The sequence below is a fragment of the Malus domestica genome, chromosome 15 (assembly GCF_042453785.1).
Source record: "Malus domestica chromosome 15, GDT2T_hap1".
Classification (NCBI taxonomy): Eukaryota; Viridiplantae; Streptophyta; class Magnoliopsida; order Rosales; family Rosaceae; genus Malus; species Malus domestica.
Genome location: NC_091675.1, coordinates 27,679,695 through 27,750,510, shown reverse-complemented (window position 1 = coordinate 27,750,510; position 70,816 = coordinate 27,679,695). Strand labels below are relative to the sequence as shown.

The window sequence follows — 70,816 nt, the reverse complement described above, 5'->3', positions numbered from 1 at the left end:
TGGTTGCTGAGAAATTTTTATATTTGGTCTGTTTGGTTGCTGAGAAATTTTTATATTTGGTCTGTTCGGCTGCTGAGAAAATGAAACAAACAATGTCGTCAGTGGAAGGAAATATCATATTTTTATTCATTAATGTCATCAGCGGAAGAAAAAATCATATTTTTATTCATTTTCTCTGTTTGTTAGAGCGCTGTGCAGCATTTTAGTTTAAGCAAAGTTCTTTTTAATTTATTTCTCTTTGTATTATACTATATGTATTAGTATATATATTTATATATTTGGGTTTTATGCAGGATATAGCACTTCTTCATCACCTGGGGATCAGGTTTGTTCTTGTTCCTGGACCCCATGTGCAAATTGATGAACTTTTGGCACGAAGAGGTGAGTGTTTTATTGTATGTTCTTGTTATTGTAATTTTCAAATCGATGGGGCTTGTTTGGAATTCACTTATGGGATGGCTAAAAGCGTTTTCTGACAGCCCAAAGTCCTGATTGCATTTGGCAGAAAAACTTAAAAGTGCTTCGGGCTCAGAAAAGCACTTTCTGGAGAAGCACTTGCTAGATGCTTCTTCGAGAAGTACTTCTAAGTGTTTTTCCAGGTTGGATTTGGATTTTTAGTAAACATTTCAACGTGGTTAAAGCAGGTCTAGAAGAAACACTTAGGAGTACAAGTGCTTTTTAGAGAAGCAATCTCAAACGGAGCCTAAGCATGATATCATGGAGTTGAGCACAAATGTGTTTTTATTAGTGTTATTGATTTTCATATTGCATATATAAATATATATATATATATATATATTTTTTGTTGGCATGGATGTTTTAGTTTAGTTAGATTGTTAATCCTTTATGTTCTTGAAGTTGTTGGTTTGTTTAAACCATTTGAAGTGCTATAAGGTTGACACTAAGCAGGTATATGTTAGTTGTTACTTTTCAGGAAAGAAGCCAAAGTTTGTTGGTCAGTACAGGGTAACTGACTCAGATTCCCTAGATGCTGCAAAGCAAGTGGCTGGGGCGATATCTAAGACGATAGAGGCAAAGCTTTCTCCAGGACCCTCCATGTGCAATATTCGTCGACACGGTGACAAGAGTCGTTTGCATGAAGTTGGTGTCAGCGTAGAGAGTGGTAACTTTCTTGCAGCCAAGGTAAGAATCTTACTCTTTCAAAAGTGACATTAAACATTAATGAGTAAACTGTCGGTTTACCCCCTGAACTTTCACCTCATTTTCGATTTCCCCCCTGAACTTTTCTATTGGAAAATTAAGGACTCAAACTAATTTTTTTAGCCAATTTGCCCCCTACCGTTAGTTTTTCATATATTCCATCTATATTTCCGTTAAGTGAGACCATGTGCACAACATGTAAGGGTAGTTAAGTTATTTCACTCTTAAAAATGATTAAAAAACTGAAAATAAAAAAAAAAGCAAAATTTTCCCCCTATTTTTTCCCGCTAATTCCTATCCTCGATTTTATTTTTCCCTCCCATTCCTATGCATGAGAAATGACATATGGTGTTATTGTCTACCATTTTTATTTTCTCTAACAAATTAATAATTTGACAAATGCTAATGGTGCTATTGTCTCCAAAGCAGTGCATTAATATAAGAAACCTTAATTTTTTTTATGGACATGTTTCTTATATTAATGTACTGCTTTGGAGACAATAACACCATGAGCATTTGTCAAATTATTAATTTGTTAGAGAAAATAAAAATGGTAGTACATGCTTCAAGAAAAAGATTAACTTAGCTACTTATGAAGACAATAACACCATATGTTATTTCTCATGCATAGGAATGAGAGGGAAAAATAAAATTGAGAATAGGAATTAGCGGGAAAAAATAGAGGGAAAATTTTTATTATTATTTATTTTCAGTTTTTAATCATTTTTAAGAGTGAAATGACTTAACTATCCTCACATGTTATGCACATGGTCTCACTTAACGGAAATATGGATGTAATATATGAAAAACTAACGGTAGGGGGCAAATTGGCTAAAAAAATTAGTTTGAGTCCTTAATTTTCCAATAGAAAAGTTCAGGAGGGAAATCGAAAGTGAGGTGAAAGTTCAGGGGGTAAAGTTTACCCAACATTAATTTGTTTTCTTGATTTGTGATTTTTTTTTGGTTGGTACCGAATTCCGTAAAGTACAGCTGCTATTTCGTTTTTCAGAGACGAGGAGTCGTTGCAGGTGTTGATTATGGGGCAACAGGTGAAATCAAGAAAGTTGATGTTTCTCGCATGCGTAAGAGGCTTGATGATGATTGTATTGTGATATTGAGCAACCTGGGTTATTCCAGCTCTGGAGAAACTTTAAATTGCAAGTATGCTAGCACAGTTTCTGTTTGGGTGGTGATTATCTATTTTGTTGATAATTATATGCTGCCGACTCCTTTTGCATATATAGTACCTAAGCTGATTATTTATGTTTTTATATATTTCAGCACGTATGAAGTTGCAACAGCTTGTGCCTTGGCTATCGAAGCAGATAAACTTATCTGCATAATAGATGGTCCAATTCTTGACGAGAGTAGACGCCTTATTCGCTTCTTAACTCTTGAAGAAGCAGACATGTTGATTCGTAGGCGGGCTCAGCAAAGTGAGACAGCTGCTACCTATGTGAAAGCTGTCGATGAAGAACATCTGTCTGGTTTTGGATATGATGATCATATTGCTACTCACCAGAATGGGAGGGCTTTTAAGCAAAATCATACTGCAAGGTTTCACAACGGTGTTGGTTTTGAAAATGGGAATGGATTGTGGACTGGTGAACAAGGTTTTGCTATTGGAGGTCATGAGCGGCTAAGTCGATTAAATGGTTACCTTTCAGAATTGGCTGCTGCGGCCTTTGTTTGCAGGGTAAGCTCATAACAGTTCTTTTTTCCCCCTGGTTTACAAACTTCGTTAAATATTTGTCTGCATAGCTTAAAGTCCCAGCTTCTTTATATGTTGAGTCTGAAGAACCCAGCCAATGGTAGTTTCTTTTTATTGCCAGGGAGGTGTTCAAAGAGTACATCTGTTAGATGGCACTAAAGGGGGCATGTTATTGTTGGAATTGTTTAAAAGAGATGGATTGGGGACAATGGTGGCTAGGTATGCTATTTTTGCAGTAAATGTATCCGTATTTTTGTATACTTTGACGACTTTCTGATGTCAGATTATAATAAACTTTAATGTGATGATAAGCTATGCTGATGGTCCTAATTGCCAGGCTTTTTGTTGTTGATGTGATTATCTGCTATTTATATTTTCCTGGTTTATGTTTGTTTCCTCTTTTATTGCTTACTAGCCTGGTCATCATTTTAGTGGAAATCCAAGCAGCAATTCTTCAAGTCACATTACATCTATAAATTCATTGATAGAATATTAGAATTGCACGAGTTCATAGAGGTTGTTTCGGTCTCGTTGTGCTTGGATTGTGCATAAAATAAGCTCTTATGGTTCCTGGTTGTTTTGGTCTTATATTTGTATTTTCTAATCACTAGTTCAAAAAATAGTTGGCATTCCAAAAAAGTTATCCTGCACTTCTCCCAAATAGAGAAAAGGAGGGAGGACTGTGACATGATGTTTTTGGAGTGCGAATAACAATTCCCAATATTTTTCTGCCAATGAATTCTCATCATTGCCGGTTAATCATGCTAAGATTGGATACTGTTGAAGTCTAACTTCAAGAGCTTCCTGACATTAATTATGAAAACGGAGAGCAAATAATTGTACCTAGCATATGCATAAGTTTTCCTCTATCTATCCACTCACACGTGCATTAAATGTTCGACCTTAGTGACCTGTATGAAGGAACCCGGATGGCTAGGGCATCTGATTTCTCTGCAATAAGACAAATTATACAACCTTTAGAAGCAGCCAGCACATTGGTTCCAAGAAGTGATGAACAGGTTTGTGTTCCCGGTCTTTCTTAATTTTTGTTTTTCAGAACCTTCTATTTTTTACTTGTGATTATTAATTAAAACTGATCTTAATTATTTTTTTTTAACTGAATTTTTGCCAATAGCTACGTGAAGAATTGGATTGCTTCGTTGTGGTGGAAAGAGAAGGCCAAATCATTGCATGTGCTGCTCTTTTCCCTTTCCCAGAGGAGAAATGTGCGGAGGTTGCTGCTATTGCAGTTTCTCCTGATTGCCGCGGTCAAGGGCAGGGTGATAAATTACTTGGTAATATACTATACAAACTTGAATAAGCATCGATATGTCTTTGCTCTTGTTGCTTTCCTCATTTCTTTCTGTCGTTTCAATGGTCATTACTGAGCTTATTTTCAACATGAACTGTCGAAAAGGGTAATTATATTCACAAATCACAATAGCTGATTACAGAAAAATATGCCAAATTCTACATGAACCTCTTAACCAGGAATGAGTGGTCAAATCACATTATAGCCGAAAGTGTGCATTTGTTCCTCGCAGCATGTCAATTGATTTTACTCTACAGAAAGAAATGCTTTTACTAGGAAGGGGGACACCCGATGCCCGATCAAATGAAAAGTGGATTGTATATTTAAGCGGATACAGATAGGGCAGAAACATGAGTAACAGGTCACATCATATTTCTGGGCTAAGTTGCATATATTTGGACTACATCTTGTTTCTTCCTGTTCTTTTTTCTACTGAACATCTTGAATTCATTTAACCCAAGATGCTTTGAACTGAAATTTGGGATCCAATTAAAAAAAAAAAGGGATAATTTGATATAATGTATATTGTATATCCATAAACTTTATTATCGTTACAGTTGGATAGTCTGTAGTTTAAGAATTTTGATTTTTTAATATCTGCAGATTACATTGAGAAGAAGGCATCCTCCCTTGGATTAGAAAAGCTTTTCGTGCTCACAACACGCACTGCAGACTGGTTAGTTCCCACTACTTGAACTACATGTATGCTCGTAGAGGTTTCACTAGTTAATGGAGTAATGTTTCTGATTTACTTTGGTTTGGAGCTGAGGATGAAAAGGAACAGCGTAATCTAGTTGAGGTTTTTCGTTGTGGAATCAGTCCAATTTGTTGTGGTCGCGAGAGGGTTAGATATGCCTATTCCACATATTTCTTGGTGCTTTGTAGGAGTGATTCTTCCGCAATATGTTTTACTTGTTTATAAGCAGAGAGAGGTTCAATGATCTGTCTTGAAGAATGACACCCGTTGTCTATAACACAGGTTTGTGAGACGTGGTTTTTCACAATGTTCAATTGAATCAATACCAGAGAGGCGGCGGACAAAGATCATTCTGTCCCGTAAATCCAAATATTATACCAAGCACTTGTTACCAGACACTAGCGGAATTACTGTTAACAGGGTGTTCACATGAGGTTGAAAATGCTGGCGGCAAATCCTCTCCCCGCCGGGTTTAGCTGCTGAATCATGGTCGATACAACTTCAACAATTTCAATCTGGTTCAAGGATCATCCGAGCTCTAAACCGACCATCGTGTTGTCACACTGACGGAATAACGATTTTTTCTTAATAAATGATCGGCGAAGTTGATTTTATATAATAAAATCGATATTTGGAGGTGCTTGCCTGAACCAGAAGCCTATAAAATTTTTGATTTAAAACAAGGTTTGATATGATTCATTAGCTATCGATGACAGTTCAAACCGCCATTCATAAATGGTACATAATGACCATCGAATGTGGGCAACTGACTCTAGCACAACCTTTAATTACCGTCGAATGTAGGCAGCTGTCTGTAACACTAACTTTTGATTTTATACTGTTTTCGAAACAGATAGTTAAGACTCAACACGTAATTTCAAAACCCCGAGGTCCTTGGCGTAACAGGTACCATTCAACCAACAAAGAGACTTGGCGTAAAGAAGAACAAAGGGATTGAGATTTATGCAAAGGAGGGAAACAGAGAGGAGAGGGACAAGAAAACAATTCACACTGCACCGAATTGTAAGCAAAAAGTATAACGAAATACGACCCCGGGAATACAATAACTGTAAAAATACAATCAACCATAGAGGGCATACAAATGCAGTGTCATTTATGCCAAAGAAATAGGGGGAGATACTTCACAGCATGAATCCCGTTTATTATTGTAGTCGGTGTTTCATTTGGATCAAGTGTGTTTCATTTGGGTCAAGTAACACGTTCAATGAAATACAACTAAGGAAACTGCAAAGCATTGATGCACAACCTCCCTCCTGAGATAGAACCCAGAAACAAAACCATTGAAACAAAATTAACTCTCCTCAGTTTTCGGTAGGCCTTTAAACTTGAAGTTGTCTGCATATGCCTTCACCTGAAACTAGAGCTCGGTTAGAGAAAAAAAGCACCAAACTTCATACAAATAACCATTTGATGCCTAAACATTCCGAGAATGCAAAAAGATGAGAGGATCCCTAATTGCAGAAAAGAAAAGCTACAAAGGAAGCTGGTCACCAACTTAAGAAAATTTATATCTCAAGGACACGCAATTCCTCACTACTCCAGTTCTTTAACAAATTCAAGAAAAATTGCCAAATTATACCACTAAACTTCCAATGGACTATGTCCAACAGTTTTGTCAATGCCATCACAACACATTATCTACTCTTCCACACACATAGCTTGTGTAAAGCAGTTTGATCTGTTTTGAGAAGGTAACCATGGCATGAATTGGCAAAACCAAAAGGAGAGAGAACTGTGTAACTTCAATGAAGTACTTGGTTCAGGAAATTATCACTTAGGTAGCTCAAAATTAATAGATTGAAACTATAATATTTACACAAGTCCTTAAGAGTAAGTCTGAGCTTTATTAACAGAGAAGAAAGAAACCAAAAGCTGTGTTCATGAAAATTGAGGATGCATTTATATTCTAATTCCCAAACAAAACCACCGTCTTAATCTCAAATGACAACAGTCTGCTGTATGCACCCTATCCCTAAAACCCAAAATATATTCCCAAAAGACCAAAAGATAAAGAAACTGTTATCATATGAGAATGGAAATAGCTTCAGAAAATATGAAGAAAGAATCACATACCCTCAATAATGGTGTTTGCCGCCTTTTAACCTGCAGATAAGTTCAAGAACTGTTGTTAATAGGTCAAAGGGAAGTTATTTTAAGTTTTTAATGTACACTAACGGTTATAGGGCTACTAGTCTTTTGTACCATACTTGACCAATCCCGAAACTACCGAACACCGATCAACGTCATACCTTCAAGGACCCACTGAGGGGTTCATGTTGAGGCACACCTACTGAAGTACAAGAGTTTCCCTCCAACCAGGAGGCCAATCACAATGCGACACATGTCAACGTTAGAATAAAGCTCATTGAGTCCCACATCGACTGCTGACAAAAGCTAAAAGGAGACTATTCTCCTACAATTAATCCCTAATGTCATTATTGTACTTAAACTAGTCATTAGAACCCACTGATAATAATTATGCTTAAACTTATGTATTTGTGTAAACCCTTCAATGTTAATGAGAACTCATCTACTCCGTAAACGTAGCCAAACTTAGGATGAACCACGTACATCTTGTGTTTGCTTTCCTATCTCTATCTATTTACGTATTATCCTCACCAGGTGATCGGAGCAATCGAGCGAAAGTCACAAACTTGACACTTTACGTTGTTCCAAAGTCTTCACCGATTTTGGGCATCAACATTTGCCGCCGTCTGTGGGAATCGACACAAAAGTCATGTCGGTTCTCTCTTATTTTTTTCATCCCACCACCGTGAAACTCTCACAACCTCCCTCACTCCACCGTAAAAAAAAAAAGGGTCGTACCCAGTGCACAAGGCTCCCGCTTTACGCAGGGTCTGGGAGAGGTGAATGTCGGCTAGCCTTACCTCCATTTATGGAGAGGCTGCTCCCAAGTCTCGAACCCGAGACCTACCGCTCATGGGCGAAGGCACTTGCCATTTCTTTCGTGTTCAATGCCTCCATTTCTCAGAACCAATGCCTAACCTCCAACCCAAACCACCTCAGCGCCGGGAGACCCTCATTTCTGCAAACCCACAGAGCCACCACCATGGTGGCTCCATCAAAATCAAAACCGGGTCTCACTCCCTCTCAGAAATTCCATCATTTCTTGAATCCTAGAGAGAGTTCAACGAATCGGAGCCCAAATCCCTCAAAATCAAACTAAAAGGGATCTAAAGTGGAGGCCATGGTCAGAAGAACTGTGGAAAGGACGGCAGCTGCTCAAACTCAGGCTGCAATGCGCAGCTGTGACCTCCACAACGAGCAGCTCACAAGGAATCGCCACCACCACCGGAAACTGGAGACTTGGACTATCAGATTCTCACTCAACCCGAGTGGTACCGGTGCTGAGAAGCTCACCACGAGCAGGCCCTGTACCGTCACTGCCATCTCCATTGTTTGGGGAAAATCCATCGGAGAAGATAAGGACTCCATCTTCTCCAAATTATTATTGTTTATTTAATATTTTATTATTATTATTTTGTGATATATATATGTGTGTGTGTGTGTGTGTCCCCATTGTCATTATATTAAGATTACATGCTACAATAGTCACATATGCTCAGAACACTTTCCATCATATTTCACCAGTGACCAACATATTTAGGCAATTACTTATGCAATATTTATTTATTGCCTAGTGATATTGTGATGCCCTTAACAATGTCACATATAAAACAACTCATTTACCACACAACTTACATAGTATGACGTTATGCTTTTGCCAAATTTTGTGATCGATTTATTGATTATGCACTCATGCTTAAACTATCATTTATTGTCAGGATCCGTTGATCAACATTGTTACTGATTAAAGAAACCTATCGACCACTATTGATGAACTTATAGATTGATGAGCCACATGTTTATGGGGACAAAGATTTAGTCCGAACGGTGGTCTCATGTTTGACCAGACACCCGCTTGCTCGGACACTCGCTCATTTGGACACCTATGTGATCGGACACCCGCGAGCTCGGACACCCAATCATTCGGGCACTTACGAGATTGGACACCCACAAACTTGGACACCCTTGAGCTCGGACCTCGACTCACGGACCCAACTTGTGGACCTAACTCAAAGTCCCTACGTATAACCCCAACTCAAAGACCCGATCCGTGGACCTGACCCATAGACCCAATATGCGAACCCGAACATGCGGACCCGAGTGATGTCGAGAGTTAACTCATAATGAGCGCAAGCTGACGTCGAGTGCATACTTGCAATGAGAAACGCCACGAGCCGAGTCGCCTCGCAACGAGCACCGCATCCAGTCGAGCAACCGCCTCGCCGCGAGCATTGCCTTTAGCTGAGCAACCTCGCAACGTGTGCTACCTTTAGCTGAGTATTGCTTTACGTTAAGCACCGCCTCATGTCGAGTACTAGTTCCGGACAACATCTAGTCATTTTGGCTTGCACATGGATTGGATTTGAAGTCTCCAGCCAAAAGACTCTCTTGACTGAAGACTTGAGGGACTCCTGTTGTACCATACATTGGGCCTCATGACCTAGCCCATGATGTATGTAGGAGGTGAAGGAAACCCTTATTCTATAAAAGGGATCCTCCACTCTCACTTGAAGGGGAGAAAAGGAGGAAAAAGAAGAGCAAAGAGAGAAAACCCTAGCCTCTATAGTCTCCATGTACATTGTAACACATATTTTACATAGTGAAACCATATCGACACCAATGTGGACATAGCCCCAACTTGGGGTGAACCACGATATATCTTTATGTTCTTGTGCGTTTGTGTGATTCACGGTCGGATTTACGTTGGTCCAAGATCAACCCGATTTTGTGCATCAACACCACCAAAACGAGATATGCAATTACAACAACATTTTGAGATGTAAGATGGTATCTGCAATTCACTGGATATATGCCTAGTTCTTTCTCCGCCTTTTGGGGAATGAATACATCCCTAGATTGAAAACACACAAGATGAACTTAAGCTCAATAAAGCCAACCCTATAATGGTCAGTTTCTGTTTGTGTTTTACTAGAAATATCTAGGACATAATGCGGGAACACTGCATAAAGTCAAGCAAATGCTGGGAAAAACTATAAAGTATCTTTAAGTCAAAACACATGAAAATATATTTTTAGCAGCACGAAGAAAATGAACAAAACATACCACATAATCCCAACCATGTCTCTCTGCAAAGGACCTTGCAGCGTCTTCACTGTCAAAACCCAGTGTCGAATCACCGACATGTGCGTATGGGTCCCCAGTGGAAGTCCAGCCCATCAATGGATTCTCCCACCTACAAACATATCATGGAGATGAGCTATTAATCATCCAATTATGCTAATAATATAATCATTCGATAATTATGAGAGAACAAAAAAAAGTTTATTTCACAGCTCAACTGAGAGATGACATGAAATATCCCAATCAAAATCCAAGAGACACCATCTAGCTAAAGCAACACGGTTTTCAGGTTTTATTGTCATTCTAATTACAGTGGACTGCTCAGAAAAGGTTAAAAAATATACAGTGTTATCAATGAAGAGATTCACTGATAGTCCAAGAATTGTTAGCTGGTTATTATAGTTATTTCTTACTTTCACAAAATAAGTAGTTTGGTTTGATATCAAACTTGACAAGAGTAGCTCACGTGTTCAGAAGGATCAAGCTAAAATTTAACACAAAATCAAAAGCATAAGTATCACTTCAAACGCAACATTCACATTGTTCAACAGAAAATCTCAGTGCACAACATTACACTTAGTAGAAACTAAACAGAATAAAACCTATCTACCCACCATGAAGCACATCAGAAGATTTTCACAACCCCAAAAACTAGGATAACCAAAGAAAATCCAAAAATCTATAACCAAATCGGCGAACAACAACAATGGGGACCAAAAAACCATACTTCTGTGTTGACACAAAGTTGATCTTCCACTTCCCAAGTTTCCCTGATCCTTGCTGAGACGCAGTTCTTGCAGGTGAGTATATTATAACCTGTCATATACGCTCATAAATCAATAAAATTCCCAATCACAATCAATTTAAAATTTAAAAAAAAAAATGATATTAGCCATGTATAGCTTGTAACTTTCATTAATAAAAAAAATGAAAACTTCAAGCCTCGAAATTACTATTTTCCTACAGATACAACGAATTCGACATATGCCCAGTGCCCTAATTCGATCGATAAACCAAAAACTAATCCATTGGAGAAATTAAGTCAAAATTACAAAAGATTCCGAATTGAGTTTCAGAAAGAAAACGAAAGGGGTCGTACCCTCCGGCGGAGATGTTCATCGGGAATGCCAGCGACCTTTCCGATCTCACCGGGCATGTACTCAACCAGAGCGTCCGCCGAGAATGGCCTGGACCCTGAGGCAACAGAGGCTCGGAGAAGACGAGCGTGGTTTGACATGCGCTGCAGAGAGCTCGCCATTGCCGGTTCACGAATCAACGGAAGAACCAAAACTCGCGCGCGCCTTGTGAAATGTAAAACTTGCAGCCGGAGCGGTGAAGACCAAAAGTAATATTCAGTGTCGTCGTTCTAACTATTTTGACAAAAATTGCTGTTTCACTCCTCTAGTTTGAAAGTATATAAAAATTGCCCATAACTTTGTTGAACTCGTGCTATTTAAACCACAAAGTCTAATAAGAGCTTCTCAATTGATTCTTTTAACTGTAGCTCTTCAAATACAATGAATGATCTTGAATTCTTTTTATATTTATAGATTTTTGTAGACAGAAATGAAGTCTCCAATTTAAGAGGAAATTGTAGCAATGATCCCTCAACTTTATTTCCATGACCATTGGTCCCTTAACTTGTCAAAATGTGCAGCTATGATCCTTTTCCTTAACACTGTCAATAAATCCGTTAAATTCAGTCATGTGCATGGCACATGAGATAGATTGTAGGGGCAATTAAGGAAACATATTATTTCCCAGGTTGAAGTCAATACCCATCTCCAGGTTGAAGTCGATACCCATCGCCAGAGATGAGAGTGTTTACACCTATGTAGGTGAAAATCACAACACACGGAAGCAACAAATAAGAATTTATGCTTAATTCCAATCTTAGACAAACGCAAAAAGGGCTCAGAGCCATCATCTTCTTCTCCTCCTCTTCTACAACTCTCTCTCTCTCTCTTCTTTCGCTCTCTGAAAGTTCTGACAGGGACAATGACGGTGGTCTCCGCTGACGTCACCAAGCTAACGAAGCATGAGGTGCCTACACTCGCATCCCCCCCCCCCTCTCTCTCTCTCTCTCTCTCTCTCTCTCTCCCCTCCCCCCCCCCCTTTTCATCTTCTTCTCCGTGACTGAATGAATGAATGGCATGTTTTCGTTCGTTGCTTTTAGGGTTTTTCAGAGGTTTGCATTTTATCTATTTTCTGTTCGCATTTTACTTTTTGTCCTGTTTGGTTCGCCAGAAAATGAAATTCAAAAAATACCCAACATTTCCCTTTCAATTTGCTTCTAATTTTTAAAATTAAAGTATTCATGGAATTTGTTGTACTGCTGCTGCAGTTGCGCAATTGGCATGCAGTGCGAATTAGTGTTTGGTTTTTTTAAGCATTTTTTTTTAATTTTCCTAGCATTTTCTCGAAAGCCAAAGTGTACTTCGGGAATTGGGAATGCGAGCCCTTTTTGCGTTTGTCTGGGATTGGAATTTGCGTTTGTCATAGACCATGGAGGCCTTACGAATTGTATTTTGATGACTTAAATTCATGACGGGAATGGTTTGTTTAATGTATTTGATGACTAGATGTGTTTGATTAGAATCTTGTTTTCATGATCATGATTAAGAATTTGAATGGATGGGGAATGGGTATCGACTTCAATCTGGGGACGGGTATTGAGCTTTAACCTGGGAAATAATATGTTTCCTTAATTGCCCTTACAGTCAATCTCATGTGCCATGCACATAACTGAATTTGACGGATTTATTGACGGTGTTAAGGAAAATAACCATAACTGTACATTTTGACAAGTTGAGGGACCAATGGTCATGGAAATAAAGTTGAGGGACCATTGCTCAAATTGGATTAAAGTTGAGGGACCATTGCTACAATTTTCTCCCAATTTAATAACTTGGTTTGTGACGTGGAATAGGCGACTGAAATAATCAAAGAGCAATTAGAAAATTATATAATTTGCAACAAACAAGACTTATCTATTGTAAGTATAATTTACTGAACAATTATGGAGGCCATAGAGAGAGAAAAAAAGAAAGGTGCGGCAATAGAGAAGAAGAAGAGAGAGCTGTGTAATTATGGGTGTGTTCTATTCCACCTCATTGTGCCTTTATTTATAGTAGGAGGGAAGGTTAATTCCTCACCCTTTAGGATTACAACATTTAATAGGTAATTTACTCCTAATAGGAATATAAGAGATATTCCAAGATATACTAGGATTTACACAATCACATTCCTAATCTAATAGGACTACAACACTCCCCCTTGAGTGTGTAAATACTCAAGTAAATGGTGCATAAGGTCTTCAATGATTATGCAAGTATAGTTGATGAAGTCATCGGCACAATGAGTGAATGCGAGTCTCAGATCAATGGAAGAATGCATAAAAAGTAAAACTCACAAAACATCGCTACGGTAAAACCAAAGGTGGGGAAAAACCCATAGTTTAAGGAGAAAAGTGAGAAGTTGCGTTAAGTAAAAACTATACGTCTTTTGGACGCAAATAGAAGAGCTCACAAGGGTATGATCAGCCCAAGATGGGTGCCTCGTTAAAACCTAGTTAGGTAGCAAAAACCCAGTGGAAAAAATGCTCCTAATCGTAGGGAAAAATAGTACATTAAGATTGAGTATATTTCTGGATACTCCCCTTGAGTTTGAAATAACTTCCAAATGAGAACTACAAGCATTGCATATGATAGTTAGGCATACCAATTCCTCGGACAAGCTTCTGGAAGGTTGACTTCGGCAGTGACGTCATGTAGAGGTCAGCAAGGTTGTCTGGGATCGGTTTGCATGACTTCAATCTCGTGATGCTTTGCTGATGTAGATGTAGACGCAATATATCTTGGTGTTGACTTTGTTGATGTATCATGGTTTGGTAGGGTTGATACATGCGGCATAATCTTCATGGATCGTCGTTGGGACTCAACGATGGATAAAAACACAGCACGTACTTCAAATAAGCTCAACAAGAACTCCTAACCACGTATCACTTGTGGCATAGTGAAGTAAGGTGAGTCTTGGAACAATTCGAAGATTTCACAACTAAGGTTATATCATGGACCTCCAAGATATTGCGATATCCCTAACGGTAAAGACATAACAATTTAGGGATTTTGCCTTATGCGGGTTTGATAAGTAACCTGTGTCAGTATAACAACAAGACAAGCATCATTTCAAGGATCAGGGAGGTTGGATCCCCTTAAGATGCGTTGGGATTTGCCCATGTAGTACCTTCAAGGTACGTCTTTAATACCAATTCAGTGGATGCATGTAGGCGCAGTGTTACATCTTTACCAAGATCAACAGCGAAAGAGATGTCCTGTCTTAATACAATGAGCTAAGTATAACGAAGCGCAAAGTTAAACTTAGATATGGAATTTCAGATTCTATAACCTCTTCAAGGGTCTCATTTGCATATAACGTATGAACGATCATAGGTATACTCAAAGGTAACACATTCAAGGTCTAGTTCAACTGGTAAACCAAAATACCGTCAGAACAATGCTTGAACTTCAGGTCAAAGCATAAACGAGTTTTCCCAAGATCCTTCATCTCAAATTCCATCTCCAGGTGCGAGGCAGTTTTCTCAAGCTCTTCCAAAGTCTTAGTGAGATTCGTGTCAGCGACATAAATTGTAACTCTAGCAATTTGGAATAAGACTTCATAGTTTAACACGCAATGACATAATTCATATCCTTGACTGATCAAATAATCACTTAGACGGGTATACCACATTTATCGGATTGTAAGTGAACGCCTCAAACAAGTTAAGAGGGTGTTCCATGGTTTTGGAACTATTTGAACCAGTCCAAGTAATTCTTCGGGAACTTACATGTAAATCTCCGTATCTATATCCCCATGGAGAAAACATTAACCACATTCATAATGCTGCTATCAATCACAGGACGTTTTGAGAGAAACCTTGTGCCGTAAGACGTATATCATATTGCACTATTTCATTCATCTCAATACGCTTTCTTTTCCACTTGTAACATAACAGGGTTATCTTGGGCAGTGTAGGGACAACAGGTCCAATACACACTTTGGTAAGGAATTTGACCCGGATTGTAATTTCAGTTGTCCAATCAGTTTTACGTTGTCACTTAATCAACGGAACACGATTCGATATCGTCGCTTTTCATTTATGTCGGTAGCTACCATATAAATGAAAACATCATCGATGATAATCTCATTTCAATTCCATTTAGCTCATCCAAACTAGTATACTAGACCAAGAACTTTAAGTCTCATGAGAGATCCAGATTAATCTCATAAGATGAAAATGATTTGAGATAACGATCGAGTTTAGATTCATTTTTGTGCTGTATCTTCCTCTTCTAGGGAAGTGAATCCTACGAATCGAATGATCTGTCGTGCTCCAGTCCAAGACAAATTGATTGGTTATCCGCTGATGTACCAGACCGTCCAACAGGGGTATCCAAACCGTCCAACAGGGACGACACACCCTCCAGGGATGTTGACTCGACGTCCGTTAAGTACGTTTATCCTTGCAGGCATATTTGCAGCTGGTATATGATCTCGTCACTTTAGCTAGATCAGAGGAATGCGTTTAGAGCAACATTCTAAAATCTAGAATTTATCGCACTTGCTTATCACACTTGTGTGATATGGGGATCGAGATGAGACATAGTGGGCAACGTCCATGCAAATTTCACGCCGTTCACCAGGAACGTTGACGTTCTTATCTCCCCCAACGGCGAGAAGACTGTCTCATTAAAGTGACAACCCGCAATTGAGCGGTAAAGAGATCGTATGCAAGGGCTCAAAGAGAGCTAATGTGAAGGAGAATCATGATCGACAAAAGATACACATCCTTCTTTGAGAACCCATATTGGTACGTTGCAGCGGCACAACTTGGCACATGTAATGCTCACCCAAATGCATAAATACGAAAATCGTCAGGTTCGTACCCAGTAACCAACTGTAACGTCATATAGGTTGGGTGGCAATGAGCCTCAAGGTGGACCAACATAACGGCGTACAAGGATTGCATAGCCCTAGGCAGAAACCGAAAACTTGGTACGTTTACCAAAATTCGGGCGATCATTTAAATTGCGCTTTATGATCACTAGGCGAGGCTCTTTGAGGTGAACATGGGAATTCAATGTTCAATTATAAACCCCAAATACATGCAATACTTTATCGAAAACCGTCGATATAAGCTCTCCGGCATTATCCAGTCTCCTAGACCTTAAGGGATAAGTAGGGTGGTGAACCCTTAATCGGCCATGAGGTTTAGCAGCAATGTGTGTGGACAAACATGTGACCAGTTTGTTGATTCATCAACCAAAACCATAAGTATTTATATGGTCCTCATTTTGGTTGGATTAGTCCACATATATTCCCTTGAATCTACTGTGAAAAAAAGGGTGATTTCGTATCTTTGCTAGGGATGATTGAGAAATCAAATTTCCCAAAATGAGTGGGTTTTGGTAAAGTGTGCTTGTAGGCACAAGATCCTTACTTCGGGTAAGGAGATGCGTCGTAGCATCATTGTGCGACCTAAGTGTCTGAAAAGGTTATGCCAAAACAAGTAAACTGCTCAATCACCAAGCTCCAAGCTGGCCACATGTGGCGTGTTTCCAGTTGGGAGACAATCCATTGGCCCCAAATCAAAGCTTCAGGCTCATTTTTTGCGGTGGTGCAAAGATATTTCACTCATTTTCTTCAGTGGTTCATTTATGATCATTGTCATCTCAAATATCCTTAAAAACTCAAGGTCAGGGAGAATTTAAGGTCCCTTAAATGGTGATTCAGTACCATTCATACAACGAGAAGCGTGCCAATGCTCTTAATCAGGTTGGCTAGACCTGAAGTTGTTGTTAGAGATGTGATTTAGGTGTAAAGTTAGTGTGCGTAGTACGCATTCATCCAGACAACTAACTTTCCCACATTCATATCTAATCACGTGTTTAAGTAAATCGGTCACATGTATTAAGAAACATGATTCAATTAATTCATATTCGAAGACAATATCAATAAGATTATCCATAAGTAAAACATACACTAAACGTGAATCCAAGAACATGGAAAAATGTTCACAAAGGAAATGGTTTACTAAGGGGATTCGGCCAACAAGGCCATCCATGTCAAAATTCTGCTTTTCCAACGATGTTTGGTGGAGCAAAATTAGTCTCACGTAATGACTACTAGAATGGTACTCCTTAACAACATTGGTAGAGGCACGAACAGGTGCATAACCAATGGTCTATTCCATCGAGATTGAAATAGATTCTGCATGGTTAAGGTTCGGGAATATTTTCCCTTATTCTTGAAGTTTTAGGTCTTAGGTACCAAGGATCATGCTTAGGGCATGATGCCACATCTTGGTAGGCCATGATTCTACCATATGTTGTAAAACGAAACTCGAAATTGGATTGTGAGAGAATATGCCATTCGGTAGGCTTTGACCAAACTAGGTCGAGCTATTCGGTAAACTCCAGTCGAACTGAGTCCATACCGTTCTCTCATGTTTGTGGTAGTAATCAGATCCGAGAATTTGGTAAACTTTCGCTATCTACACTGCTGTTTCAGGGGCGAGTTAGAATCAAGGAAGGATGAGAAAAGTATTCTCCAGTCAAAATTCGATCAGATTTATAAACTTCAGAATTGTACTCATTCATGGATGTAATCATGATGTGCTTCAGGCAATGTCTTTCATGATTAGACAGTTTGTAAGAGCGAGCCAAAGAGCCATGGAATCCTCGATCGGGAGGTATTTCTATTTGTAATGCTTTGAGCATAAGTCTTCGAATGAAGATCATGGTGGAGGCTTATTCATCTCTTCCATGCCATTGTTGGCTTCAATGGTTTCTCAGCTTCTTAATAGTCAAGTGGAGATTCACGTCTTGTACCCCACATAAAGTGGTTTCTCTTAGAAAACGTCCAAATCAGGAAAATCAAACTTGTGACGGTTCGACAATCCACTGAATTGGAAGGAACAAGATTGTGATTAGTGATATGAGAATGAATCATCCATAAGCATCAAAGTTAGAACATTCGAGTTCTAAGACATGGTTTTCATGAAAAACGTCGGGTTTTCATGAGTGTATTGTTTTATGAAAACTTCGAGTTTCAAAGGCACTAAATTTGAAACTACAGGTCCAATTTAGTTTATGAACGTTTAGTTCATAAAAGAGAGGTTCCTGCAAGAACACAGAATGCAATATACAACTAAGTGTAGTGGATTTGGGTTGCTTCAAGAACTCAAGTGTGAGTGCTTCGGGACTACGAAAGTATGTCAAAAGTTCAAAGAAAAGAAATAAATTATTGAATCGTTAATGTCCAAAAGTGATCTTCAGGTCAATAATTTTGGATTAATTATCAGATTAATGGACTGCAAGTCACTTTTAATTAATTCAATAGATTGGGACCATTCGGGATTGATCGTAGAAGCAAAAATAAAATTTGTGTAAGGCTGCAAGCTACACAAATAAATTAGGCCTATATTGGGCTCGGGTAGGCTGCAACTGGGTAGCCCCATAACAAGCAAAGCAAGTCAGCATGCTTGCTGTGATGTCACAGGCCACGGGAATAAGGCTGCAAAATAGCCCAACATAAATGCAGGCCAACGGGTCAGGGAAAAGGGGGTTAGAGCCCAGCGGCCTACTCGTTGGCTTTGGGCTAACTGGTGAAAGGAGCCCAGCTTCCGCTGGCTTCTGGTTGACGCTGGAGTAGGCCTAGTCAGCGCCAAGCTTCGAGCTTTGGGCCAAGAGGAATGATTGTTGTAGGCTGGCCAAAGGCTGCAAGCCTTCAATAAGGAACCCAGGCGCATGCCTAGTTCACACACACATGCAGCAAGCCCAAAGGCTGCTGCCTCACAGGTCCAGTGCCCAAGCCTTGAGATGCAGGCTTGGTTTAGGTTGGCGTGGCTACGGGCCGCAGCTCAACTGAAAAATTTTCCCAAAATTTAATTGTTTTCTTTTCGAAATTCCTAGGGTTTGAAAACCCCTAATTGCTTCTAATTTCTTTCGATTATTTGACTCACAAATTCCACATAGCAAAAATTGCGTAATGCATGAAACAAATATATGGAACATTTACAATATATATATCGGAAGGTAAATATAAATATAGGGGGTTCATGCATCATGGGGAATGTTTTCATACTTCATGGTCATTTCAAATATCTTACTTTATTTTAAGCGTACCTGATTGGCAGAAAACAACAAAAGCCTTTGAATTTGTAGAAGATCCTTTGCAGAAAGCCGGAATTGCATCTCCAATGCATTGTATCACGTTCAAAAAAAAAAAAAAATTGAATCAATAGCATGTAGATCAATTCAATAAAATAATAAATTAATCATAAAAAGAATGATTAAAACGTAATACTCCCCTGATTGAAGAATAAACTCTCTTTAGCACAGCGTCAAGAGCGTGTTGATAACGTTTTGTAAGTATAATTTACTGAATAATTATGGAGGCCATAGAGAAAGAAAAAAGTGCGGCAATAGAGAAGAAGAAGAGAGAGATGTGTAATTGTGGGTGTGTTCTATTCCATCCTATTGTGCCTTTATTTATAGTAGTAGGGAAGATTAATTCCTTACCCTTTAAGATTACACCATTTAATAGGTAATCTACTCCTAATAGGAATATAAGAGATATTTCAAGATATAATAGGATTTACACAATCATATTCCTAATCCAATAGGACTGCAAAATTATCATTTTTTTTCCTAATATATGAGTATTTTAGGCCAAACTCCATTATTTACTAGCCCAAAATGGCATGTTAGGGTTTTAGATATTTTCTGTTGTTATTTCTTTAATTTATTTTTTATTTGTACTCCTAGAAAAACGAGAGCAAAGAGGCAATATATATGGGTGCTAAGTTTGTAACTTTTCATATTATCAAATTAATAAATTTTAAGGTTTTTTTGTTTCTTGGTGAATTCCAAATTGGTAATGGATTCTAACTTAAGGTTAATTCATACAATTTCTCTATTGCTATCTCATTAATTTGTGGATTCTTTCGCTGCAATGTTGTTTATACATCTAACCCGCCATCTTTCTTCCCTTCTTCTTTATTTCTCATTTCTACATTTTTTTCTCATATTTAAGCACAAAAAATAAAAATAAAAATAAAAAAATCACCAATAGACTGTAATTTTTGTAGGAATACAAAAGTTTGGTTCAAATAAAAAATTTTCAAAAGCAAGTCCTCTTCGTTAACTTCCAAGAGTTTGTAAAGGTAATCCAAAAAAACAAAAAAGTTATTCGAAAAACAAGGGGAGAGAATAAAAGAAAAGAAAATACACAGAAAAACTATAGGGGTGGAAGTGTAAAAGTGTTCAAAGGAGGGGTTCTAACACAATTTTAAGAAACCGAAGACCTCTGTAGGCATTTGGCATTAACCATTTGGGGGGTCCCATCTCCCTCAGGCCCGTCTGTCCGTCTCTCAAAAGGAAAGGCGGAGCGGCACAAAAACAAATCCAATGGAAGAATTTCAATCTCAACAAATTCAACAAACACTTGAACACCAATAGTCCATAAAAATTAATCCGAAACATTTCATATAAATTTCGTAAAATTCTCAGATTCTTCAAATTTCGGATTATCCAATCGATCTCTCAGCTGCCCACATTTTCGTCAGCTTCTCAGTGATTTCTCCGATCCGGTAATCCTTTGCTTCCCACCTCTCTCTTTTGTCTGTTCATTTTTTTTGCCGGCGAATAGCCGGAATTTCAATTTTTAAAAACCTCGTTCTTATTTTATTGAGATAATTATGCGAGTTAGATTCTTGGGTTTTTTTGTGTGTGCAGGAATTGCCGACATGCATTGCCATTTGATTCAATTGATGTGAATTTTCTTAGTTGGGTGAGCGAGTTGGAATTCAAGCTCTTGTAAAAGTTCAGAATTTGAGTGGGATTTTGACAGAAATAAGAGAAAAAATGATAAATTATTAAGCTTTTAATTGAAATTGTATTAAACCCAATTGGAAGATTTTTTATACAGTTAATTGTAATTAGAGGCCAGAATTTCTTGGCACTATCTGAGTTAAACCCCGTTTCTAAATCAAGGCAATGCATCTGTTTTTTTTTTTTTTTTTTTTTTTTTTTGTGTTTGATACTACACTTTTTGAATTCGAGGTCCCGAGTTCAATATCCCCTCTCCCAATATCGTTTGTATAAAAAAATAATTAAAAGTAATGGAGTATATAATTTAGTGGATGAGTTAAATTCAAGGTAATCTACAAAGAGGCTTTAAGTTTCACATTAGGTATTTTTGCTATTCAGAATTATAGTAATCTATGGTAGTTTGTTGGTATTGTAAGTTCCTATCTAGTGGTTGACGCTTTTTATTACTCAGAATTGGATAATCCATGAAGTTCTGAGAAGTGCAGAATTTGATTTGGCAGATTTCGTTCTGGGAGGGTTCTGGATTTCGGTTAATGGGTGCTCCTAAGCAGAAGTGGACCGCCGAAGAAGAAGCAGCCCTTAAAGCTGGAGTACTTAAACACGGGGCAGGAAAATGGCGCACAATACTGACAGATCAAGAATTCAATACTATCTTACATCTGCGTTCAAATGTTGATCTCAAGGTATCCATTTTTCAAACGTTAGCTTCATGGGTACTGTCAAACTACTACAGAAAAAAAAAAAGATGAAGTATAACCTCTGGACATCATATCTGATTTCGTAGCTGTTTCCTTGGATAGGACAAGTGGAGAAATATAAATGTGACCGCAATATGGGGTTCTAGACAGAAGGCTAAGCTTGCACTTAAAAGGAACTTACCAACTCCTAAACACGAGAACAACCCTTTGGCCGTGAGCACTGTAATCCAAAGTCATGAAGAAGTTGTTGACGCTAAGCCTCTTGCCATTTCTGGTGGAAAGTCGCAGACTATTGAATCAAAAGATTCAAAACAACCAATTGCCAGGTTAGATCTTCACCGCTTACATGGATATTGACGGTACTTTCATTCTCTGTCAAGAACTGGATCTGAAAAATCTCAATCTAATGGGTTAACAGTCAAATAACTGGGTAGCACTAAGGATCAACAGTACCTGTTATTTTCTCCCTCATCTCATTATCTTATTTCCATAAAATCTCGTACTCATGAATATTGTCATCGCAAAGCAGATGGCATGTAAATGTTATTGACAGTCTGCACAAAAGAATTTTATCACTGCATCTATAATATTTTGTCTTTAGGGGTCCTGTGATGGGTATGAACAGTCGTGTGCAATTTATAATTACCATTTTTCTCATTCCTTTTTCCGTTCATGTTTAGTCTCTATACACTGACTTTGTATTTCCTGAACAGTTGAATATGAATTCTGTATGTAAGCATAACTGTAAAGGTCACTTTAACTGAAGACTCTTGATATGGTTGGTATATGAGGATGGTTACGTTTACTAATTTGCGAGGCAGTTTTATGAGATCCTCCTACATTTACAAAAATATTTCCTGAGAAGACTTCACATCTCATCCTTACTTTAAAATGGCAAAAGAAAACATTGTAAGCATGCCATTCTATCATATTTTTGTTGACGTGGTTATTGACTAGCTCTATGGAAACTTCTCTGGTTGGTTTTAGGTTGGATCACCTTATATTAGAGGCTATTACAAATTTGAAGGAGCCAGGGGGATCTGACAGAGCTGCAATTGCTATGCACATAGAGGTATATATATTGTGGGTCTTTCATTCATAGTTTTGGAAACCTGCCTCATACAAAAATTTCAGAAATCTTTCAGGTTTAAGTAATAAATACTTGACAAGTCAAACTAAAGTACGTATTTCTGCTGTTTTTGGACGCAAATGAGGAGAAAAGAGAGTGCATGCTTTCCTCGTATTTTCTGTTTATGTATCATTTCACTGCAATCTCATGTTTCCTCAATCTCATCTACTAATACTTGATCTTTTAGAGGAATTTTGACGTTCTCAATTTTCATTTTGTAGGAGCAATATTGGGCACCACCAAAACTTAAAAAGTTACTGTCATCAAAATTAAAGAATATGACAGCCACTGGAAAGCTGATTAAGGTAATTAAGCTCTCAATTTTGGTATTTTAGAGCACAATTATTGTAGTATGTGTGCACTAAGATCTCATTTATCTGATTGATGTAAGAAGAAACCTTGGCCTGTAAGCCTGAAAAAGCTTCAGTATGTGTGCACTGAAGCTCTTGTAGTATGTGATGCATGAGTCTTTAGTGACGATGATTTAGATTCGAGCACGAATCCTTTCCAACCAGGGGAGTTTGATGAGTAGCATCTACAAGGCTCTCCAAGAGTATGAGTAGCATCTACAAGGCTCTCCAAGAGTACTTGGGCTCTTTATCCAATTAGGCTAGAGTTCTAGTTTATTTGGGAATCAGCCATTTAATATTTTGTCATGTTTCCCTTTATGTTTTATGTAGCCCTAATAGGATTATTATTGATTAAGTCTTAGTTGGAATAGGATTAATTACGCAAGTTTTGGTAGTTTGTAAACAAGGATAAGGAATGGTAGTTGAGGTAGGACAGGATTTGGGCAATAGGGTTTAGTTGATAGGACTCATAACCATGGATTTGTTTGATTAGGACTTAAATATTGGTATGGATAATAAGCTACTTCCCGTTGGAGAAGAAGTTTGTAATATGGAACATACATTCTTAATGAAAATACAAATATTATGTGATTATATCTCAGGAATTTTGTTTTATGGTCTGTGTTGCAGGTCAAGCATAGATACAGAATTCCATTAAGTTCAGCTACTTCTGAAAAAAGAAGAAGCTCTTCAGCGTTGCTCTTGGAAGGAAAGCAGAAGGATTCATTGAGAAAAGATAAGAGTGACGTCAACATCCTTACTAAATCCCAAGTAGATGCAGATTTAACCAAGATGAGAAGCATGACTGCACAAGAGGCTGCTGCTGCTGCTGCACAGGCGGTAGCAGAAGCAGAGGCTGCCATTGCAGCAGCTGAGGAAGCAGCAAGGGAGGCGGAGGCTGCAGAAGCTGAAGCAGAAGCAGCACAAGTTTTTGCCAAAGCAGCAATGAAAGCATTGAAATGTAGAAAACTTGGTAAAGTTCTCTTAAGCAATTTCGCATCATGAGTTGACGTTTAACATAAATTGTTTGTAGACTGAGAAATTCCCTTGTAGGATACTACTTTGCATCCCTTTAACTTTTGAATTTTGAGAGCTTGGCCAATATTTGGATAAATGCCATCCCTACTGAAAGGTCGCAGTTTCTCTATTTACTAGCCCTGCTGATGTTACTACCGCCTGAATTCTTGTCAAGTTACTGAAAGGTCACAGTTTTATCCATGAGCTCGTGCAGCTGAATATTTTTCCTTCACTATAATAGCATTAATGTATAGTGATTTGCAAATTTTAGTTTTTTTTAGGCTAAAATAAATGATTCGTGATTTCTCGCTCTGAGGTTATATATATATCATGCAAAGGATTCAACAAGTAAGAAGATATATTTTGGTCAAACTAATCTAGTACTCCTATCCAGGCCTTTTATGTATTTCTTTGCAATTTTTTTTTTTTGCAGACCTTGACATGAAACTCACACATGGGTAACTCATTCTTGAGCAAGAACCATGCGCGTGGGATGATGATACGCTGGGGCAGCGATGTCTTCATGTGTCTGTAGTGTAAATAGGTTGGGATTGTATATTTGGAACGTGGGAGCTTCGTTTCTGAACTTTCTTTCTTCTCTCTTTTTACAGGTATCATTTTGTAAGGAGCTTACAGGTTTTCTGATTCTGAGAGTTAAACGATGAGTAAACACTAGCTAAGCGAAGAGTTTTTTCATGCCAAGGTAGATAAATGATGCCGCATTTGCGGTTGTTGCTGTTGTATAAGTGCATGGGAAAATTACGATTCTTAGAAAATGCGATGTGCTTAATTGAAATGTGAGATGTTTGTGTCTCTGAAGGGATCTGGTTCAAAGGAAGGTCTAGACTTACTTCTGTCCTTGTTGAAGGGGGAAGAGTATCCCAACCCTTTTCCTTCTTTCCTTCCAAGCTTCCAGTTGCCGCTGTTGTATAAGTGCATCTGAAACATATCGATCCGTCCTAAGACCTAACATGTCGCATTTGCAGTTGTCGCTGTTGTATAAGCTTCCAGTGTTTCATTTTGCCCTTAGTCATGAGAATCAACTCCATTTATTGGCGTTTCAATTTCCTCATCGACTTCTGAGTTTTCTCCATCTTCATCTGAAATGTAATCCAATGACCTAACTGTGTCGACATCTCTCCTGGTGCGAGTCTAACCAACAGAAAACTCATCCGAAGGAACATCACTACTCTCTTACCAACAAGATGATCCCTCCCAAAAGTAGTATTGTCCAAGGATGATGTATCTGTGGCTCCACTGCCAAAAGTGCTGGAACTTGATAAGCCTCTTGATCCAAGGTCCCAAAGGATTGCACGTTGGGTCCGGAAAGCGAGTGCATTCCGGGGTTGTTTCCGAACATGGGTCGTTGCTGCCAGACATGGTGCACAACACTGACGTTGTTTGGAAGGACTATGGTGGCAAATATGATGACTTGGTTGTTTTCGTAAGCCGCGGAGACATCGTACAAGGGGAAGCTGAGATTCCCTTTTTCCAAATGAATCCCGTAACTTTTAATTGGTGAAGAATGTACAGTCATAGTTCCATCGGTTCTTTTGCAAGCGATAATAGCTTGTGAACCTACCATGCCGGTAGACGTAGGGTTTGTGGCCCATGCAGCCCATCTCGAGTCACTCACCACAGATTGTGTGAATGCAATGTCGACAGTGGCTGTCGACGGCTAATAATTCCAGTAGATCTTGTGCATGGCGGTTGTGCGGCAGCTGATGAGAAGACGGAAGTAAACAGTAGGCAAATAACAAAGAGAGACTTGGAAAGTTCCATATATGAGCGTTCGAGTATAAAATTGATTGTTTGTCGTGGTTCAATATATATATATATATATATAGCTAATGACATGATCTCATAATCCAATATGGAGTAGAACTGCTGGTTGCTTGGGATCCAAGCCTCTTTTAATGGCCTGTTTAGTATCTTATTTGAAAAAATTTCATTATTTCTCGAAACATTTTTTGAAAAAAAAAATTCTTTAAGATTCAAAAACTTGTTTGGTATAAAATTTAAAATTTTAAGAGAGAGGATCGGAGGAGAGAGAGAGAGAGAAAACCGAGAGAATAAAGAAAGTAGATTGGAGGAGAGAAAAAAAGGAGCAGAGATAGAGATATAGAGGAAGAGAGAGAGAGAAAAAAAAAGAAAGAATGAGGTTTAAGTTTGAAAAACTCTACTCACTTTTTGTGTTTTTAGAAAATGGGCTATACTTTTAAGTTAGTCTTGAGTCAAGTTTTTTAAAATAATCATACCAAACAATTTTTTAAGGCCAAAAAACTTGAAAATTATTTTTGAGTTAAAAAAGTTAGATTCAAGTAAAGTACCAAACATATCCTAAATATATGCTGGTTTCCTAATTAGTTCAATTTCAATTCTCATTAATTAAGGATAATTACACGAGTTAAAAAGTGAATTACATAAAGAGAATTTTAGGGTTTTTTTTTAAATTAAATTTTAATAATATAAGGGGGAGAGGGACAGTTCGAAACCGTTACAATAATTTAGGGGAGGTAGAGTTTCGAACCCGGGCATGGATAGAAACCCAACACTGTATCCACTAGGATATTTGACACATGCAATTTTAGGATCATAACCTACATTCTGAATCACTGAAATTGAATATATAGTTGGTTTCCGGTGTGATTTTTCCAATTCTAAAGGAAGAACGCCCGAGGTGGTATCCGAAGACGAAGATAGTTGGAGGAAATTGAAATCGAGTGATACCAATTAACATCGGATCAGCTATCTATAAACCAATCTCAGGGATTAACAACATCCATCTAGATACAAAAAGTGTTTCGTTCTCAAACTCAATCGACAGACTGATCTGTCTGCTCAACTGCGCTCCGCTACTAACTTGATGCATGATCTCGGCTAGGTGGTTAAATGAACAAAACATAACAGTTTTCTTGTAAGTGATACTAATTGCAGTAAGATAGACACACAGATAAATGGGTCGAAAAGAAATGCTGCCAACTCAAACTCACCAAACCACTCATGATTTATCAGGTAACGAAACATCATGTCTGTTGGCCTTTGCTACATTTGTTTGTCAAGGATTTCCATGTGACAAATCAAAGCGAGTGCAAATATTAAGGCTGTTCAACGATTGGATTTCAACTTTATTGCATCAAAGTGGTGGAGATGAGTGTTGTCCTTGCATCAGAGCGTGGGTTTGAACCCCGTCGACTCCATAATCTAACATCTAATTTAACAAATCTATCGTTTGAGGGACCAAAAAAAAAAACCTTCATTTCTTTCCCCTGATTTCCTTCTCTTTTTGCTGCTACTTTGGCAGCAGCATCTTTCCCTTCTAGCCTAGACAGTGATGTCTGGCATTCATCTCTTCCGGCAGCCAATATACCTTTCCCATCAACAGCAACAGAAGATGTCGTTTAAAACGTTATGGTGAGATGAGTTCACCGCGTCATGGGAAGGAAAACGTCTCTTATTATAATTCACCTTGAAATGAAAAACATAATCGTCTTATTATTGATGGAAATCTGCAGTTAACTTTTCCGCATGGAGAAAAATACTGGTCTCCAAAACCTCCGTGAATTCGTACAATTGGATGTAGGCAGATGTGTCGGGGAGGAAAGGGAGACTTAGAGCACCAGAACAACCCCAGAACGTCTCCAATTAGAAGAAATGATACAGTAGAATACAGTACAACAACAAATAATCAGCAACCAAGTTAATCAGACAAGTCAATCCCAAACGCCAACACAAAGAATCCTTTAATAAAAATTATATCACACAAAAAAAAAAAAAAAACAAAAGCAGAGGAGCAAAACCCTCTCTCAGCTTTTTGATTTGGAATGCTTTACAAGCCAATCGATAACTGAATCGATGTTCGTTGAGTTCTTGCATGAGATCATGAAGCAACAAACTTCTCTGTCTGTAATCGACTTGAGTCCCCTGCACCAGCACAATGCCAAGATCAGTACCAAAACAACACGTTTTTTTTTCCTCTCTTTTTTGATAAGTTTCAATAATAAAAGCACAATTGGATATACATTTCATCAGTCAATGCCTGTTTACTGAGAGCTCCCGGCTTGTCAATCTTGTTTCCAAGGACCAGTAGTGGGATCCCGCTTAGTGAGTTTTTGCTCAGCAAATCATGAAGCTCACTTTTTGAGACGTTCATGTTATCTGGATCGGCAGCATCAACAACATAACTGCAGGTAAAAAACAAGTTGCACAACATTGCTTTAAGTCTTCTAATACAAGGATCAACTCAAATGAATCATTAGTCAATGTATTATTCCGAGTCTTTGATACTTGAACAATCAACACACACAGGCCATTAACCAGAACATTTGACTATCAGCTAAATATTTTTTTAAACACAAGAAAACAACTACTAAAAAATTAGTTCATTCGGCCAAAGAAAAAGTTTTTAAGTTTGGGGACGCAGTTCCTAAAACTAAAATTTATACTTACAGAGTTCTCTAAAAGTAAAGTCATTTGAGATGGGAAATGGGTTACATACACTATAGCAGAAACAGCACGACAGTATCGCTCCCACATGCTGCGGAACCTGGGTTGACCTCCAAGATCCCACAACTTTATTGTAACATTCCCTTTGGTTACCTTCTTCATATTGAATCCTACCTGAAAATTGAATCAGATGCCTACATTGTCACTAGAAATTATTTCACTCACTAGAAAGACAATGGATCATGGAAGCTCTTCGTAAAAGGTACAAACATTTGAAAACATAACTTACCGTAGGAATCATGTCCTCACTGTATCCGCCCGTCTAAGCACAAAAATAAATAAATAAATAAATAAAGTTTTCAACACATCAGCAAAACAAGTAGACAAAAAGGAAAGAAACATCAAATACAAATGATCGCACTGATTTACTTACTGCAACAACATTTACAAGAGAAGTCTTTCCAGCATTCTGAAGTCCTATCAAAGATAGTTCCATTTCCTGCTTGAAAAAGAGGCTGTAATCACATGACGATAACATAAGCACAGGCAGTGTGAACTGACGTAGAGGTCAAATAAAAAATTTTAAATATAGCACACATATTTATGCCCGAAATTTGGCCATAAACACCCAAAGATTCTAAATGCAATCCCCACAATCAAAAGAATAAAAGGGAAAAATAGCTCTCCGAAAAAGTTAGTTCCATCTGCAGTTATAAATTCATAGGTATTTCACAGTTGCTTAGGTTCATTATCTATTTTTCATTCAATGCCTCAATAGAAGCCATGACTGCAGAGTATTATGTACACAACTTTCCCGTTTGAAAGACGCATAAATCACTAACATAACTTCAAAATTTGACAAAGATCGAAATTACAAATACATACAATTTGGTATACAGTGATATTATTCAAAACACGTTCTATCACTAAATCTAAAAATTTCCGAACTTCTATTATTTTACAACATCAGGAATCCACATTCTCATTTCCCTTTACCAATCCTTAAGCAACTATAACAATTGAATTGTCTCAATGCAAAAGAAGCAAAAGAACATTAACAAAATCTCCAACAGCCACCATGACATTCCACAAAGCACTGTGCAAATTTCAGTTCAGCAATCCAACACAAGGCAAAAACAACCAAAATAAGCAACAATATATATATATATATATATGTGTGTGTGTGTGTGTGTGTGTATCTCAACAAATAAGCAGGAAACATTGCTAGCCAGAAGGCACAAAGCAATCAATCTAGAGTATAGTGTGCCAGACTTAAATTCACCCATCAGGGAAAATATAGCAACAGAAAAAAAAAGTTTGGAACAAAACGAAATCTTCAAAAGCAAAAGAAAACAATTTTGAGGTTCTTTCTTTTGGGTTTTCTTTTCCATCGTCTTTTTATGAAACCCAAAAAGCAACCTATGCATTTAAACCTTACAAACCAACAAATTCAAATCAAAATCCCACTCAAAATTTTGTTACTTTCAAACCCAAAACACAAGCAAAATCTTTCAACCAAGTCCCTGTAAATTCCGTGCATGTAAAAAACCAATAGAAAAATCTAAATTCCAGAAACAAATGTATCAAAACTGGATCATACAACAACCCCAACAAATTGAAAACCGAAACGAGAGAGAGAGAGAGGAGCTAACCTGCGGAGCCAATTGAGAAAAGCTTCCCACAAACCCATTGACAAATTTTGATTTCTCTGCGCTTAGAGAGAGAGAGAGAGAGAGAGAGAGAGAGAGAGCAAGAGATCTGTAAAGACACAGTCACTCTGCCTCCCTCCAAATCGAGGCTTTAGCTTCTTCGCCTTCCTTCTTCTTCTACCAATACCACTCCTTCTCCATAAATACGAATTATTTCGTTTTTGTTTGTTTTTGATCTGAAGGATTCTATGCAATCGCTGAATAATTGCCTTGTCTAATGTCCTGTAAAATCCTAACCGTCCACGAGTATAGTGGGACCCTGTGATTTGAACGGTTGAGATTAGTTTTAAACCAAACCAATCGCTGGCCGCACGTTCCGTTAACGAGGATCAATCAGATGAAACTCTACTGTTTCGGGAAGGTTGCTATGGTAATCTTAGCAGTTGTGAGTGACATTACCGACCAATGATAAGCTGGCATAGTTTGACGTGGCAAGAAACCATTGGTTGAGTGGCCGTGAGTGTGGAGAGTGCTTGTAGAGTTTATCAACCCTTTGTGCATCAAGCCTGATGTCCACGAAGTTTCGGGTGGCAGAGACAGATGACTAGGAGCCCACCCATTGAGTTGTCTTGTTTGTTTGTGTGCGTGTGTGTTTTATTTTATTTTTTATTTTTTTGTAATAAATTATACAAAATTTCTTCAATTGTGGATCGCACTATAATTTGATACTTTTTGTTTTAAACGTTACAATATTATACCTTACATTATGTTTGGATGAGGGAAATAAACATGAAATTTTGGTAAAAGTCAGAATTTTTAAATTGACAGACACAAATTCTCTTGTTTGAATTCATAAACATATAAATTTAGAATTTCCGCGTGGAAAAAAAACTTGGAATTTGGGATCTCCAAATCCCAAGTTCAAATTCCATGTAAATAGGTGTCATTTCTCAATTTCTATGATTGAGAATTTAAAAATAACAAATTCCGTATTCAATTCCATTGTTCTTTTACGTTAACCAAACAAGAAAATTTACAAATTCTAGAAAATAAAATCTCGTCATTTTAATTTCCGTCATTTTTCATTTCCTTAGTAATCTTAAATTTCTTTATCCAAACGTAGTGTTAATTTATGAATTTGTTTTAATGTCAACCCCTGTTAATTGATCATTCAAATTGACAATTAAGCAATGACGTAACAAATGCAAAGTCTATATTATTCTGATATGAAAGATCATGTAGATAAAATGTAAAATTATTAAATAAACCAATTTTGAAAAAATAATTTTTATGCCAAAAAATTAAATAAAAAAAGTGGGGCTCACCCCACTCCAACCAAACCATCCATCCTTTCTTCCCCTTCCATCCTCTCTTTTCCTTCCTTCACCACCAAAAGCCAAGGTTCTAAAATAAGCTAGATGCTAATTGGGTCGCGGGCTCGAGACTAGTGCCTAGACGGATTAGACGAATTTAAGTAAATCTATTATATTTTGCGTAAATAAGTGTCTCTTTACACCTAAAATGAATATAATTACATCATAAACTACAAAATAGAATGACATATGTATTATGAAGTATTAGAACATAATGAAAACATGGGAAACAAGCATATAATGTGTGTTCATTTAAGTATTCTACAAGTCTCTTACAATTTATTAAAAAAAATACAAAATGAAAGTTATCTATATTCTGTCTAAGTGAGTTGCAACCTAGGCGGGTGCCAAGGTGGGTTTGAGTAGGCTAGGCGGTCTAGGCAGGGGCCTCAATAGGTCTAGATGCCATTTCTTAATTTTTCAAAGTCTAGGCATTAATTGGGGCAGTAGCCAGCTGCCTATCACCTAGGCGTGACCTTAGTGACACTAGTTTGAGATTTTTAGAACAGTGCCAAAAGTATAGCTCTGCACCTCCTCTGACACCCCTCATCTTCTTGCATTTTTGTTCATCCTTTGGTGTTGTCGACAAAGGTTTTGCCATCTTCACCCTTCTTCCCCCTCCATTCATAAGTCCCTGCCACACCCCACCCATCCTCTTCCTTCCACCTCACTTCTCTCTCTCACTATGCCTGCACCTCGAACTACCATCCCACCCCAATGAATCATCGTCCAAACTGAAGCTAGATCCACCGTCCTGGCGACTTCAATCTTGGAAGGCTGACAACAATGGTGCTTTGGAAACAGATGGACCTGTCAAAGCAAAAATTTGAAATCGTTGCGTTTTATTTTTTTTAATTTGAAATTGGAGCAAAAAATTTGAATATGAATTGTGGGTTTTAGTTGTAATTGGAAATGCAGAAGGAAGGGTGTCGGAGGAGGCACAGGGCTGTGGTTTTTGTGGTGAGGAAGGAAAGGGGACGGACGAAGGGGAATAAGGCCATCTCTAACCGAGGGCTGACCAGATGGCTCATTTTAGCCATCTGGCCTTCCAAGATATTAATATTTTAATGAACAATACAGGGCCATATTTCCACATAATTGAACATGGTAATTAATGAATAGACAAAAATGCATTCCAATATCCAAATAGGCAACTAAATTAGCAATATATTTCACAAGAGTTCAACTTAAAATAACAAGCATGTTCCATATATTGGCAACCAAAGCTAACATCTAGGAGTTCAACTGGAAATAACAATTCCTAACCCTAACAAGCTAGCATGTTCCCAAAAGGATATCCAACCACTAGCAAAATAACAGTTCCTCATAAGCTACAAATCCAATTGGGAGAAAAATATCAATTCCTAGCTAAGCAAAAAAAAACAGTTCCTGTTTGCTGCCAACATTCACAAAAAATTCCAACATAGAAAAACCCAGTTTCTTCTTGTATGGCAAGACTTTTCAATTTCTTGGTTGCCTTGTCTTTCTCTTATTCACTCCTCCAATTGTTTGAACCTCTGAATTACTTTCTAGTTATCACAATATAGGCCACAAGTTCATTTACAAACCCTAACTCAATAAAACAAGTGGAACAGTTCTTACCTTGGGTTTCCTTCCTTTCTTCCTTGGTACACCTCCTGGATTACTAGATGCTCCATGTGCAGAACTTGATGCCTAAAATAAATTAAAGGATTTCAAGATTAACAAAGTCTTAAATCAACTTAGAAATCATATAACTTTATAAAGGGTTATATTTCACCTCTTATCTTGTAGAAAGATGCATGTGATGAGTCCTGGTATTGTGGCCCTCTTTTTTACAAATTCCATATTTAAGGGGTCCCTTGATCTTTCCTTGGGCAAGCTCTTTGTTTCTCTTCTTCTTGAGTTGTCTAATGTATAGATAAGGCTGGATAGGTGGATTTTTAGCGACCTCCCACATCAACATCCTATTCATTGGCTGGATCAAATGTCCAAATATTTTCAAATATATGACCTTAGAATAACAAACATCTACGTAGTCTTCTAGCTTCTCCTTCTTGTAATTAATGGCAACAATGGCATGGTTGCATGGAATACCGGTGAGGTCATATCTCCGACATGAACGTGTACATTCAGTCAAGTCAACAACATATTGGTCACCTTCTCTAGCATCCACTTGAAATTTAGTCCCCCTAGACTATTTAGCAATGCATCGACCACTGTCCATTTTTGCATCCTCCAACTTCTTAATCTTAGGGCACAAATCTCCATATTGTCTCACCATCAAGGAAGAAAATATCGGTAATATCGGAAATATCGGTAGTTCGAAAACACGGAAATATCGATGGAAATATCGGGATAATATCGATATCGATAAAAATTACATGGAAACCACGGAAATTGTAAGAAAAACTTGGAAATTTTTATTGAAACTTTGCAGGATGTTTATTTAGTCAATTATCTATTAGTTTATCACAAAAAATTGAAAGGAAATGCATTGCATGATGGATTTAACTGATTTAAGTTGATTATATAGCGAGCTGGCAAACATTGTGAGTGTAGAAAATATGTAGTAATTAATGAAAGAAGTTTAAACACACCATAATCATTTATATATAATTAATTAGTACAATATTGGGAGGTTTTATTTAGGATATTAAAAAAAAAAAGGAAGTGAATAAAATGATGAAGAATAATGTGCCGAATTTGACACTTTAAATTTCTTACACATAAGCATGCGTCTAGGCGTTGAAGTTCCAAATTATAGTATATCAATTAACGATTGAAAATCAATACGTTGAATAAGACTAAACTTTAATTTGGATGCTGATTATGTTTTTTCAAGTTTATATAAAGTAAAAGAATTGAATTTTGGAAGCCATGAGTGTGTCAATTGTTTTATAATTCGTCCGAATACATATATCAGGTTGCTACTCAACGTAATTTGAAAGTATATCTAGTGCAAGGACTTGTCTTTTTTTGTTGATAAGCAAAGGGTTTGTAGCTTTTTTTGCTAAGCAATAGAACATATTATGTTTGTTTAATCTTTAGGATTTGATCGTTGTCCACAAATATAGGATAGAAGGCCCCATTTTTGTTTCCTTTTTTTTTTTGCTGTTTTAATTTATTTGGGATTTTTTTTAGTCCACTAGATTCTTCTATTGCTACTCAATTCCGAGATTTGAACATGCTTTTTTGAATCGCATCATAAAGAGGTGATGAGGCTTTCAACCCATTTACAAAGGATCCTCATGCCATTGGGTATTTGAGTGGTATTTTCGTTTCTATTCTCTGTCTATTTTTATCATATATTCTTTTGTGTGATTATTTTGGAATATTTTGTATGTTGTCACCGGATCCAGCATAACAAGGTTTGTCACACTCAAAATTGCAGGTTAGTATTCATATGTAAACAAATAAACTCCATGTTTGTCTCTTTGCAAAGCAATATTGCATAAGTTTGGTTTCTCATAACTGCCCCTCATATTCATCTACCAGGCTACCACACAGGAATAAGAACTCATGAAGAGAACAAGGGCTTTAAATTTCTAAATCCGTATGGTTGGTTTCTTAAGTTATTTATTTTGGATTTTTATTTTAATATTTCTCTCTCTTTCCCACTCCTTCATTGTTTGGCTTTGATGTTGGCATAATCAATCATAATGCTACTCTCTATGTTCTTTTATTTTTTTTAATTTTTTTTATTGTTGTTCAATGCAGATTTTGGTTGGAACGCAAAGCAAGCATGCATGGACAATCATCGATAGGTTTTGATTATGATTTAATTCTTTATTGCTTTTGACTAATTTTGTGTTTTAAATGATTTAGCTAATTGTGTTTAGAGATATTATTTCTCTCTATTTTTTATAGCTAATTGTTTACATGTATTATTTCTCTATGTTTTATGTACTTTTGATATTCATACTGTTCTCAAACACAACATTAGAAAAGAAATGAGCAGTTTTGCGAGGAGAAGATAGAATTCAAAGAATTGCAATGGGTAATTCCTACAAATATATCTCAAATTTTCCTCCCGATATTTCTTGAAATTTTTTATTATTGGACAAAAAGAAGCAGGCCAGTCGTGGTTAGTCAATAGTGATTTTCCTTTTGGGATCGAATTGGGAAGGTGATTTGATGTTTAACTTTTCATTCAGATTTTGGTAAGCCTTTTCTCTTTCTAAGTTGCTGATTGTTTTCAATCTTTCTCTCATAGCCCAATGAAAATCCTCAAAATGTTGGTACTTCTTCACAATTCCTGGACAAGCATCAAACGCAAGCATCAAACGTTTTGGTTTCTGTAGTCCCACATCGCCCACGCAAGGGCAGTGAGCAAGCAAACAGGCTTATAAAAGCCACATTCCCAAGCTTGGTTTCTGTAGTCCCACATCGCCCACGCAAGGGCAGTGAGCAAGCACACATGCCTATAAAAGCCACATTCCCAAACTGAGAAAAGCATGCCTTGCTCGGCCCTTTTGGCTAAGATAAAGTGTGGTTATCTGTTGAGACTTCTCAGCATTTTTTAAATATTTTTGGGTTTTGATCGCGATATTATTGAAAATATCGCGATATTATCGATATTATCGATAATATTGCGATATTTTGACGAAACCCATTTGGATAGTTAAAAAAATATCGGACCCCCGAAAAAACGATAATATCGGCGAAATATCGCCGATATTATCGATATTTTCTTCCTTGCTCACCATAATGTCTCTTCTCATTTGAATCCTTTTCATCAACATGGTATGAAGGATCTAAAGCATGGTTACAATTGGCTTGGACCTTGCCTTCACTATCAGGGCATTGAAACTTTCACACAAGTTGTTCAGCAACATTTCACACTTAGCATGTGTTTGAAAATGAGACATACTCTAATGAATGGCAGACCTTTTCATGAGCCAATCATATGCATCTTCGTTTAAAAATTTAAACTCCTCCATGGCTCTTCTAAAGTGTGGAATTGTAATGGTTTTGGCAACAACCCATAAAGCATCATTCAATGCCTTACCCTTAAATTATTCTTTATAGTTTGTGTACAGATGCTGCACACAAAACCTGTGGTGACAATAGGGAAGAATCGTCGAGAATGCATGAATTAAACCCTTCTGCTTGTCACTAATGAATGTCCAACCATGCTGCTTTATAATCCTAATATCCTCGGCTAAAGAACCAAATCCAAGAATCTTTGTTCTCCATCTCAACAACTACATAAGCTATCACCCAAGTTTCATCATTGGGATTTAACCCCATAGCAATCAACAATTGACCCCCATACTGAGACTTCAAATGACAACCATCTAAACCAATCAAGGGTCTGTAGCCATGCTTGAAACCTTCATTGCATACACCCAAACACACATACATCCTTTGAAACTTTCCTTCATCCAACTTAATCTTCATAGTGCTCGTCGGGTTTGTCTTATTGTTTCCTCAGCAAAATCCCACATTTTTATGTATTGCTCAGCATGTTTACCCTTAATAATCTTCATAGCAGTAATCATTGCCCTATAGGCTTTCGTCTTCAAGCAATCGTGTTTCTATTCAGCTTTAATGGTGTCTATAAAAGAATCAACATGCCATGTTAGATTAAGTTGGATCCTTTCCAAGTACTGCTCAATAAGCCAAGACTATTTCGTATTCATATTCATCCATAATCTACCACATGTGTGATGATCCAAAATCTTCTTGATCTGCATGTTGTTTGAATTGCACATCTTCCCACACTTGACAAACCACAAGTAACTTTCTTTGCAAGTTGCATCAATCTTGAACTTCTCATTTCATGGAAAATGGACATCCCCATACCCATTTATCATAGAGTGCATAACTATTGCCTTTCTGAACTGTGCAACATCCTTAAATATCAACCCTAATGACAATTATGGGTTCTTCATACCAGTTTTCTCATTAAACTCAAGATACTGCTCACTGTTGCTTTAACCACTGATAGGATTTTTACTACTCATGTGAACGGGCTTAAATCTCCTATTCTACTTGCAAGAATCACAAGGTTATTGTAGTATAAACGGATCTCGCAAGGTCGTCTCCACAGGGATTATTAAATAATTCGAAACTAATTAGATTCCATTTAATTATTGTAAAGTAGAAGTTCAGGTGATTGATTTTATAACCTAATTAAAATAAAAACGAAATTAAAGAATTAAAATAAACAATCTGCAATATTAGAGCTAGAGAGAAAAAAAAAAAAAAACAGTTTTGGGAGAATCAAATTAAGAAAGCACTAGGGTTCTACCATCACCTAGCAATCCTATGAATTTTTACCAATTACTTATAATCTACACATGCCACTTTGAAGGTTAGATTTTCCTAATTCATATTCTACTTGGAACCTCTAACATAGAACTTATATCTAACATGCAACCCGTCCGGACGTTCGGATCAAATCTAAACATGAAAGACTCATTATGCTTTATGAAAATCCTTTGAAAAACCATGCAATCCTTAAGACGTGATATTCATCCTAAGAGAAATTACAATTATTAATCACAAGAAGCCAGCGTCAATTTCAGGGAACCTTCCGACCAAAATTGCATCAAATTACTTTTCTAAAGATCCTAATGGTGATCAGGCATTAGGACAATTAGATAGTTTTTATCCCGGTGATTAACAATTTAAAGTACGCATGCAATCAATCATAAGCAATTAAATAAAAATCGAATATTCATGCTAAGGCTCAAGGCTTCGCCCTAGCAAAAGAAATTAGTTCCGCATACTCATAATTGAAATCATAGAAAATATCTTCAAGAAAAGGATTGAAAGCACCTTCAAGTAAAAAGTCTCCAAACCCCTAACAATTCTCTCTGTCTCCAAAATTGCATAAAAGAAAGTGTCCTCAAATATGGTAGACGGCCCAGCAATATATCTGCTAAGCCCCCACACAAACCCTAGGAAACTAAAATTAATTCCAATAAAATAGGAAACATAACCCTAATTTAAATGGTAAAATTCGTCTAAAATCTGAACAGCCACGTTTTGGACCCATAAGTTGCTCCAAAACTGGCCCAATATAGCTGGATTTAATGTTTGGAATATTCTGAACACTTCTCCAGAAGGCTACGAACCCATCCGAGGTCATCTTGGGCTCCAAAAACGCAATTTAAGCCCAAAAACGTCATTTTCCAGCACTGCACACTGCTTCTTTCTTTTATCGCCAGAAAATAACCGTTTGATGGAAAAATCCCAAATTTTGATAAGATCAAGCTAAGTGACTCACGAACGTCCTCCAACTAGAATCACTCCAAAATTCGTCCATTTGGTCCTATTTTGCTCTAGAGGAAGTCGAAAGTCCTATATTGAAAATACAATTCAAAGTATCAAAATTCTTCCAATATATTAACCAAAATATACTAAGCTTAGGGTAAAATATATAATATAAAATCTACTCATCAACCACCATCTTCATATTCATACATACTATGAAGGCCATCTGAATTTTAATCTGGCTCACCAACAACATTTACATTAATCTCTTCTTCAAATCCTTCCCTTTGTTGCTGAGATCCCTCCCCTGATTGTGGGTTATTTTGTTCCCTAATACCAGCCAACACTGCATCCTCCTGTGCATCCACATGATCATCTACAACTTTATAAACCCTAAGTGATCTTCATCTGCAGGAAATTTTTCTTCTATAAAGTCATTGTCATTCTCATCATCTTCTTCAGCTTTTTCATCACCCACACCAGCCACTCATTCATCATCCACCCATTCATCAGGCACTCCTTCATCAGCCACCCTTTCATCAAGCACTCCTTTATCAGCCACAAAATCATCACCAACTACTTCATCACCAACCCTACCTAGTGGATCTTCAGCCGCTCCTTCAACAATTTAAGTCATATATTGGGAAGGCACACTACAATCACCACCAAGGCCACTGACTGGATATTCTATGGCTAGCTTGGCTTTTCCTCTATTCATTTGCACTGGCCTTCTTACTTGCACTAGCCTTTCCTCTACTAACTTGCACTGGTCATCCTCATCACCATTAATTTCTTCAATAACCACACTACTCTGAGCAATCGGTTCAAATGACTTGATAAACTCCATCTCTTGAAAGACACATTCTTCAGGTGTTATCTTCTCAATATACATATCAATCACAGTGTGGTTTGGCGCAAATTTGCACATGTTGATAACATTGGAATCTGTCATCAAAAGCTTTAACCCATTTCAAATTTCCATCCCTGGAATCTTATACTGGTAACTCATAAAGACATTTCCATATCCTAGTTCCTTAACCATATTGTCAACCTTGAGCAATGACATGAAATCTTTGTCACAAAAGTCAAAGAAATCCATCTTCCCTCCAACATAGAAGTTTTCACTGAGTTCTCCACCGTGATACATTTTGATTGTGAATAGTTCATTGTTCCTTGAAATTGCAGCATAAAAAACCCTATTATAAACTGATGAAACCCAAATTTCAGCATAAAAAAAAATCCTATTTTAAAGTGATGAAACCCAAAATTCAGGACCCAGGACCACAAAACAATTCACATATAAAGGCACACCACAAATGACAATGTGGTGTCCCAGATAAAGGCACAGCTAAAAGCACAAATAAAGGCATAAATAAAGCATCATACACAAAAGGCACAAATAAAGGTATAAACAAAGCACTGCCAAACTTAATAACCCACAAGTTTTTTTCTAACATGATTAAACAAAGATAAAAGTCCTCCATTAACTAGCAACACCAAACAATTTTCAGCTCCCCACCATTTTCGAACAAAGCAATTTAAAAAGGGAAGTGTTATTGGCACTCCAAAATTCTCATTTTACACTCCTCACAAGTGTATTTTTCTTTCCAAATATAGAAAGTTTGGAGTGTAGAATGAGATTTTTTGAGTGCCAATAACAATTCCCTTTAAAAATAGGAAATATAGATCTAAAATTACAAAGTACAAACAATTTTAGGTCCCCCAACATTTTTGAACGCTCAAACCATTTTCGAACAGTCCAAGCATTATCGAACAACACAAAATAAAGAAAACAAAAAACACTAACCGTATGTTGGGAATGGATCCAACATATCATCCCCCATTTCCCAAGTCATTTTTAACCTTCAAATCCTTCACTTCGAAGCACTAGATTTTCTTTGCAATCGGGGGTTGGTTGTGGATTGTGGATTGTGGATTATGGGTTGCAAGTCATGGGTTGTTATGGGTAATGGGTACGACGGTGATAGGGAATCGACGGCTAGAGAGTGATGGAAATAAGGTTTCACGACAGGATTTCGTGACGGAAGTAGGGTTCCACCAACAGGGCTAGGGTTACCAAAACTTCAAGCTTCTTGATTTTGGGCTTGGGAATGGTGTGCTAGATGATAGTGGGGTTATGTTGGTTATTGGGATGGGAATAATGGGTTAGAGATTCAATAAATTTTATAATTTTAAATTTGCCATGTTGTCAGTCCATGTGGCTCCACATGGACTATTAAATTCTATGTGTGCAAGTTTGGCGGGAGAACTGGGCCACGTGTTGGGGTCCACTACTGCCATGTCAACTCTTAATGGACCAATGGATGGAAAATGTAACGGAGGTATTATATTGACATAAAATAGTACGTGATGTATGTAAGTGAAATTTTTTGAAGATGTTGTATGAGATTGCAATAGACCTCAAACTTGAGGTGGTAAAGTGTAATTTACCCTTTTTAATTTTTCGTCCAATTTTCCATTCTTATTGGCCCGATACAGTTGTTATGTCCTGCATGACCAAAATGGATAAAAATTGGATGAAAATATTTAAAATCTAGCGGTAGGGGGAAATTGGCTATTTATAAAAGTTCGAATAGGTAATCGGCTAAGATTAAAATTGAAGAGAGAAATTGGCTAATTATAAAAGTTTAGGGGGTGATCGACTAAAATTAAAGTTCGGGGGGGGGGGGGGGGGAAATTGACAAATCTATACAAGTTTAGAGGGCAAATCAACAAATATGTCATTTAATTATTCTGCATGAGAAAAAAGTTACCACAAATTGAATAGAAAGAAGCCAAATTCAACACGTTAGTAGCATGGGTGTAAAGATAAATCTACATATTGAATTGGGTTGTGAGGATGGTTTAGGTAATATTTTGTGTTTAAAAAGATATTGATCGTTTAATTAAAAATAATATGAGTGTAGAGAGTAAATTGGGTGTGGAGAGATGTTATATGCGTTTAAATAAAATTTCCTTTTGTATTTGTGCAAGACAAGGTTAACTTTTCCAAAGTTGGATAATTTAGTGTAATTATCTTCTCATTTAAATTAAAAATTTAGAATTCCATTCCTTATTATCTAAATTTTATTAAAATCTTATATATATATTTTTTTCATATTTTAATTTTAAAACATTCCTTAAATATAACTGGCATATGGGCACACATAAAGTGTATGTGAAATTTTTTAATTTTTATTTCTAAAATGGAAAGAGAGAGGAAAAGAGAGAGAGAAAATGCCTCTTGAGGCGAGTTGGTTGACTTTTGTTGACCGTCTTCTCGTGACGTATACAAGCTATTATTTCATTGTATTCTTGAAGTACTCGACCATGCGAATGCGTGGGCACAAGAGAAATTGAAGTTGGAGCTACAACGTAAATTTTACGGACTTAAGAAGTTGAAAGGGCATTTTAGTAATTTCACTATTCTAGATAATTGGCTATCTATTATTTTAACATTTTCTTTTGAATTTCCTGTTCGGTGGGACTCCCTATTCATCTTCATCATCCTGTGTCTTCCCTTTTTTTTCCCCATTTTCAGAAGACACTTTCATCTCTCTCACCTAACTTTATCTTCTTCTTTTTCTCATTCATTCCTCAGTTTTGTAGAGACCAATGAATCGCAGCCACTCGCCCACTCTGGCGAGATCCCCTATCATGGAACAACCACCGCTTACTGCCATGATTTCCTTCACTCACTTCTTTCTCTCTCTATCCCAAACCCCTGACAATATCACTCTGCGTTTCAACCCTATCGCCATCACCACCTTCCTCAGCATTTCCAGGATCATCCTCACTCTCATGAAACTGCTCACTGATACTAGCCTCATTATCAGAGTCATCATCACTGCTAGGATCAACTGCAAGGACGAAGGCTTCACCCTTTTGTCGGTACTCATCCATCTCATCACGGTAATTTCGGATAATGCTTCCATTGTCGTAACGCCTAAGGACGGCCATCCATTTCCTTTTCTCAAAATTAGCCGCTTGGATGCAATGAGGTCTAAAAGCATCGTGAAAGGCCTAGGAACCTAAGAACTCCTACACAGCAGCATCCCTCTCAATTGGGATACTCTTCTTCAGCCCAGAAACCTCAACCAAGGCACTATCTAACTCCCCTTTAACCTTGGAAACCTCAAGGATGGTTGTCTCCAATTGTTCCTTAGTCGCTTCCAATTGTTTCTTGAGCCTCACGTTCTCACCATTCCGCCTCTTCAAACTCTCAAAGTTTTCATCCTTAAGGCGGATGGCATCAGCCAAAGCTTTGCTCATTTTTCTGGCGTCCTTCACAAACTGCTTATTCTCTTTAAATTTTTCCTTGTACCGTTCGACTTCTCGTAATCTGTCATCGTACTCGGTCATGACCTACATGACAAGATAATCGTCATTACCAGGAAAAAGAGGGGAGAAAGCAAAGAAATGACAAAGTAACACTTACATAAGAAGATAGCCTCATCATCCGATCACAATCTGATTCGTTCTCATCTAGCGGCTCGCCAAGCTCATCAACAGTGGATCGACGTCTTGCCAGGCAATTATTGACATACCTAAAACTACTTGGCTGCATGGCAACCTTTAAGTCATTCCAATGAATGCTGCCAACCTCTTCCTTGTACTTTCTCTTATGGCGACAGCTAAGGCCACCTTCTTGGTCAGTAGACTCCATGGTTGGAGGAAATACGGGATTGATGGTAGGAAGAGGAGGCAACAGTCGTCTTTCCTCCCCTACAACTATGGCAGCAGCACACCAGATGGCCTCAACTTCAGCCTTCTTTGAGGCAGCAATCTTGAGGACCTCTTCTTGTGACTTAGGTTTAGGGGTTAGCCTCACCCGGTGCTTATGAGCTCCCTTGTGAAACAAAATGTCGTTTACAGGAACTAACATGGGTGTTTTCCCTTTCTTGGCGTTAGTCTCCCCTTTCTTGCCCACTTTCTCCACTGAACAAGAAAAATCAAAGTAAGGAATGCAACCTTGTAAAAGAAAGAGGGGGTGAAATGAAAGACATAACTTACTTGCTCGTCTCTAGCACTTCGACACTAGGGGCTGGAAATTGTACTTTCGAAATAAGGGTCGTAGCTTGCCTAAATGTCTATCCTCTTTGGGCACCCTCAACACATTCTCTACGTCAGCTAGCTCCCGTTCAGACAGCTTGATGGTCCCTTGCGTCACTGCACGAAGAAAAAAATGTTAAAAGCAAGAAAAAATCACAACAAATAACAAATAATGCAAACAATGGATACATTACAACCTACAGTCTGAAAGTGAGTAGGAACACGTCGCTCAGGCGTGACACCTTTAGCATACTCTCAATCATTATAAAGAAAGCATCAACGGTTTTTCCAAGTGCAGTACACCTTTTTCTTACCAAAGACAATACGCTCTCTTACTTCGACATGCACATTCGGCATACCCAGTGCATGCTTTCACCGGGTGTATCTTATAGCAGTAGCGCCATTGATGAAAGGAAGGCTCACCTAACCCACATTCCATCCAAATAATATAAAACCCGATCAAGGTATCCCAAAAACTAGGGTAGAGTTGCCCAGGCGCATATCCAATGAAAGACAGCATATATTGCAACCACGGGTGCAAAGGCAGCTTCACCCCTAAAGTCAATAATATATGGGTATAGAACATAACATGACCCTTGGGTGGTTCAGAGGACAATTCTTCATGATGCACCAAACACATTCCTACACTATGGGGGATACTACATAACTGCCTTAGGGCCTCAAGCTACTTTTCGCTATCTAACAAGTTTTGCACTAAATGGTCTGCTGTGAACTCAGAGCGAAATATGGGTATGGCGTCACAAACAACCCCCTCACCCACTGACATGAAAGAGGAAGAACCAATATTGGCTAAGGCTTGGCAATTGCGAAGATCACCCAATCTCGAATTTTTTGTACAAGACTCCAACAAAGGCTCTCAAGACTCCAACATTCCAAGCTCAAACCTAGAGTTAGAGTTAGGGGAACCCCCATCACTAGGACTTCCAAACTATGACATCTACAACAAACAGAAGCAAACTCTATCACCACATGAAAGATCGAAACATAAGGAAGTTCCTAGGGCGTGGAGAAAAGCTCAATCAGTTCATTATGTTCTCAACCAAATACATGAATACTCAAACAATTCAACAAGAATGAAAGCATGTGATCTAATGGAGAAGACTACCAACCTGAAGATGGTGCAAAGCAATGCCGGAATCCCTCTCGACTATAAGAGCACTCTATCTCCAAATATCACTACAAAATGAGCAAATGAAGACAATGAAAAGAGTGGAAACTTCTCATTCTTATAGGGTTCAACATGGCCAAATAAATTCAAAATTCAAACCATGAGAAAACCCCACATGGAAAGTCTTCAAACTTCCACACAAGCTAGGGAGCTTTCAAATTTCAAACTTGCAGCACCCCCTCTCCCCCTCAAAAAAAAAAAAAAAAAAAGCCGAGGGGGGGGGAGGAGGTGAACACATTAGCTTCATCAATTTATGGTGCCAACAAGAGCTTCATCAAAGGAGTTCAACCATAATTCTCAAAAGCATCACACACTCTTGATCAAGACAATGTGAAGCAAAACCAATTTATGGTGCCAACAAGAGCTTCATCAATGGAGGGCAACCACAATTCTCAAAAGCTTCACACACTCTTGATCAAGACAGTGTGAATCAAAACCAATTTATGGTGCCAACAAGAGCTTCATCAAAGGAGTTCAACCATAATTCTCAAAACCATCACACACTCTTGATCAAGACAATGTGAAGCAAAACCAATTTATGGTGCCAACAAAAGCTTCATCAATGGAGGGCAACCACAATTCTCAAAAGCTTCACACATTCTTGATCAAGATAGTGTGAAGCAAAACCAATTTATAGGGCCAACAAGAGCTTCATCAATGGAGGGCAACTATAATTTTCAAAAGCTTCACACACTCTTGATCAAGATAGTGTGAAGCAAAACCAATTTATGGTGCCAACAAAAGCTTCATCAATGAAGGGCAACTACAATTCTCAAAAGCTTCACACACTCTTGATCAAGATAGTGTGAAGCAAAACCAATTTATGGTGCCAACAAGAGCTTCATTAATAGAGGGCAACCACAACTCTCAAAAGCTTCACACACTCTTGATCAAGATAGTGTGAAGCAAAACTAATTTATGGTGCCAACAAAAGCTTCATCAATAGAGGACAACTACAAATTCTCAAAAGCTTCAAACTATCTTGATCAAGATAGTGTGAAGCAAAATCAATTCATGGTACCCAACAAAAGCTTCAACACAAAAGCTTTACCCACAAAAGCTTCAACACAAAAGCTTCAACACAAAAGCTTCACCCACAAAAGCTTCACCAACAAAAGCTTCATCAATGGAGGACAACTACAAATTCTCAAAAGCTTCACACTATCTTGATCAAGATAGTGTGAAGCAAAATCAATTCATGGTACCCAACAAAAGCTTCAACTCCAAAGTTTCACCTACAAAGCTTCAACTCCAAAGCTTCACCTACAAAAGCTTCAACACAAAAGCTCAACACAAAAGCTTCAACACAAAAGCTTCACCCACAAAAGCTTCAATACAAAAGCTTCACCAACAAAAGCTTCATCAATAGAGGACAACTACAAATTCTCAAAAGCTTCACACTATCTTGATCAAGATAGTGTGAAGCAAAATCAATTCATGGTACCCAACAAAAGCTTCAACTCCAAAGCTTCACCTACAAAGCTTCAACTCCAAAGCTTCAACTTTAAAGCTTCACCTACAAAAACTTCACCCATAAAAGCTTCACCTATAAAAGCTTCACCAACAAAGCTTCAACACAAAAGCTTCACCTACAAAAGCTTCGCACTATCTTGATCAAGATAGTGTGAAGCAAAATCAATTCATGGTGTCCAACAAAGCTTCAACCTCAAAACTTCACCTACAAAGCTTCAACACCAAAGTTTAACCTACAAAGCTTAATATATATATATATATATATGTATATTTTCGGAAATTCGAAAATTCAAAAATTTGAAATTTCCAAATTTCGAAAAAAAAAAAAAATTTCGAAAAAAAAAAAAATTTCGAAAAAAAAAAAATTGCCAAGGCCTTCTCTTCTTTGGGCCTAACAACTTTCATAACAAATATGTATGAAGGAGGAGTTTTAGGCTACCATTTAGAAAGGAAATGCCTCATTCGTCAATTCCTTCGACCGAAGACTTGGAGGACTCCTACCATATGCTACTGCACCTTGATACTTAAAAGTCTCACGACCACTCAATGACTTGGATTTTTCAAGTCTCCAACCGAGAAGTTTTTCTCACTCGGGAAATTAAGGGAGCATTACCTCAACCTACATGCTTCACTCACAAAGCTTCAACATACAAGCTTTAACAAAAGGAAAAATTCAAAGAACTTAATGAAGAAGGCCTTGGTGTATTTAACACAATACGTTAAAATGAAGCAAAGCTTGTTTATTGATATCTCCGATAAGTTACAAATATGTACATATACATGAATCAAAATAAACAAACAAGAGGGAGTCTTCACAAAGGTTTCTCAAGAGAAGTCTTAGCAGTCGGCAGAGCCCCAGAAAGAGGAGGCACCAGAGGATAATTATTCGAAGCCTTAGTACTAGGCAGAACCCCAGAAGGAGGAGGCACCGAAGGTTGATCATTTGGAGCTTCATTATGCGGTACAGCCCCAGAAGACGAAGGCAATAAATGCCTTTGGAACAAACACACAAATCTTTGATTTCTAACCATCAGATTCCTACAGCTGATCGAGCTTCCTCTTCATGTTTGTAGCATAGTCATGTGCGAGCCTGTGCAACTGTTTATTCTCATGCTTGAGCCATCTGATCTCCTATTTGAGACTTATCACTTTAGCCGCCAATGATTCAACTTGGCGGGTTCGAGCAAATAGGCGTTGGGCCATATTAGACACAGAACCTGCACACTGAACACTGAGAGCCAGAAAATCCTTAACAGCCAACTCATTAGACCATTTGGAAAGTAATCTGTTATCTTTGGGAGTGAGAAGGTTCCTGGCCACCACCGCAGTGGTCATATCATTCTTCATCACAGAGTTCGCAACGATAAAAGGACCAGTAAGGGATAAGAATGATGGGCACCATATGTTGTCTTGAGAAGGCATGGCTGCCTCTTCACCAAAGTTCAAGTCAAAACGACGGTCGGATGGGCCAGACATTCTCAGAAATGATGAAGGAGAAATGAGGTGTAATAAATCTCTGAAGTAAGGGAAAAATTCCTACAAGCAATAACTCTCTGAATGTACTTCTTGCACATAATTGGTGCCCTTATAAAAGAAAGGGCAACAAGGCCGTTGGTTCAAAAATCGAAGAGGCACCACTATCTGGATTTCGAAGATGCACCACTTTCTACACGCAACAACAGCTCCTCGGGTATCATAGATAACTTTGCTAAAGATCTGTGACAAAGTTTAGACACATAAATTTTGAAGGTTCAGTTACCCGACCATTACCCACAAGAGTAAAGAAACAGCACCACTGCTTGATAACTGGAAAGTTCTTGTGTGTGTCAACTTCCGTGCTTCGTGGCAAGTCAGAATGGCAAAAATGCCCAACCTTTACTCATATTGAGAAAACACTCCTAATAAGATTACTTGCTTAAAAATCGAAGAGGCACCACTCCCCGAATCTCAAGAGCCAAACTCCCACCAGGAAATCAAAGAGGCACCGCTCCCCGAATCTCAAGAGCCAAACTCCCACCAGGTTGCTTTCTTAAAAATCGAAGAGGCACCACTATCCGAATCTTAAGAGCCAGACTCCCAACAGGATTACTTGCTAAAAAATTGAAGAGGCACTGCCTTCCGAATCTCGAGAGCCAGACTCCCAACAGGATTACTTGCTCAAAAATCGAAGAGGCAAATCTCTCCGATCTCAAGAGTCATACTCCCAACAGGATTACTTGCTCAAAAATCGAAGAGGCACCATTCTCCGAATCTCAAGAGCCAGACTCCCAACATGTTGCTTTCTCAAAAATCGAAGAGGCACCGTTCTCCGAATCTCAAAAGCCAGATCCCCGACAGGATTGCTTGTTCGAAAACAGAAGAGGTACCACTCTCCGAACTTCAAGAGCTAGATTTCCTTGGATAACGCTTGTCTGCAATCTTCACACGCAACATCAGCTATCCAAATACCACATACCATTTTCTCAAAGTGCTCTGACAAAGTTAAAACACGTGAATCTTGCAGCTCCCATTACATTGCTATGACCGAGAAGGGTAAAGGAATAGCATTACCACTCGCTGTTGGGACAATTCTTATATATGTCGACCTTCATCCTCCATAGCCAGGCAAACCTGCAAATAAAAAAATGCTCAACTTTTCTTCACATCCGAGATGGCACTCTCAGCAGAGTCTCTCGAAATACTCAGCTTCTTTTCCCTCTGATAATATCTTTACAAACAAGCCACACCAGAGCAAGAGTATCTGATATCATCAGGGTTAAAAGCAAGAGTATCCCATATCATGTTTTTTCCCTGTCTTTTCCTTTGGCCTTGTTTTTACCTGCAAGATGAGGAGAAAAAGAGCAATCAGTCAGTACTTGGAATCAAGCTTCCAGTCAGGAACTAATTGCCTGGAACCCCTTGCTTGACTACTTACCTAGCATTGCTCTCGAGTACTCATCTTCAACATCTTATGCTTCCAGAGAAGATACCATGTCTGCCTGAGGAACAGATAGGGCAAGTGAGAAGGATACAATGAAGCATATGGAGACAAGCGTAACAGAACACGCGCCGATACATCTACTACTTTGTCAACAACAAAAGTATTCCATATCTTCAGGGTCAAACGTACTCTAGATTTGATGGACTTGTTTTGACCCTCAAATTCTTGAGTCGGCTTTATACTATGAAAGAAACCAGAAAACCTTCTAGCCCAGTTCAAGAATAAGGCTGTGGAAAGTTACTTCTTCAAAAGTAAAAGTATCTCATATCATCTCTTCTCCATTTGCTTCTCCTTATCCTTGTTGCTGTTTATGACACAAGAAGAAGGAGAATAATCAACCGGAAGCTGAAGTCGAACTTCCTATCCAGGTTGCTTGCTTGGAAGTCTGATTGCTTACCTTGTCTGTTACCTCATTCGGCAAATCTCCTAGCTCGGCGACTTGGGGGACTCCTACTATAGGTTTTGTATCGCACTTGACCAAGCTCGAAACTACAAAGTAAGCTTCAAGTGAAATTGATACATTACCTGGTGCATCTTCATCGTTTAAAAATACCACCACTGGATGGAGGAAAAGTACTTCCAGAGAAGATGTCACATCTACATATGAGACAGATAAGGCAAGTGAAAATGATACCACACTTCGGTGCTTAGAAGTTCCGTGATTACTCAATGGCTTGGATCTTACAAGTCCTCAACCGAGTAGCTTCCCTCACTCGGGAACTTAGGGGTAGCATTGTTTATACAATACTTGACCAATCCCGAAACTATTGAGCACCGGTCAACGTTATAACGTCAAGGACTCAGAAGAGTTTCCCTCCAACCAGGAGGCCAATCACAGCGCGACACGTGTTGACATCAGAAGCCAATCATAACGCGACACATGTCGACATCAGAAGCCAATCATAACGCGACACGTGTCAACATCAGAAGCCAATCACAACACGACACGTGTTAATGTCAGAATGAAACTAGAAACTCTCTTCTATAAATAGAGATTATTCTCTCATAATATTTCCTAATGTCATTCGTACTAAATCATTCACTTGTACTCACTAAAGGAGAGCTTGAACCTATGTACTTGTGTAAACCCTTCACAATTAATGAGAACTCCTCTACTCCGTGGACGTAGCCAATCTGGGTGAACTACGTACATCTTGTGTTTGCTTTCCTGTCTCTATCCATTTACATACTTATCCACACTAGTGACCAGAGCAATCTAGCGAAGGTCACAAACTTAACATTTTCTGTTGTACCAAAGTCCCCACTGATTTTGTGCATCAACATATTTAATTAAATCCCTTGTCATTCTATTTGTTAGATGGTAGTTTGCTAAAAGTTCTTGAAAATTTTATGGTTTTTTTTGTTTGTTCATTTACAGATGAGTTGATGGACTGCGTTGTGGTTTATATTTATATTTGTTATTAGATATAGATATCTTTATGAACTGCATATGGGTTTATTCTATTGATTTGAGCTTCAAAAGACTGAAAATCCTAGAAAGATTCATGAGACACATGGAAGGCAGAACATCTGGGTTAGTTTCGTTGTTCGACCTTAGTTGCAGTGCGTGGAGTGTTGAATTGATTCAATAGAATGTTGGTTTGTTCTTGCATCATGGGTGGTCAGCATTTGTGAGTGACCATTACGCATTTGTGAGAGACCATTATGTGGAATGCGGGGACTTCTTGATTTTTAGATATAACTAGCAAGAATGCCCGCACTTTGCTGCGGGTTTTCAAACCATGAATAATATTCATAGAAAAGAAAAAATAGAAGCTTCACAACACAATAATTAACCACAATCCTCTGTTTTTCTAAGTGCAAATAGGAAAACGGAATCAAAGTATTCAACCCAAAATCTTCACATTATCTCAAGAACTATATTGTTTCTAGAGCTTTCCAATTTTCCAGCACTGAACGACAAACATAAAAGCACTAAAATATATAATTAAAAAAAAAAACAATTCCAAGAAACTAAATGCGAAGTTTGGCAGATCTGCACAGTAACACAAACCCATTACTTGAAATTATTGTATTGCGGCTCACCTTGAAAGCACCTATTTTCCAACAAGGGAGAGAAAGGCCACTGTTCTGGCTACCTGAGTGCTTCTAGCTCCAAAGCAGTTTGTGTTCTAGGACTTTTATAAGAGCAAGTCACCCTTTCAAAGCCACTGTAAATCGCCAGTTTACATCATTTTGCTTGCCTAAAAAAATGCAAACAAAAAAAGAAAAAAAAAGAAACTATAAGATTCAAACATGTTTACAATTACAAACACTTTACAATGCATGTAAAAATTAAACGTTCTCAAGCACCCACGTCTCCGATTCGAGGCTAAAACCCAATTCCACAAAAGAAATCAACAATTTTGATCAAAACAAAAAAGCCAACAGATCCAAAAGCCCATAATAAAATTATACATATCCTTAGCTTCTATGGAATTCAATAATTCCATATAAGTATACAAAAGATTTTCTTACACCTAATTTCGCAGCTTAGAGAGCAATAGTTATACTAAAACAACAATTAATTGAAACCATTGAAGGGGAAAAAAGCAAAAGTGGATAAAAAAACTTAGAATTCAACAAAGATTGTGTTCCCAATCTAAATACATTATAAACTCCAGCACAGAATAAAACCCAGGTCTCCTTTAAGCACTAAAGCTCAGTCAATGTGGATTTAGGGATAAAAAAAGGTCCAAAACTTAACAATTCAAATTAGGGGAAACAATTAAACTTTAAAATTAACAACAACTAAACAAATTAACGAACTGAAAACCCACAAAAAAAACCCAAAAAAAAGCTAATCTAATCTAACATTAAAGAATCCACTTATGTATTGTATTAAACCTCAAAGACACCTCCACCTTCTAACTGAAAAGCTTAGTCAACATACCACCTTGGAATATAAACACTTGCTTATAAATATGACTCATAAATAGTTTTGATCTTAAACAAAAGAATGGATGTATCCCTCCTCTAACAGCTCAGCACAAACATAAAATTATCATGATTCATACCTCTGCGCCGATATGGAATTTTATAAACTGGACAAAAGGAACCCGATTTCATCGACTTCACAGTGCAAGTGCTGTAAAAAATAAGCAAACACTGGCAATATGATCAAACACATTCCAAGTTTTAATACATCCAACTGCAAAACAGATGGCAAAATGATCAACCACTTTCCAAGTATTAATACATCTGGCAATGAAGGTAGAGATTACTTGCAGAAGAGATGATTGCATTTGAGTGAATCCGCATAACTCAGTAGACTCAAACTACAAAACAGATGAGGAAAAATCAAACCCATTAACAGAGTGAAGAGAAATTTTAAATCTTTAAACAAATTCTAGACAAAATCATGTAAAGGAATTAAATGTTGCAGATTATAAATTAAGAAATTAAAAAAAATAACCATTTAAATTTGTTTACTTGCCGGCTTCCCATCTGGTTGTAGAGGCTGCAGATAGTGATGTCTTCCTCTTCAGTGAAGCTTCCATGTTTGATGTCTGGCCTCAGATAGTTTAGCCACCGTAAACGGCAGCTCTTCCCACACCACCTCAGACCTACAAAGTGTAGGAAAATTAATAAAGTTGAGAGCTTTTGCAGAGATTGGCAAAGAAAATAAAACCCTTTTCTCATTTCTCCTAGCACAGCATGGAGTGTGTCCCATGATTGCTTACTGTGTGCCCTCACTCACTCCCTAAGGAGCAACCAGACACAGACACAAACATCAACTAAATTGAAATTTCAAAATAAAGGTACATGTTCGGTATAAAGAAATATCTAGTAAGGACGTTCCCTGGCCAACGAGCACACAGCTCCCCGACAGGTTGGCGCCGGTTGATATAGCCTGTCGGGCTTCTGCTTATTGGCGGGTTGTAAGAGAAGGACATAGTTAATTTTGAAAGGTGCCTTTGTGGGGCCTTAGGTGTAGGCCTTGAGGCTCACAATCAAAATTAACCTTAAGAATCCAGGCGTGCCACTATCATCTTTAGCATGACAGATGTAAAACCGATGTTAAGTTTTATGGTATATATATATATATATATATATATATATATATATAAAAATATATATATATATATGCCCGAGCAACCCAGTTAGTTATGAAAGGTGCCTTTGTGGGGCCTTAGGTGTAGGCCTTGAGGCTTCCCATCAAAACTAACCGAATACTTGAACACATCTTCGTTGTTTCATTATTGCGTACGTATCACTCCCGTTATACGTTAATTACCCGAGCTGGTAGAGCAGAATGAATCAAATAGGTGCCTTTATCGGGCCTTAGGTATAGGCCTTGAGGCTTCCTATTAGAGTTAATTCTATACTCAAGCGTTCTGTGGGAATTATGATATAACAGAAGTAAAACTAGAGAATAAGCCAATTACTTGTGCCTCAAGTAACTTCGGACTTCTGGTGATCAAAGATTGTTGTGGATGGGTTAAGTCCACATAAAGTTCTTTTTATGCCTTGAGACCAAGGACTTTTAATTGGTCAATCTTGTATGCCCGAATGATTAGAACTTAGAAGTCTTTTACTCATAAACTAGCTAGCAATAACTTGGATGCAGATGAAAACATACATCATAGTACTAGATCTATGAATGAAAGAAAACAACAAAGGAGGTCGGGCAAGGTTTCATCTTGTCGGGCAAGGCTGATCGTCTTGTACATTCCTCTCTTTGTGATTTACAAAGTGTTCGAATGCTAGAAAGGGATCTATATGAGGTGATGGATACTACAACAAGATTTAAATAAGGTAGCAGAGCTTTTACAAAGGATCTCTGGTAAAGGTTGATCTCGAAAGGGATGAAGATTGGGGGCTGACTACAGCTTCGTGAAGGCAAATCTGGCTTGAGCAGAGTTTGTGCTTGTATTTGTTTGTTTGATTGAGTGTCCTTGTCTCTGATTTTTCTTCCTCTTTTTATAGACGATTTAGCTTGGCTGTCTACAGTGTTGATTTTGCCCGAATGCATCTGAAGGGCAATGACTCATCAACTTTTTACTTGTACTGCCATTGTAAAGTACTTTTGAGCTGATTAGCTGGCTGGTCTACACCACTTGACCCCTAGGTAGGTGAGCAGGTAGTTTGAATGATCTGCACTTGGTCGGGAAACAATCCCCTTCTTGCTTCTGGACTTCGGTTAGGCCTTTGACTTTTCCTTCTTCTGAACCTCCTTTTGGGCTAACCTCTTCTTAATCCAAAGTTCAAATTTTATCCCAAATAGTGCTCCTTCAATTAATATTCAGGCTGGAATTCCAGGCGCCAATATTGATTGAATAGTCGCATGCCTGTATACTTGCTCTCGAAACTTGTATCCCTTCGTCCAGATACTCTATTTCTTTTCAGACTTCAAACTCCCGTTGGCTCTTTGTTTCATAGCTTCTACCCTTGTCATCTTTTCATCACATTTCTTTCGAACTTATTAAATGGCTTCAGGATTTGGCCAAGCACAGCTATCATACGAATCAGGTGAAGGCATCGCTACTTTACGCCGTTTACTCAACGGATTGCATCGCCCTTGGGCAGGTTTGTGTTCTGAACTTTTCTTTGAAGCTCATGGGGTACAATCATTGGGTTCTGCATGGATTTCTCACATCCCTGCTGTGATAGAGAATAATATGCCTAGGAGTAACTGGTTTACCTCTAACCCTTTCTTGGCTAAGTCGGGCATCTCTTCAGTTAAGTGGTTATCATACCGTCGTGGCTTTCCTCTAATGAACGACCCCTCTTGGACTCAGTGGATTGATGAACTAGAGCCAATTTTCAAGAAAAAGTGGATGAACAATGGTATTTACGAACTACTAATGCTTTCAAAAACTACCATTGTTCCCAAGCCCGAACTGCTTGCTACTTATCTTTTTTTCTGGAATTCGGGCACGAATACTTTTGATTTTCGTATAGGTCCCATGTCTCTGACTATTCTAGATATGGCCTAAGTTTCCAGGCTAAGACCATCGGGCAGGATTGTAGATGTCACCCAAGACTGAGTTCCCTCTTCTTCTTCAATCGCTGAAAGCTCTAGTTCCTCTGCCTCTTTTCTTCAATTGGAATATAACTCTGCAACCTTTACGAGTTACGGGACTTCCTTCAAGGGATTTATCCCTTTTGTCAAGAAGAATTTTGGTGCTAATTCATCTTCTACAAACAAAGACCAGGAACATATGTATTTCCTCCCATACTGGCTTAACAAGCATGTCTTCCCAAATAAATCTAAAGGGGTGAAGGTTGAATGGATCCCCTTAGTAGAAGCCCTTCATAACTTTGATGATGTAGCCACAGGTCCATTTCTTCTTTCTCATCTTTATCATCTCCTTTTTGAAATGACTCAAGGTAAACCATTTGAAACTAATCTGAACGGACCCATATGAATGATCCAAATATGGCTCCAATGGTATTTCCCAGAATTTCAGGCCAGGAATTTAGAATTCTCAGAAGGTGTAGCTCCTGCCCGAATCCTAGCTGAAGCTATTCCCACAGATCACTCTACTTTTGCCTGTTTTTATTTTTTCAAGATTTGCAGAACCCGATCATACCTAGAGTGGGGCGCTTCAGTTTTGAGGAGATATCCCTCGTTCTCTGATCAAGCATTCCAAGATGCTCTCGGAGAAGATGCCACCTCATTTTGCAGGGAGAAATTCATCAGTTGTATTCAACAAAGAGACATAGCCTGGGGAGTTCGTGGTAACCGTTATGATCGAGGATTGGAAGTGTATCACCCTAATTTTTGTAGTAGGCAATTAGGCTTTAGGCAAGCCATTCCTATCCCCTTTTTTGACTCTGTCCATTGTGGTACTTTTTTCCGGTTACCATCCCCTTCAGAGGTGACCTTTCGAGCTGCCCGACGAAGTCTTGAAGTTATGAATCAGGTTGGTCGAAAGTTCATAGTTCTGAACTTCGAATGTACTTCACTCTTCTCCACCTGGTGGGAAGCCAAATGGACCAAGAAATATGGACGAGATTTGCGAGAAACTCACGACCGTCTATTTTGTCAACTTTCTCTTAAGTCATACCCAAGTTCGGGTGAGTTTGAAAACTGGAAGGAAATGATTCAGCAGAAGAATCAGTTACTTCTGATAGGTATTTCTCTCCCTGTCTTGATCATGCCTTCCTTTGAGGTTAAAGTTATTTGGTCTTATTTTCCTTGATCCTGTAGCTCAAGTAGATGTTGAAACGGCATCCATCGAATCAGAAGAGGATTTAGCTGATGCAGTAGTTCTTCATGGAGCTGCAGTAGAAGCTCAAAGGCGAGAAGCTGGAGTAGGCAGAGATGTTTCAGAATCATTTGGAGATTCAGATGCTGAAGAAGTACCCGAAGCAAACATCAAAACGTCTAAGTGAGAAAAGTAGTTGTGGTCAAAACCTTAGAATCCGAACCTGTATCACCACACAAACCTAAACGGCCAACTTCCACCAGAAGGAGTAAGAGAGCGAGGACTGTTCAAGCTTCTAAATCTTCAGCTTCTTCAGCTCCAGTTTCTAAGGCAGGCATAACAAAGCAAAAGTCTTCAAGTAAGTTTTTTGCTTTTCTTCAATTAGACTGCCCTCTTGCTTATCTGATTATCTCCATACTTCTCTCTTTGAAATCAGGGCCTCATATTTCTGAAAAACCAACTATCACACCTAGGAATGATCCACTGGGAATTGAAATGCACCAAAAAGCTAAAGATCTACAGAAGGCCATCCTTAAGGAGAGTGAGGTATTTGCTTGATCAGGCCGTAAGTGAATAAAAGATTCTTCTGCTTGAGGTCTTTGAAACAAATGACCGAACTTCTTTCATCCTTTTTTATCCAGGCTGGTGTATATGCCCCTTTGCCTAGCCAAGGTTCCCCTCCAAAGTCTTATGTTTCTCCTTCTGCTCTAGATGTAACTCCATCTTCTCAATTTGATCCAGCAAGAGGAGTTATGTTGCATTTTATAAATGAAGACAGCAATTTGGTGAGCAGTTATTTGAACATTGAATTTCCATACACTTTGCCCATACTAAATTTCCATTTACAATTCCTCCAGCCATCTCTAATACATGAAGCACGACAACCACCAATGGTAACACTTAAAGAACTCGTAGTCCCTGAAATCCCTGTGACCCCAAGGGTAGCTATTTTGCAAGTGTCACCTTGCCCAATAGATACCACCGATGAACCTTCTTCTTCTCCCCTCACTTAGGTATGGATATATTTTCTTTCTGTTCTCTTCTCATACCTGTTTATTAATAATTGCTATAATTCCTGGATGCTCTTAGGTCATGGGTGAAGGTTCGGGCACAGCTTTTTCTTCCCCTGTTGGTGATAGTGATTCTCCCCCTCAAACAGGAGCTGATACTCTTTCTTTTAAAACCCCAGGGCCCATTCAGGCATATTGCTTCTTCCCAGAGTTCATTTCTGCTTTAAACTGTTTAACTATTTTTCTTGCCTTAATCTAGTCTTCTTTGGTTCTTGCAACAGGCCATAGGAGAAGCTTCGGGCAAGTCTCCCCTACGTGTGGTGTATAAAACGGAGTTCCCTCGGCCTTCTTCAACTTCTGGAAATACAGGGATTTCCCTTCTTGGAATTGAGAGGACTGGGACTGAAGTCGCCTCATCAGCAGTTACTACTCCCTTAGAAGATACTGGAGTACGAACCCATCCCCCTTTATTTTCAACAACTGCTGAATTGCCTGAACTTTTTGAAGAATTCGGGCAACTTGAAACAAGGCTGAAATCTTCAAAGCGTTCTTCTGAACCTTCTGGCTTTCAAGAATAACGTCGAGCTTTCCAAGATTGGGTGAAGAAAAACTTCGCAGCTTCATTCAACCTTAAGGCTCTTCATGCTATAAAGAAGGTTACGATAGAGCTTTTCAAGGCTGGCCGGTTATCCAAAACTCAACATGATTCCTTTTTCTCTTTCTTTGAGAACTTGAGGGCTCTCAGGGATCAACATTAGAGAGCTGAAAGACAAGCCAATCGTGTAAAATGCTTCAAGGAGAAGGAATCAAGTACTTCTGCACAGGTCGAGCAGTTAATGGATGAAGGCTTGCTGACAAAAGAAAGGATTGGCGTGGTAACTTCTGAAATCCAGAAGTTGGAAAAACAACTTAGCGTTCTTAAGGCTAAGCAAGCAACCCTTCTTGGCACCCTTAAACATCAGATTGAAGAAGTGAAGAAGTCAAATATAGAGCTCGAACATACTAGATCTCAACTTGCTAATAGCAACACTGTTCTAGCCGAACCTGGTAGAATTTTTACAATCATGCAGACTTATCATTCTTGAATAATTACTCTGAGTAAAGATGTAAACTTGTTAGACTAGAAACACTTGTAATTCTTCTTTTATGAACATGTGTTTTGCCTATGCTTGTCTTGCTTATGGCCCCATTTGCATTGTAAATCCCATGTTATATCTTCGGGCAACTCCCCACTCTCCTTTTATTTTCTTTTCTGTTTCTTTTCTACTTCCCTTACCAATACCAATCTCAAGACCTAATCTTGATCAATTGGTCCTCCTTCTGATATTACTGACATGGAAGTGTTGGAGAAACATGGGATCTATTTCCCTCTTCTTTCTTAACAAATGATAATCCCAGCTTTCCTACCCAAACCAGGTTGATCGTATTGATAGGGGCCTCCAGGAACGGGTTTGTATCAACTAGCATACTAGTTTGAGGCTTGTCAAGTAACAACTTGCCCTTTACTATAAGGTCTTGTATCCAATATCTGAACTGGACACAATTGGTTATAGAATGGTTGAAGGTATAATGCAACTTGCAATTCTTTTTGCCTCTTAGTTCTTTTGGCTTAGGCATCTTCTTAGTGCTGTCGAGCAAAATTATTCTTGCCCGCACCAACTCTTCGTAGATCTCAGAAGCTTTGGCCAAGTCAAAGGAATAACTCTGGTACTTGGGAGGTTTCATAGGAACAAACCCTCCATCATTCATCATGATTTTCTGATCTTTGATGGGTTGAACCAACCATTTCACCATTAATGGTTTGAAAGGCGTGGTCATCTCAGCAACACAAACATCAATTTCCTCCCTATCATAGCCATCTTCATGTTCTAGTTCTGCTTTTTCCACTTCTACACGATGAATTGCAGCTTTGTTTTTGTAAAAGGGAGGAGTCTTGGAATTGTGCTTCACTTGTTGTTCTTTTAGCAGCAACCTCTCATACTTTGTGGCGGCGATTACCAACTCCTGTAACTCATTGAATTGTGTATCATAGAACCTTTTCCTTAGAGGTAATCTTAAGGCCCTCTGAGCAATTGATATAAGCTGAGCTTGGTTGACAGGGAGTTGGTATCTCATTCTTGTCTTTTTGAACCTCATCATGAAATCTTCTGTGGTCTCATGATCATATTGCTTGACTTCAACCAGGCCATTGATAGTCATTTCAGGTTCTATTCTGTAAAACTGTTCATGGAAGGCTATCTCCATCTGCTCCCAGTTGACAATAGAGTTATGGGACAATAGAGAGTACCACTGAGATGTTAACCTCGTCAATGAATTTCCAAACAACCTCAATTTGTAGTTTGGGTTGTCTTCATATGCCACATAATGATTGGAGAATTTGAAAATATGATCTCTAGAGGACACACGTCCATCTTCACTCGTGAATATGGGGAATGCAGGCATTTTGAAGTTGATATATTCAGGATAAGGTTTTTGATAGGTAACCTTGAATATAGGACGAGCTTGTGGTTGACCATTATGAGCCACTGTCCTCCTTAACTCAGCCAATTCCTCCCTGAGTTGTTGAGTAGCTGTATTATTATTATGGAAGATAAGAGCAGCTTCATTCTTTGGGCTTTGGTCATTTCCCGTTCCTGCTCCCTTTTTTGACTCGGGCTTTCTCCAGTTAGCTCTTCCTCCCTTATTAGCAAAAGGAGTTGGCCTATAAGAAGGGGGCTTATCTGAGGTGACAAAGCCTTCTTTTCCGCTAAGTTCTTCGGTTATTATGGGCATCCCATACCTTGTCCTTTCTTGTTCATTCTGCTTTCTATTATTAAATGATAATAATGGAAAGTTGGGGAATTCTTTTTCTAGAACCGATTCAATCACGGGCTTGCTTCGTTTAGGTACTTCTTTTTCCTTTCCCTTATCTTGTTTTTCTTCCAATAACGGAAACAGGGGAATAACTGGTTCACTTTTGATGGTAACCTGGCTCATCCCACTTCCTTGAGCACCTTTTGGAGTAGAAAACTCCAGATATAGTCTTCTTTGTAGATTCCCTGTTAAGGTCCTTAGTTTCCAAAGAGATTTTTTCCATGCTCTTCAACACTTGTATCATAGTAGCCTGCAATTCTTCATTAGTTCCTTTTCCTTCAGCTCTTCCAGATGAAGTTGGGCTTTCCAGGACCACCTGTCCTGATGGAGAAGAAGAATTTCCTGATTGCTCTGTCATTTGTAGCAAAGGTTGAGATGAATTGTCCTTTGTACTTTTTCTGCAAGGTTTATGGCTTTTCTTCTTTGACATGCAAGATTAACACAACCGCGTCCCGCTGGGCGTACCAAAACTATGTTCGGTATAAAGGAATATCCAGTGAGGATGTTCCCTGGCTAACGAGCACACAGCTCCCCGAGAGGTTGGCGCCGATTGATATCGTCTGTCGGGCTTCTGCTTATTGGCGGGCTATAAGAGAAGGACATAGTTAATTCTGAAAGGTGCCTTTGTGGGGCCTTAGGTGTAGGCCTTGAGGCTCACAATCAAAATTAACCTTAAGAATCCAGGCGTGCCACTATCATCTTTAGCATGACAGATGTAAAACCGATATTAAGTTTTATGGTGTATATATATATATGCCCGAGCGACCCAGTTAGTTATGAAAGGTGCCTTTGTGGGGCCTTAGGTGTAGGCCTTGAGGCTTCCCATCAAAACTAACCGAATACTTGAACACATCTTGGTTGTTTCATTATTGCGTACGTATCACTCCCGTTATACGTTAATTACCCGAGTCGGCAGAGCAGAATGAAATCAAATAGGTGCCTTTATCCGGCCTTAGGTATAGGTCTTGAGGCTTCTTATCAGAGTTAATTCTATACTCAAGCGTTCTATGGGAATTATGATATAACAGAAGTAAAACTAGAGAATAAGCTAATTACTTGCGCCTCAAGTAACTTCGGACTTTTGGTGATCAAAGATTGTCGTGGATGGGTTAAGTCCACATAAAGTTCTTTTTATGCCTTGAGACCAAGGACTTTTAATTGGTCAATCTTGTATGCCCGAATGATTAGAACTTAGAAGTCTTTTAATCATAAACTGGCTAGTAATAACTTGGATGCAGATGAAAACATACATCATAGAACTAGATCTATGAATGAAAGACAACAACAAAGGAGGTCGGGCAAGGTTTCACCTTGTCGGGCAAGGCTGATCGTCTTGCAACTTCCTTTCTTTGTGATTTACAAAGTGTTCGAATGCTAGAAAGGGAGATTGGAAGATGAATCTATATAAGGTGATCGATACTACAACAAGATTTAAACAAGGTAGCAGAGCTTTTACAAAGGATTTCTGGTAAAGGTTGATCCTGAAAGGGATGAAGATTGAGGGCTGACTACAACTTCGTGAAGGCAAATCTGGCTTGAGCAGAGTTTGTGCTTGTATTTGTTTGTTTAATTGAGTGTCCTTGTCTCTGATTTTTCTTCCTCCTTTTATAGACGATTTGGCTTGGCCGTCTGCAGTGTTGATTTTGCCCGAATGCATCTGAAGGGCAATGACCCATCAACTTTTTACTTGTACTGCCATTGTAAAGTACTTTTGAGCTGATTAGATGGCTGGTCTACACCACTTGACCCCTAGGTAGGTGAGCAGGTAGTTTGAATGATCTGCACTTGGTTGGGAAACAAGCCCCTTCTTGCTTCTGGACTTCGGCTGGGCCTTGGACTTTTCCTTCTTCTGAACCTCCTTTTGGGCTTTCTTTTGGGCTAACCTCTTCTTAGCCCAAATTTCAAGTTTTATCCCAAACAATACCTTTTGTTCTTCAACCAAGAACAACATATGCATACCAAAATGATGACACTATGATGGGAGTCCAAACTAAACAACCAAAAAATTAAGAGAATAAGAGTAAGAATTCAAACAGAGTTCATGTGTTTATATTGTATAAATGACTCTTAGCTTGTTTTGCTTCTTGCAGGCTTATGGGATTCAGGAAAAATGTGTTATTTAGTTGCTCTCGTAGAACTAAAGAGGTGTTTTCTAGAGACATAGAATATATGAAATCTCTACCCAGCAATAATAACAGAGAACATCACATAGGCAACAGAAGCCGAACAAAAACCCTACATTTCACAACCAAATCATCACATCAGTTTGAAACATTAAACTATAAGAACTAAGAATAATAATAACAGTACCTTGAACTGAACCCTCAGGTCAGAACCTCCTGCTTTGCAACCTGAAACAAATGAAAGAAATTAAAACCCACGAGCCCACAATCAGATAAAAAAAAATTTCCAGGAAAAACAAAACCAAGATTAGCATACAAAAAACCATCAGATCTATAACCTGGAAAAATAAATAAAATGCCACACAAAAAAACCCAAAAAAAAAAAAGCAACCGACCTTAAAACAGAGAACAAACAGACAGAAAGAGAGATGAATGTCCAAAATGAGAGAAAACAAAACAAATAAGGGAAATTAATATCTCTAATGAATCCCCCAAAACCTGACCTAACACACTAAAAAAATAAAAAATAATCCACAACAAAAAAGCAGAAACGATGACAATCTAAGCTGACAGTAAAAAAACAAATTAAAAAAAAAAACTTATCTTTGGAAATCCAGGCATGCAGTGGTAGATTCGGACGATCCATATGGTTTTCTTGGACCATCCCCACTCTCCCACTTCTGAAATCCATCACCCATACCCCTCCCCCTCGCTCTCTTTCCATCGCCATCTATCTCGATCTCTGTCTGTCTCCCTCCCTCTCTCTTTCTCTTTCTTCCTCTCTATCAAAGCCTTCATCCCCCCGAAACCCTCTTTGAAGGACAACAAATGAAAACCTACACGGCAACCCCCGAATTTGCTCAAAACCGAGAGGAAAAAATTGCCCTTCCAACCCAACCCAAATCTGATGGGTTTCTTGTAAATAAGGTGAAATCAAGGGGTAATCCGTCCTAAATCCTCCAGACAAAATTACCCTTCTAAGTTCTAATAAATACCCTTCAAACCCAGCCCAAACCTCATGGTTTTATTATAAATGAAATGAAATCAAGGGGTAAACAATTGACTGTAGCTGAATAAACAGTCAATTCCTCCTTAATTTTAGAATAGATAATGGTGATTTGCGTTTTCATTGTGCTAATTTTTTAATCAAAGTGCGTGTGAGAAAAAGGCTACATTTCATTTTGGATACAACCAAAGCCTCTAGCAACTTTGAAAAATATGTGTATATGGAACGAAAAAGGGCAAGGGATAAGAAATGGCTTGTTCAATTCCAATCAAAATGCATTGATGAGAGCCAAGAAGAAAAATCCTGGTTCGGATGTTGTTTTATTTAAGGTAAAGGCATCGATCCAAAATATGTGTTGAAAAAGAGATGGATTAAATGTTAACGGTAGAACTTGTTTACAGATGTCATCAGCACATGAAGTAGCTCCATCATTTAGTCCTCTAAGGACGCATTTACTAATTCGTAATCAAAAGGAAGGGAATTGAATCGAGGAGAAATTGAATTGAGGAGGAATTTGAATGAGGTGGAATCAGAATCAGATTCTTATTAAAGCAGTTTACTAAAACTTTATGGAATTAAAATATGAATGATATAAACTGTTTACTAATTCACATAAATCCGAATGAAAATTAATGTGATTACTGAAACATCCTTATGCCAGGTAATATATATACACACACACACATATACTTATTTTTTATTGAAACACCCCAAAACAGGGCCAGACATAACAAAAGGGCCATCGGTTTCTCTCTGTACCGATACCAGCCCTTGCTCTGCCGCTGCCACCACCATAAAAAAACTCTTTCTATCGATACCAACCCTTTGTTTCCTCTGCATCTCACCAGCTCTTCTGCCGAAGCAACTCATCCGCCAATACCAACTCGCATCGTACTTCCTCATTCACCCTGCAATCCTGACGCCTAATCCCTATTCCACCAAATTTGACCTTGTCTTCACCAAATCATGCACAACATACAAGATAGAATTGTTACCAGATCTTATTGGTGGGTTGTGCTGGGAAAGTGCTACAATGGGTTGCCGGTGTGTGGGTCAAGATGGGTCAGTGGTGGATGGCATTGTGGTGGCTAACGGACAAGATTGAATGGTCAACTCGGCGGATGGGTCGAATCAATTTTGGCGTTGTTGTTGGTATGTGTAAGTTCGTGTTGTGGTGGTGGTCAAGGTGTAAGGAGTCGGCGGAGGAGAAACGAAGGAGATGGTGTGTTATTGGTGGAAGGTATAAGGGTATTTTGGGTAGAAATGTTTGATTCCAGAAGAAGGCTTCCTCCTGGAATTTAATTACCACCTTCATGTAGGTAATTGAATTCCAGAAGATTAAGGAATTTGATTCCGGATTTTAAAGGGGTCCCACTTATTTTTTCATTCCCTACATGTTAGTAAACGCTGGAATGCTTCGGGAGGAATACGATTCCGTTTCTTTCCATTCCATTTCGGTTTGATAAACATGCCCTAAGTTCTATTCTGATTGTTGCTTGCCAACCTTTCTCTTCGATTGTACTCAAACGGATTGCCCTAGGGGTTTTCTTTAATATAACTTTTTTATTTTCTATCCAAAAAAAAAAAACAGCCTAAATTTTATTGAAAATGAACACTGACTATCACTATTTCTTAAAGTTGGCACTGACTATTTCTAAAACTGAACACTGGTACTATCACTATTTCGTAAACTCAACACTGGTACTATCATTATTTATTAAATTGAACACATACTATTTCTAGAATTGAACATTGACTATTTCTTATACTGAACATTAGTACTGTCACTATTTCGTAAACTGACTACTAAATATTTCTAGAACTAAACACGATACTATCACTATTTCTTAAAGTGAGCACTGACTATTTCTTAAACTGAACACTGGTACTATCACTATTTCGTAAACTAACCGCTAACTATTTCTAGAAAAAAACACGATACTATTACTATTTCTTAAATTGAGCATTGGCTATTTCTTAAATTGAACACCGGTACTATCACTATTTCGTAAATTGAAAACTAGTCCTATCACTATTTCTTAAATTGAACACAAATTATTTCTGGAATTGAACATTGACTATTTCTTAAACTGAACACTAGTACTATCACTATTTCGTAAACTGACCACTAACTATTTCTAGAACTAAACACAATAATATCACTATTTCTTAAAGTGAGCACCAACTATTTCTTAAACTGAATACTGGTATTATCATTATTTCGTAAACTGAACACTGACTGTTTCTAGAACTAAATACGAGTATTATCACTATTTCTTAAACTGAACACTGACTACTTCTTAAACTGAACAGAGTGCAAAGTGAGCATCTTTTGTAACTGGTTGGGTCCCCATCCATTCTCCCTCACCATCCTATTATAGGAAATGATTGCAGGGTGCAAAGTACATAAATAATTATGATTCAATTTTAGAGGAGTTACAAGGCCACACCAAACAACTTTTCTTATAACAAAATAGTATGAATAATAACTCAAATTTTTTTACCTTCACTTAGCAACAACTTGCAAGTTCAGGAAAACCAAAAGTATATTGAAAGATAAAAATCTTCATATGTGCAAATAAATCAAGTGAATAATCATTAATCACAAATGCTGAGAAATGAAAATTTATGTACCTGCAACATGATTTCTAGCTTTCTCTATTTTATCAAGAGCAACATTTCTTGGCTTTTCATGCTTGTCTTGGTTCTCAGTGCCATCTTGGCTTTTCCTTTTCAGTATCCCGTTCCTCGTCCTTAGAAGATTCTTCTGAGTCCTTAGCAGCCTGCATGTTGACAAGGCTTTTCGCTACCGTCTGAGCAACCACAGCTACCTACATCCAAAAACTGCCACTTCACAAACTGAACCACAAAATGCAGCAAACCTACACTCTTCCATTTGGACTAAAAACATAAACTGCCACAAGCTAACAAAAACATATACATGTATCAGATTACGGCACCAAACTCTTAATAGCTTAAACCTACTTTGAGATTCGCAATCTAAAACAGTTAATTAACTCCGCAATTATCAAACACCACCAAAAAATTACATCCACTAATCAACATTTCCCAAACTTATAAACTCTAATTTCCAAAATACACCAAATCAAGTTGCATATTCAAATACATTTATCAAACGCTGGAAACACTTACATTGCGAAGACGGACGAAAAGCCCCAACCTATCTGCATCTATTGTTCACATGCATCAGGATTTCGATTGCATTTTCTAGAGTTGTTGGGGTTGACGATACGTGTGTTGGAATTGTGATGAAATTAACGAAAAGATTTGAATCTATAAACCTTCTCTATCTCCATCTGAAGTGAAACGGACCAACGGACAAGACTTAACGTCAAAGGTAAAATCGGAAGCTCGATATATTATATTTTTGGGGCTAGTCTTATTGGGCTGGCTTGATATTGGATTTTGTACTGACCATTAAATAATGTTATTACATGATTTTTGGTTAAAATTCAAAGTATTGAAGCTCTTTTCATTAGTTTTTCTTAGTTTTTTTTTGTTCGTTTTTAGAAATAGTGTTGGTTATTTTGTTGTGGTTTTAGAAATAATCTTTATTTTGTTACCGTTTAGAAATAGTGTGGGTTATTTGGGTCAAATTGTAGAAATAATGTGAGTTATTTTGTTGTAGTTCCAGAAATAGTGTGAGTTATTTTTGTTCAGTTTAAAAAATAGTACGATTTATTTGCTGTAGTTTCACCCACAAAAGCTTGACCCATAAAAGCTTAACCCACAAAAACTTGACCCACAAAAGCTTCACTTACAAAAGCTTGACCCACAAAAGCTTGACCTACAAAACTTCAACACAAAAGCTTCACCTACACTATCTTGATCAAGATAGTGTGAAGCAAAATCAATTTATGGTGCCCAACAAAGCTTCAACCTCAAAGCTTCACCTACAAAGCTTCAACACCAAAGCTTCACCTACAAAGCTTTAAAAAAATATATATAATATATATTTAATTTTTTTTTTCGGAAATTCGCAAATTAAAAAATTCGGAAATTCCTCATTCGTCAACTCCCTCGACCGAAGACTTGGGGGACTCCTACCATATGCTACTGCACCTTGATACTCGGAAGTGTCACGACCACTCAGTGACTTAGATTTTTCAAGTCTCCGAACGAGAAGTTTTCCTCACTCGGGAAATTAAGGGAGCACTACCTCAACCTACATGCTTCACTCACAAAGCTTCAACAAAAGGAAAAATTCAAAGAACTTAGTGAAGAAGGCCTTGGTGTATTTAACACAATACGTTGAAATGAAGCAAAACTTGTTTATTGATATCTCCGATAAGTTACAAATATGTACATATACATGAATCAAAATAAACAAACAAGAGGGAGCCTTCACAAAGGTTGCTCAGGAGAAGTCCCAGCAGTCGGCAGAGCCACAGAAAGAGAAGGCACCAGAGGGTGATTATTCAGAGCCTCAGTACTAGGCAGAATCCCAGAATGAGGAGGCACCGAAGATTGATCATTTGGAGCTTCATTACGCGGTACAGCCCCAGAAGACGAAGGCAATAAATGCCTTTGGAACAAACCCATAAACCTCTGATGATCAAGTAAAATCTGACCATCAGATTCCTGCAGCTGGTCGAGCTTCCTCTTCATGTTTGTAGCATAGTCATGTACGAGCCTGTGCAACTGTTTATTCTCATGCTTGAGGCCTCTGATCTCCTGTTTGAGACTTATCACTTTAGCCGCCAATGATTCAACTTGGCAGGTTCGAGCAAATAGGCGTTGGGCCATATTAGACACAGAACCTTCACACTGAACACTGAGAGCCAGAGAATCCTTAACAGCCAACTCATCAGACCGTTTAGAAAGTAGTCTGTTATCTTTGGAAGTGAGAATATTCCTGGCCACCACCACCACAGCGGTCATATCATTTTTCATCACAGAGTCCCCAACGGTAAGAGGACTAGTAGGAGATAAGAAGGATGAGCGCCATATGTTGTCTTAAGAAGGCATTGCTGCATCTTCTCCAAAGTTCAAGTCAAAACGACGGTCGGATGGGCTGGACATTCTCAGAAATGATGAAGGAGAAATGAGGTGCAATAAATCTCTGAAGTATGGGGAAAATTCCTATAAGCAATAACTTTCTGAATGTACTTCTTGCACACAATTGGTGCCCTTATAAAAGAAAGGGCAACAGGGCCGTTGGTTCAAAAATCGAAAAGGCACCACTCTCCAGATTTCGAAGAGGCACCATTTTCCACACGCAACATCAGCTCCTCGGGTACCACATATAACTTTGCCAAAGATCTCTGACAAAGTTTAGACACATAAATTTTGAAGATCCAGCTACCCTACTATTACCCACAAGGGTAAAGGAACAGCACCACTGCTTGATAACTAGAAAGTCCCAATGTGTGTCAACCTCCGTGCTCCGTGGCAAGGCAGACTGGTAAAAATGCCTAACCTTTACTCACATTCGAGAAAACACTCCCAACAAGATTGCTTGCTCAAAAATCGAAGAGTCAACACTCTCCGAATCTCGAGAGCCAGACCCCCAACAGGATTACTTTCTAAAAAATCGAAGAGACACTACTATCTGAATCTCAAGAGTCAGACTCCCAACAGGATTGCTTTCTCAAAAATTGAAGAGGCACCGTTCTCTGAATCTAGAGAGCCAGATCCCTGACGGGATTGCTTGTTCAAAAACCGAAGAGGCACAGCTCTCCGAATTTCGAGAGCCAGATTTCCTTGGATAAAGCTGTCTACAATCTTCACACGCAACATTAGCTTTCCAAATACCACAGACCATTTTTTCAAAGCGCTCTGACAAAGTTCAAACATGTGAAGGTTGCAGCTCCCACTACATTGCTATGACCGAGAAGGGTAAAGGAATAACATTATTACTTGCTCAAAAAACAAAAAGGCATCGCCCTCTGAATCTCGAGAGCCAGACTCCCAATAGGATTACTTTCTCAAAAATAAAAGAGGCACCGCTCTCCGAATCTCAAGAGCCAGACTCCGAACATGATTGCTTTCTAAAAAATCGAAGAGGCATCGCTTTCTGAATCTCGAGAGCCAGATCCCCGACAGGATTGCTTGTTCGAAAACTGAAGAGGCAACGCTCTCCGAACTTCGAGAGCCAGATTTCCTTGGATAAAGCTTGTCTGCAATCTTCACACATAACATCAGCTTTCCAGATACCACATACCACTTTTTCAAAATGCTCTGACAAAATTAAAACACGTGAAGCTTGCAGCTCCCACTACATTGCTACAACCAAGAAGGGTAAAGGAATAACATTACTACTTGTTGTTAGGGAGACTCCTATATATGTCGACATCCATCCTCCATGGACAGGCAGACCTGCAAAAATGCTCAATCCTTCCTTATATCTGAGAGGGCACTCCCAACGAAGCCTCTCGAAATACTCAGCTTTCTTCCCCCCCCAATAATACCTATGCAAACCAGCCACACCAGAGCAAGAGTATCTCATATCATCAGGGTCAAAAGCAAGAGTATCCCATATCATGCTTTTTCCCTGTCTTTTCCTTTGCCCTTGTTCTTACCTACAAGACAAAGAGAAAGAGAGCAATCAGTCAACACTTGGAATCAAGCTTCCAGTCAGGAACTGACTGGCTGGAACCCCTTGCCTGATTACTTACCTGGCATTGCTCTCGAGTACTCGTTTTCAACATCTTATGCTAAAAAAAAGATACCACATCTGCCTGAGGAACAGATAAAGCAAGTGAGAAGGATACAAGGAAGCATGTGGAGACAAGCGCAACAGAACACATGTCGTTTCATCTATTACTTCATCAACAGCAAAAGTATCCCATATTATCAAGGTCGAACGCACTCTTGATTTGATGGACTTGTTTTGACCCTCAAATTTTTAAGTCAGCCTTATACCCTGGAGGAAACCAGAAAACCCTCCAGCCTAGTTCAAGAATAAGCATGTGGAAAGTTACATCTTCAAAAGCAAAAGTATCTCATATCATCTCTTCTTCATTTGCTTCTCCTTATCCTTATTGCTATTTACGACATAAGGAGAAGGAGAACAATCAACTGGAAGCCGAAGCTGAACCTCCGATCTAGGTTGCTTGCTTGGAAGTTTGATTGCTTACCTTGTCTGTTACCTCTTTCGGCAAATCTCCTAGCTCGGCGACTTAGGG

General features: G+C 38.4%; 6 protein-coding genes and 1 long non-coding RNA gene across 12 annotated transcripts in view; 3 read left to right on the top strand and 4 right to left on the bottom strand.

The window, feature by feature from the left end:
- The window catches only part of LOC103404563 (probable amino-acid acetyltransferase NAGS1, chloroplastic), a 5,980-nt gene extending 400 nt beyond the window's left edge, over positions 1-5,580 (top strand). The window contains exons 1-10 of the mRNA XM_070812844.1: positions 1-59; positions 294-381; positions 935-1,143; positions 2,171-2,322; positions 2,443-2,857; positions 2,994-3,091; positions 3,780-3,891; positions 4,008-4,167; positions 4,788-4,860; positions 5,164-5,580. The exon at positions 1-59 is cut by the window's left edge and continues 400 nt beyond it. Coding sequence (XP_070668945.1) covers positions 1-59; positions 294-381; positions 935-1,143; positions 2,171-2,322; positions 2,443-2,857; positions 2,994-3,091; positions 3,780-3,891; positions 4,008-4,167; positions 4,788-4,860; positions 5,164-5,314 — 1,517 coding nt within the window. The 3' untranslated portion in view covers positions 5,315-5,580. The remainder of the gene's footprint in view (positions 60-293; positions 382-934; positions 1,144-2,170; positions 2,323-2,442; positions 2,858-2,993; positions 3,092-3,779; positions 3,892-4,007; positions 4,168-4,787; positions 4,861-5,163) is intronic.
- A 322-nt stretch (positions 5,581-5,902) lies between these two features.
- LOC103432027 (NADH dehydrogenase [ubiquinone] iron-sulfur protein 4, mitochondrial-like) lies at positions 5,903-11,586 on the bottom strand. The gene is made up of 5 exons (XM_008370194.4): positions 11,171-11,586; positions 10,799-10,887; positions 10,054-10,183; positions 6,976-7,005; positions 5,903-6,253 (listed from the first exon to the last, which is right to left on the bottom strand). The coding sequence occupies exons 1-5, from the start codon at positions 11,327-11,329 to the stop codon at positions 6,194-6,196; spliced, it is 468 nt and encodes a 155-aa protein (XP_008368416.2). The 5' UTR covers positions 11,330-11,586; the 3' UTR covers positions 5,903-6,193.
- An 8,898-nt stretch (positions 11,587-20,484) lies between these two features.
- On the top strand, positions 20,485-25,219 carry MYBR6 (telomere repeat-binding factor 1-like). 3 transcript variants are annotated; one of them, XM_029093253.2, is made up of 8 exons: positions 20,485-20,722; positions 20,868-20,922; positions 21,464-21,646; positions 21,764-21,987; positions 22,649-22,733; positions 23,012-23,095; positions 23,771-24,113; positions 24,769-24,953. In XM_029093253.2, exons 3-8 carry the CDS (start codon positions 21,497-21,499, stop codon positions 24,780-24,782), a joined length of 900 nt encoding a protein of 299 aa, XP_028949086.2. In that variant the 5' UTR covers positions 20,485-20,722; positions 20,868-20,922; positions 21,464-21,496; the 3' UTR covers positions 24,783-24,953.
- Positions 25,220-27,768: 2,549 nt separating this feature from the next.
- On the bottom strand, positions 27,769-30,495 carry LOC103404297 (ADP-ribosylation factor-like protein 8a). Its single transcript, XM_008343191.4, has 6 exons — positions 30,256-30,495; positions 29,037-29,118; positions 28,893-28,925; positions 28,656-28,777; positions 28,180-28,341; positions 27,769-28,081 (listed from the first exon to the last, which is right to left on the bottom strand). The coding sequence occupies exons 1-6, from the start codon at positions 30,291-30,293 to the stop codon at positions 27,964-27,966; spliced, it is 555 nt and encodes a 184-aa protein (XP_008341413.3). The 5' UTR covers positions 30,294-30,495; the 3' UTR covers positions 27,769-27,963.
- A 4,397-nt stretch (positions 30,496-34,892) lies between these two features.
- LOC139192055 (uncharacterized) lies at positions 34,893-35,384 on the top strand. The gene is made up of 3 exons (XR_011575832.1): positions 34,893-34,998; positions 35,103-35,160; positions 35,325-35,384. It is a non-coding gene; the product is annotated as an uncharacterized lncRNA (long non-coding RNA).
- A 6,707-nt stretch (positions 35,385-42,091) lies between these two features.
- LOC103419449 (myosin-1-like) lies at positions 42,092-63,465 on the bottom strand. 4 transcript variants are annotated; one of them, XM_070814578.1, is made up of 9 exons: positions 63,058-63,465; positions 62,850-62,890; positions 52,959-53,088; positions 52,747-52,800; positions 52,540-52,610; positions 51,569-51,726; positions 43,842-43,997; positions 43,267-43,766; positions 42,092-43,193 (listed from the first exon to the last, which is right to left on the bottom strand). In XM_070814578.1, coding segments are annotated over exons 7-9 (825 nt in total). In that variant the 5' UTR covers positions 43,843-43,997; positions 51,569-51,726; positions 52,540-52,610; positions 52,747-52,800; positions 52,959-53,088; positions 62,850-62,890; positions 63,058-63,465; the 3' UTR covers positions 42,092-42,869. The 4 variants fall into 4 exon arrangements, with proteins under 4 accessions (XP_070670679.1, XP_070670681.1, XP_070670680.1 ...); XM_070814580.1 differs by having other exon boundaries at positions 52,938-53,088; positions 62,850-63,465; XM_070814579.1 differs by having other exon boundaries at positions 52,955-53,088; positions 62,850-63,465.
- On the bottom strand, positions 59,013-60,662 carry LOC139191821 (uncharacterized). Its single transcript, XM_070812843.1, has one exon. It carries the CDS (start codon positions 60,660-60,662, stop codon positions 59,013-59,015), a length of 1,650 nt encoding a protein of 549 aa, XP_070668944.1.
- Positions 63,466-70,816: the final 7,351 nt, after the last annotated feature.

Excerpts from the sequence above, each read along its gene's own strand:
- LOC103432027 (XM_008370194.4), bottom strand. The coding sequence starts at position 11,329 with ATGGCGAGCTCTCTGCAGCGCATGTCAAACCACGCTCGTCTTCTCCGA. Across the intron at positions 7,006-10,053 it reads GACATGGTTGGGATTATGTG|GTTAAAAGGCGGCAAACACC; the intron begins GTATGTTTTGTT and ends ACTTATCTGCAG. Across the intron at positions 6,254-6,975 it reads GGCAAACACCATTATTGAGG|GTGAAGGCATATGCAGACAA; the intron begins GTATGTGATTCT and ends CTCTAGTTTCAG.
- LOC139191821 (XM_070812843.1), bottom strand. The coding sequence starts at position 60,662 with ATGAGCCAGGTTACCATCAAAAGTGAACCAGTTATTCCCCTGTTTCCG.
- LOC103419449 (XM_070814580.1), bottom strand. Across the intron at positions 43,194-43,266 it reads TGATGAGGCTATCTTCTTAT|GTCATGACCGAGTACGATGA; the intron begins GTAAGTGTTACT and ends CTTGTCATGTAG.
- LOC103404297 (XM_008343191.4), bottom strand. The coding sequence starts at position 30,293 with ATGGGTTTGTGGGAAGCTTTTCTCAATTGGCTCCGCAG. Across the intron at positions 29,119-30,255 it reads TTTCTCAATTGGCTCCGCAG|CCTCTTTTTCAAGCAGGAAA; the intron begins GTTAGCTCCTCT and ends ATGTGATTACAG. Across the intron at positions 28,778-28,892 it reads GTGAGGACATGATTCCTACG|GTAGGATTCAATATGAAGAA; the intron begins GTAAGTTATGTT and ends TTCAATTTTCAG.
- MYBR6 (XM_029093252.2), top strand. The coding sequence starts at position 21,497 with ATGGGTGCTCCTAAGCAGAAGTGGACCGCCGAAGAAGAAGCAGCCCTT. Across the intron at positions 21,988-22,648 it reads TCAAAACAACCAATTGCCAG|GTTGGATCACCTTATATTAG; the intron begins GTTAGATCTTCA and ends GGTTGGTTTTAG. Across the intron at positions 23,096-23,770 it reads CCACTGGAAAGCTGATTAAG|GTCAAGCATAGATACAGAAT; the intron begins GTAATTAAGCTC and ends TCTGTGTTGCAG.